Here is a 72,089-nt window from a genome sequence, read left to right as displayed (position 1 = left end):
TCTTACAGACTAACTAATATTTTCATAGGGTAAATTTAACCTGCAAAGCTCAGTACATCAGTACAAAATGATGTGAGTCAAATTTTTATTTTCCACTTGGATTTTGGAATTCTGGGAGAACAGATTATAACATGATTTCATCCGTGTGAGAATTTAGTCTGCATGATCATTGAACTAAATCAGCCTAGACTCTACTAACTCACATACGTAAATTTAATATAATAGGTTTACTCAGGCTGTCCAGCTATTTCTAAACTAAACATTACACCAAGAAGAGTTTTTTATTGAGATTAGAAGCAGTCCACTCCTAAATAACGTGCAATAAAACAAACAAAGTCACATAGCCACAAAGGATTGCCCTGCAAATGATAATATTAATGATTGCTGTTTATCCTTATAAAACAAACAAAGTCACATAGCCACAAAGGATTGCCCTGCAAATGATAATATTAATGATTGCTGTTTATCCTTATAAAACAAACAAAGTCACATAGCCACAAAGGATTGCCCTGCAAATGATAATATTAATGATTGCTGTTTATCCTTATAAAACAAACAAAGTCACATAGCCACAAAGGATTGCCCTGCAAATGATAATATTAATGATTGCTGTTTATCCTTATAAAACAACAAAATCACAATTGACAATTTTCAGTTTTCAGTTTTGGTACAAAATTTGCAGTAAGGTTCGTTACTTAATTTTCTACAACTTGATTGATAACTATTCACAATTCAGGAAAAATCTAAGGCTACCTTTAATAGAACGAATCACCTAACTAATGCATAGCAGAAAAATTAACATATTCTCTAACGCCAAATTTAAGTATATGCTATCAGCCCCAATGGGAGACAATTACACAAACGATTAACCTACAATGCTGGAAAATAATATAACTCAATAAACACGAAAATGTTTATCATAGAATTATAACCAGAATTTTCTCCATTGACTAATCAAGTTTACTATGAGCACCAGTGGAATGCTACTACGAGGTTAGCTAGTTCCACTCATAATTTGATCACGTAGTCACATTTACTATGATCATCAGCGGAATGGTACTATGAGAATAGCTAGCAAACACTTGCACCCATGCTTTTCTCAAGTAGTCACTTTTACTACGAGCACCAGCGTAATCCTACCAGTATACCAGGATGGCTTTCAAAACGTTGCACCCACAATTTGCTCACATAGTCACGTTTGATATGAACACCAGCGTAATGCTATACCAGGATGGCTAGCAAAAAGTTGCACCCACAATTTGCTCACGTAGTCAGGTTTATTATGAACACCAGCGTAATGCTATACCAGGATGGCTAGCAAACAGTTGCACCCACAATTTGCTCACGTAGTCAGGTTTACTATGAACACCAGCTTAATGCTATACCAGGATGGCTAGCAAACAGTTGCACCCACAATTTGCTCACGTAGTCAGGTTTACTATGAACACCAGCGTAATGCTATACCAGGATGGCTAGCAAAAAGTTGCAACCCACAATTTGCTCACGTAGTCAGGTTTACTATGAACACCAGCTTAATGCTATACCAGGATGGCTAGCAAACAGTTGCACCCACAATTTGCTCACGTAGTCATGTTTACTATGAACACCAGCGTAATGCTATACCAGGATGGCTATCAAACAGTTGCACCCACAATTTGCTCACGTAGTCATGTTTACTATGAACACCAGCGTAATGCTATACCAGGATGGCTATCAAACAGTTGCACCCACAATTTGCTCACGTAGTCATGTTTACTATGAACACCAGCGTAATGCTATACCAGGATGGCTAGCAAACAGTTGCACCCACAGTTTGCTCACGTAGTCAGGTTTACTATGAGCACCAGCTATATATTACTACGAAAACTTTTGTCACCAAATATTACATGAATCTTGGAACCCATTGCTCTGTAAAAATTTAGTTTCTTAAAAACTTAAAATCTACATATCACATCTTTCTCGAGATAGTTTTCCTCATGATATATTCCTCGTAGTGTAGTGTCTGAAATCTGACGCTGTCACAGACTTTACTCTTGATATCTGGAGGCATGTTCGTCTGAAGAGATAAAAAAGAGGGAAAAGGCAAAGGTGGTTTTCAACCAAACTCAATATTCACATTGAATCAACCCTTCCCACCATAGCTACATTACGTGTATTCTTCGGCTGCTTCACTGTGTTTAGAGATCATGTTTATAACATCATAATGCACTCAATTGTGCATCTAATGAGACAATAACAATACCTCTCCACCTAGTTACTTTTTAGTCCAGATTTCAAGAGCCAAGTTTGTGACAGCGTCAGATTCCAGACGCTGCATTAAGAGGAAGAGGAACTGGAGCTTAACTAAACATTCTCAGTACATTAAATATTACAATTGTAGAATATTTTTTACAGTGATATTAATTTACAATAAATTTAAAAGTGGTGAAGCTATTTCTGCCTAAAATTAACATGTTCATACAAAACAAATTTTTTTTTAAATAAAAAAGTTAAAGGTCAATTCGTTGGACAGTTTTACACGTGCCCCGGGATAGTCCACCTAGCTTATTATTACCAGATCGCACTAATGAATGTTGACACGGCTTTGCACTCGTACGGTTTCTAAGTAGGAACGTTTTCGGGGGCTTACGTAAAATAAATTGGTTTAGAGACAAAGACACAGGCTCCATGTTTTTCGCATTTCGCCTACGGAAAATACATTACTCGTGATTTTATGCGATTCGCTATTTTAAACTCACTTCAGTTTTGATAAGAGGTGTAAATTAGTTCCGCAGTGAGCATTGTTCGTTACACGGTAGGCGACCACAATATTGACAGATCACTGATGAAAGAACAGCTATAAAAACTCAACTCTGCCGCATATCACGATGCAACTAGCTGTGAATTTCTCACTACTGTGTGATAACACGAAAACTAACCACACACACCGGAAAAAATATTATTTCATGTACATATGTAACGATACATTTTTATTATTATAATTAAATTACTTATATACCTCTTTAAAAGTGATTTTTAAACACTGAGGCCTACATCTGAGGTACTCATTATTTATATTGTAAATAGAATGGAATAAGTTTCCGTAGGGTTAGTAATTAACAAGTCCTCACGATAATGCAACTGTTTATGAGGTTTCTTGGATTCTACTGCTAACGCTAAACATGTGAAACGAGATGGGAATTTTATTCCTGTAATAGATGTGAAATAAGTTATTTTAATGATAGAATCGTTAGTAAGTAGTGGTTAAGTCTTGTAGATATTTAATTGGTTTTGTAAAAGAAATGTTTGATTTTATCAATAGATTATACTACAATTAATTATCATATTAATCTATTACAACTGATTCTTCATGTATAACATGAAAATATGATTGAAAACATTTCTTATAAGGTCCCACATTAGAATAACACATAAAAAGAAAAGGAAAAGTTTTGTGTTAGCACAAAGTTAAATATGGCTATTTGCAATTTTTATGCTTATTTGTCTTCATAGTCCTTTTTTTAGCGAGTAAGATTGTGTGGTATCCTTGGATTAGGTTGCGAGATAAACAGACTCAGCAAAGAAAATATTTCAAAGAAATGTGAATTTATCTTGAAAGTGTTATTGCAATGGAAAAGAAAATTTAATTTCCGCTTATTACTTGTTCCATAAATAATTCAACAATATCACCGTGCAATGTCAATTCTGTTATCAGTGCAGTAATATGTGCACCATCTAACATACACAGTGGAATTGTGTCGCCTGTAGAATGTTACGCTACATAAATAACTATTGAAACTATTCATTCCTATGAATAACATGAAGTGGATTGTTACCGTTTTCTTAATTTTCCTCGTTTAGTGTCACACACTTTACATTGTGCAGTAATATGTGCACCATCTAACATACACAGTGGAATTGTGTCGCCTGTAGAATGTTACGCTACATAAATAACTATTGAAACTATTCATTCCTATGAATAACATGAAGTGGATTGTTACTGTTTTCTTAATTTTCCTCGTTTTGTGTCACACACTTTACATTGTGCAGTAATATGTGCACCATCTAACTTAAACAGTGGAATTGTGTCGCCTGTAGAATGTTACGCTACATAAATAACTATTGAAACTATTCATTCCTATGAATAACATGAAGGGGACTGTTTACTGTTTTCTTAATTTTCCTCGTTTTGTGTCACACACTTTACATTGTGCAGTAATATGTGGACCATCTAACTTAAACAGTGGAATTGTGTCGCCTGTAGAATGTTACGCTACATAAATAACTATTGAAACTATTCATTCCTATGAATAACATCAAGGGGATTGTTACTGTTTTCTTTAATTTTCCTCGTTTTGTGTCACACACTTTACATTGTGCAGTAATATGTGCACCATCTAACTTAAACAGTGGAATTGTGTCGCCTGTAGAATGTTACGCTACATAAATAACTATTGAAACTATTCATTCCTATGAATAACATGAAGTGGATTGTTACTGTTTTCTTAATTTTCCTCGTTTTGTGTCACACACTTTACATTGTGCAGTAATATGTGCACCATCTAACATACACAGTGGAATTGTGTCGCCTGTAGAATGTTTACGCTACATAAATAACTATTGAAACTATTCATTGCTATGAATAACATGAAGTGGATTGTTACTGTTTTCTTAATTTTCCTCGTTTTGTGTCACACACTTTTACATTGTGCAGTAATATGTGCACCATCTAACTTAAACAGTGGAATTGTGTCGCCTGTAGAATGTTACGCTACATAAATAACTATTGAAACTATTCGTTTCCTATGAATAACATGAAGGGGACTGTTACTGTTTTTTCTTAATTTTCCTCGTTTTTGTGTCACACACTTTACATTGTGCAGTAATATGTGGGACCATCTAACTTAAACAGTGGAATTGTGTCGCCTGTAGAATGTTACGCTACATAAATAACTATTGAAACTATTCATTCCTATGAATAACATGAAGGGGATTGTTTACTGTTTTCTTAATTTTCCTCGTTTTGAGTCACACACTTTACATTGTGCAGTATTATGTGCACCATCTAACTTAAACAGTGGAATTGTGTCGCCTGTAGAATGTTACGGTACATAAATAACTATTGAAACTACTCATTCTATGAATAAACATGAAGGGGATTGTTACTGTTTTCTTAATTTTCCTCGTTTTTGTGTCACACACTTTACATTGTGCAGTAATACGTGCACCATCTAACTTAAACAGTGGAATTGTGTCGCCTGTAGAATGTTACGCTACATAAATAACTATTGAAACTATTCATTCCTATGAATAACATGAAGTGGATTATTACTGTTTTCTTAATTTTTCCTCGTTTTGTGTAACACACTTTACATTGTGCAGTAATACGTGCACCATCTAACTTAAACAGTGGAATTGTGTCGCCTGTAGAATGTTACGCTACATAAATAACTATTGAAACTATTCATCCTATGAATAACATTGAAGTGGATTGTTACTGTTTTCTTAATTTTCCTCGTTTTGTGTCACACACTTTACATTGTGCAGTAATATGTGCACCATCTAACATACACAGTGGAATTGTGTCGCCTGTAGAATGTTACGCTACATAAATAACTATTGAAACTATTCATTCCTATGAATAACATGAAGTGGATTGTTACTGTTTTCTTAATTTTCCTCGTTTTGTGTAACACACTTTACATTGTGCAGTAATACGTGCACCATCTAACTTAAACAGTGGAATTGTGTCGCCTGTAGAATGTTACGCTACATAAATAACTATTGAAACTATTCATTCCTATGAATAACATGAAGTGGATTGTTACTCTTTTCTTAATTTTCCTCGTTTTGTGTCACACACTTTACATTGTGCAGTAATATGTGCACCATCTAACATACACAGTGGAATTGTGTCGCCTGTAGAATGTTACGCTACATAAATAACTATTGAAACTATTCATTCCTATGAATAACATGAAGTGGATTGTTACTGTTTTCTTTAATTTTCCTCGTTTTGTGTCACACACTTTACATTGTGCAGTAATATGTGCACCATCTAACATACACAGTGGAATTGTGTCGCCTGTAGAATGTTACGCTACATAAATAACTATTGAAACTATTCATTCCAATGAATAACATGAAGGGGATTGTTACTGTTTTCTTAATTTTCCTCGTTTTGTGTCACACACTTTACATTGTGCAGTAATATGTGCACCATCTAACTTAAACAGTGGGAATTGTGTCGCCTGTAGAATGTTACGCTACATAAATAACTATTGAGAAACTATTCATTCCTATGAATAACATGAAGGGGACTGTTACTATTTTCTTAATTTTACTCGTTTTGTGTAACACACTTTACATTGTGCAGTAATACGTGCACCATCTAACTTAAACAGTGGAATTGTGTCGCCTGTAGAATGTTTACGGTACATAAATAACTATTGAAACTATTCATTCCTATGAATAACATGAAGGGGATTGTTACTGTTTTCTTAATTTTCCTCGTTTTGTGTAACACACTTTACATTGTGCAGTAATACGTGCACCATCTAACATACACAGTGGAATTGTTGTCGCTGTAGAATGTTACGCTACATAAATAACTATTGAAACTATTCATTCCTATGAATAACATGAAGTGGATTGTTACTGTTTTCTTAATTTTCCTCGTTTTTGTGTCACACACTTTACATTGTGCAGTAATATGTGCACCATCTAACATACACAGTGGAATTGTGTCGCCTGTAGAATGTTACGCTACATAAATAACTATTGAAACTATTCATTCCTATGAATAACATGAAGTGGATTGTTACTGTTTTCTTAATTTTCCTCGTTTTGTGTAACACACTTTTACATTGTGCAGTAATACGTGCACCATCTAACTTAAACAGTGGAATTGTGTCGCCTGTAGGAATGTTACGCTACATAAATAACTATTGAAACTATTCATTCCTATGAATAAACATGAAGTGGATTGTTATTGTTTTTCTTAATTTTCCTCGTTTTGTGTAACACACTTTACATTGTGCAGTAATACGTGCACCATCTAACTTAAACAGTGGAATTGTGTCGCCTGTAGAATGTTACGCTACATAAATAACTATTGAAACTATTCATTCCTATGAATAACATGAAGTGGATTGTTACTGTTTTCTTAATTTTCCTCGTTTTGTGTCACACACTTTACATTGTGCAGTAATATGTGCACCATCTAACATACACAGTGGAATTGTGTCGCCTGTAGAATGTTACGCTACATAAATAAACTATTGAAACTATTCATTCCTATGAATAACATGAAGGGGATTGTTACTGTTTTCTTAATTTTCCTCGTTTTGTGTCACACACTTTACATTGTGCAGTAATACGTTGCACCATCTAACTTAAACAGTGGAATTGTGTCGCCTGTAGAATGTTACGCTACATAAATTAACTATTGAAACTATTCATTCCTATGAATAACATGAAGTGGATTGTTACTGTTTTCTTAATTTTCCTCGTTTTGTGTCACACACTTTACATTGTGCAGTAATATGTGCACCATCTAACATACACAGTGGAATTGTGTCGCCTGTAGAATGTTACGCTACATAAATAACTATTGAAACTATTCATTCCTATGAATAACATGAAGTGGATTGGTTACTGTTTTCTTAATTTTCCTCGTTTTGTGTCACACACTTTACATTGTGCAGTAATATGTGCACCATCTAACATACACAGTGGAATTGTGTCGCCTGTAGAATGTTACGCTACATAAATAAACTATTGAAACTATTCATTCCTATGAATAACATGAAGTGGATTGTTTACTGTTTTCTTAATTTTCCTCGTTTTGTGTAACACACTTTACATTGTGCAGTAATATGTGCACATCTAACTTAAACAGTGGAATTGTGTCGCCTGTAGAATGTTACGCTACATAAATAACTATTGAAACTATTTATTCCTATGAATAACATGAAGTGGATTGTTACTGTTTTCTTAATTTTCCTCGTTTTGTGTCACACACTTTACATTGTGCAGTAATATGTGCACCATCTAACTTAAACAGTGGAATTGTGTCGCCTGTAGAATGTTACGCTACATAAATAACTATTGAAACTATTCATTCCTATGAATAACATGAAGTGGATTGTTACTGTTTTCTTAATTTTCCTCGTTTTGTGTCACACACTTTACATTGTGCAGTAATATGTGCACCATCTAACATACACAGTGGAATTGTGTGTCGCCTGTAGAATGTTACGCTACATAAATAACTATTGAAACTATTCATTCCTATGAATAACATGAAGTGGATTGTTACGTTTTTCTTAATTTTCCTCGTTTTGTGTAACACACTTTACATTGTGCAGTAATACGTGCACCATCTAACTTAAACAGTGGAATTGTGTCGCCTGTAGAATGTTACGCTACATAAATAACTATTGAAACTATTCATTCCTATGAATAACATGAAGTGGATTGTTACTGTTTTCTTAATTTTCCTCGTTTTGTGTAACACACTTTACATTGTGCAGTAATACGTGCACCATTTAACTTAAACAGTGGAATTGTGTCGCCTGTAGAATGTTACGCTACATAAATAACTATTGAAACTATTCATTCCTATGAATAACATGAAGTGGATTGTTACTGTTTTCTTAATTTTCCTCGTTTTGTGTCACACACTTTTACATTGTGCAGTAATATGTGCACCATCTAACATACACAGTGGAATTGTGTCGCCTGTAGAATGTTACGCTACATAAATAACTATTGAAACTATTCATTCCTATGAATAACATGAAGGGGATTGTTACTGTTTTCTTAATTTTCCTCGTTTTGTGTCACACACTTTACATTGTGTAGTAAAACGTGCACCATCTAACTTAAACAGTGGAATTGTGTCGCCTGTAGAATGTTACGCTACATAAATAACTATTGAAACTATTCATTCCTATGAATAACATGAAGTGGATTGTTACTGTTTTCTTAATTTTCCTCGTTTTGTGTCACACACTTTACATTGTGCAGTAATATGTGCACCATCTAACATACACAGTGGAATTGTGTCGCCTGTAGAATGTTACACTACATAAATAACTATTGAAACTATTCATTCCTATGAATAACATGAAGGGGGATTGTTTACTGTTTTCTTAATTTTCCTCGTTTTGTGTCACACACTTTACATTGTGCAGTAATATGTGCACCATCTAACATACACAGTGGAATTGTGTCGCCTGTAGAATGTTACGCTACATAAATAACTATTGAAACTATTCATTCCTATGAATAACATGAAGTGGATTGTTACTGTTTTCTTAATTTTCCTCCTCGTTTTGTGTAACACACTTTACATTGTGCAGTAATATGTGCACCATCTAACTTAAAACAGTGGGAATTGTGTCGCCTGTAGAATGTTTACGGTACATAAATAACTATTGAAACTATTCATTCCTATGAATAACATGAAAGGGGATTGTTACTGTTTTCTTAATTTTCCTCGTTTTGTGTAACACACTTTACATTGTGCAGTAATACGTGCACCATCTAACTTAAACAGTGGAATTGTGTCGCCTTTAGAATGTTACGCTACATAAATAACTATTGAAACTATTCATTCCTATGAATAACATGAAGTGGATTGTTACTGTTTTCTTAATTTTTCCTCGTTTTGTGTCACACACTTTACATTGTGCAGTAATATGTGCACCATCTAACATACACAGTGGAATTGTTGTCGCCTGTAGAATGTTACGCTACATAAATAACTATTGAAACTATTCATTCCTATGAATAACATGAAGTGGATTGTTACTGTTTTCTTAATTTTCCTCGTTTTGTGTAACACACTTTACATTGTGCAGTAATACGTGCACCATCTAACTTAAACAGTGGAATTGTGTCGCCTGTAGAATGTTGCGCTACATAAATAACTATTGAAAAACTATTCATTCCTATGAATAACATGAAGTGGATTGTTACTGTTTTCTTAATTTTCCTCGTTTTGTGTAACACACTTTACATTGTGCAGTAATACGTGCACCATCTAACTTAAAACAGTGGAATTTGTGTCGCCTGTTAGAATGTTACGCTACATAAATAACTATTGAAACTATTCATTCCTATGAATAACATGAAGTGGATTGTTACTGTTTTCTTAATTTTCCTCGTTTTGTGTCACACACTTTACATTGTGCAGTAATATGTGCACCATCTAACATACACAGTGGAATTGTGTCGCCTGTAGAATGTTACGCTACATAAATAACTATTGAAACTATTCATTCCTATGAATAACATGAAGTGGATTGTTACTGTTTTCTTAATTTTCCTCGTTTTGTGTCACACACTTTACATTGTGCAGTAATATGTGCACCATCTAACTTAAACAGTGGAATTGTGTCGCCTGTAGAATGTTACGCTACATAAATAACTATTGAAACTATTCATTCCTATGAATAACATGAAGTGGATTGTTACTGTTTTCTTAATTTTCCTCGTTTTGTGTCACACACTTTACATTGTGCAGTAATATGTGCACCATCTAACATACACAGTGGAATTGTGTCGCCTGTAGAATGTTACGGTACATAAATAACTATTGAAACTATTCATTCCTATGAATAACATGAAGTGGATTGTTACTGTTTTCTTAATTTTCCTCGTTTTGTGTCACACACTTTACATTGTGCAGTAATATGTGCACCATCTAACTTAAACAGTGGAATTGTGTCGCCTGTAGAATGTTACGGTACATAAATAACTATTGAAACTATTCATTCCTATGAATAACATGAAGTGGATTGTTACTGTTTTCTTAATTTTCCTCGTTTTGTGTCACACACTTTACATTGTGCAGTAATATGTGCACCATCTAACTTAAACAGTGGAATTGTGTCGCCTGTAGAATGTTACGCTACATAAATAACTATTGAAACTATTCATTCCTATGAATAACATGAAGGGGATTGTTACTGTTTTCTTAATTTTCCTCGTTTTGTGTCACACACTTTACATTGTGCAGTAATATGTGCACCATCTAACTTAAACAGTGGAATTGTGTCGCCTGTAGAATGTTACGGTACATAAATAACTATTGAAACTATTCATTCCTATGAATAACATGAAGTGGACTGTTACTGTTTTATTAATTTTTCCTCGTTTTGTGTTACACATTTTACATTCCATAAATTCATTATCTTAAATAAATAAACACAAAATTAAAACATGCCGTACGTCTTTTTCCATTTCTTCAGTCGAAAATAATGTGCCTTAATATTTACAAATAGAGCTATTGCTAGATTATAAAATAAACATTTGACAATAAATTATAACAAAATGCTTTATATAATTTATTTTTCAGTAGAAATGCCAAAATTTTGAAACACAAAATGTCATAAATTATTCAAGATCACCCGAAAATATTTTCTCATTTTAATAAAAGTTGACAAGCTGTCTCGCTCTTTTTCAAACATAAGTTACGCTATAAATTATTTTATAATTATATTTACTTATTATTAAATATTTGTATTAAAATTGTAACATTTATCTCGTCTATGCTGGTAGAAAAACATTAGTCATCAAGATTATTACAATATGCACAAAGTTTTGTTCTTTTTACGTTTTTCTAAGAATAGAGTGTATTTGAACTGGGCTTTCAAATGAGAGTTCATTATCTTAAACTATTTTAAGTATAAAATCCAACTGTTGTTCCCGATTTCACCTTTGTCCTCATCCCACCATGGCAAGAGATATCGGCTAGCAGGGACTGGATGGTCCTTGTGGCCCGAGGATCCCCCAGACCGACAACAATGTATCCGCTATCACAGACCGACCTGTCAGTTTGCCTTGTAGCAAGGGTAGTGTCAGCCACATAAAATTACGAAACTGTCCAGTCACCGATGTAAACACCTACAACGATGGACCAGGGAGCACTCCACCTGTCAGAGGAACAATGATGGGTTAATTCTCCGTCTGGATTGGTGCTTACTGGAAGGATGATAGATGCGAGAGGTCTGACGACGAAATGCGTGGTCGAGATGGGTCCTTGAACGGACTAGCGAGCATTCGAATGTAAATGAAGAGGCGAGAGCGGACCCGCGAGTTGTATGAAATATTAGACCCATGCAGAGCCGACAATATCGGGCCTTCGTCACGAGTGGGTAGCAAGGCAAGCGAGTGACTGGGGACACGGGCTGCCAGGGGAGCGTCATCCTGCTAGGAGATCTGGGAATCAGCAAATGAAGAGACGAGAGCGGACCCGCGAGTCGTATGAAATATTAGACCCATGCAGAGTCGACAATATCGGGCCTTCGTCACGAGTGGGTAGCAAGGCAAGCGAGTGACTGGGGACACGGGCTGCCAGGGGAGCGTCATCCTGCTAGGAGATCTGGGAATCAGCAAATGAAGAGACGAGAGCGGACCCGCGAGTCGTATGAAATATTAGACCCATGCAGAGTCGACAATATCGGGCCTTCGTCACGAGTGGGTAGCAAGGCAAGCGAGTGACTGGGGACACGGGCTGCCAGGGAAGCGTCATCCTGCTAGGAGATCTGGGAATCAGCAAATGAAGAGACGAGAGCGGACCCGCGAGTCGTATGAAATATTAGACCCATGCAGAGTCGACAATATCGGGCCTTCGTCACGAGTGGGTAGTTTAAATGGCTCTGACTGTAGAACAAAAAATATACAATCGAAAACTACCATAGCGGACAATTTTATTCTAAAAGACCATGGTTGATGTAACAAAACATTGACTACGCAAATTGGCGATTAAAAGTATCCATAGTACACTGGAGAAAATACATTCTTCCTATCTCAATCATACTCCAAAAATATGTCACATTCCGTATTACCTTGCTAGTCTATCAGTTGAGAATAGCAATTTGTCTAAACGAGCATGAACCAAACCAAGTACAACATTCAAGATCAGTATTTCTTTATTCATGTTGTCAATTATATTGAAAGTTTAAAAAATTTGATAATACATAAAGTTTCTAAATATTGAAATCAATCTTAAAATGGTGGAGTCAGATGATGTGTCTTCCAAAACCTTAATAAGACTGATATTGAAATATTTTTGCTCACCAAGTATTTAAATTTTTTGTGTTAATGTCAGAAATATTGCAAAAATTTGATTTTCTTACTAAAACAATTATAAGATACAAGGAGTTCTGTCAAAAATGTAATTGTTACTGAATTGTAATATGAGTAAAATTTGGAAACTGCAAAGTTTTAAATTTACTCCATCTTTTAATTCAAATTTACCTACCCTTTATTACAAAGAATTATTTCAAAACTGTCTGCTTTCAAGGTTAGTCCAAGTGGAGTGTATTTAATACAAATCAACATAATAATACGTTTTATTGCGTCAACGCTTTGTATTATACTTTTTTAGTTATCACGTAAAGAATATAATATATGATCAAGGAACACTATAAATTCAAGAAGGTGTTAATTAAGAAGAACCAATCTTCCTGAACATACTGGGAATTCTAAGGAGTATTGGATTTCTCTTACAGAACAGAACTGATAGAGGGTCTGGAAACAAAATGAGTATCTGACATTTGAAGCAAAGGAGTTTGAAGCGATGTAGGCTAACATATGCTTCTCTTCCTTCAGCTACTTTATTGATATAAAATGTACCAAATCATTATATTTTTGGATCAAACATGACAAACTGGTTTTACTCCGATTTTCTTGTAGACGTATCAACGAAATGCCATACAAAGATTTCTAGTTGCCTTAGTCCAACTATCTTATAAAGCCTGCAAATCGACGGAATACCAGAAGGTAGTAACATGATTTAAATAAATGTTCCTTTTTTATTTTATAGCAGGCAAAAAAAGCATAGTACGAGTATTTAACTGTCTTCAAATTTGTGTCTCATTTACAAAAAGAAAGTCTATCTATATAAGTGTATTTTCTATTCCGATGCAAACCATTAAGTAGTTACAAAATTATGTGGTTGGTTTTATATCCCCTACAACAGGTTTCCAGATTACTTATCCACGGTAATTATTTATATGGCTGACGTTAACCGTTTGACTGATTCACAGTAAACGTGTTTTGTTGGTGTTCAAAATAACATAAAAATACCGACCAATAGTTTTAATAAGCCAATTTTGAAAGTATTCTTAAACGTGTTTAAAATACTAGGGTATAACTTTATGAGCGTTATAAATTAAATATGAACCTAAATAATATCATACGTAGATTAACATTCTTATATAAGGTAAATCAATTAATATAAATACATTTTAATCAGTAAAATACTAAATGTACAAAACATTGTCTTGTGTACTGTTTAAATGGTTAAATTACCAAATTAACAATGATGTTTTGTGAAGGTACAGTGCCTTAACCCCAGGTACCATAGGTAAAAAAAGATCAATTTCCAATACATACATAACTGAAAGGAACATGTATGTCGTCAAGGGGGTGCATCTTGTTTCGACGAAACATTTGGGTTTTGACAGTAAAAGATTCGTAGTTTTGTTATAGAAAAGGTTCGATGACAGTAAAACATTCGTAGTGTTGTTATAGAAAAGGTTATAATGTTATGCAGCAAGCCTAAAGTTTTAGGGTCCTCCATAGATACATTTGTTATAACCTTAAAAATACATAGGGCATGTACCACTTGCTGATGAGGTTGGTCATTATATAAACTGCATAATGTAAGTAGATGTTGAAATGTAGATGCATTCCAAGTTCCTTCTATCATAAAAAGAAAAATAAACTTGAATAAGCCAGTGAATGATTTGACCTACTACGTTTTCTTCAACAGAGTTCGATGAATAGTACTATTAATTAATTATTTGAACGAGTTCGATTGTTAAGTTATGTTGAATACTTCAATGAATCTCCTTAAAGGAATAGTTCATGCGTTTTTACTGATACTTATTAACATTTTTCCGTAGATGTATCCTACGTTTTTAACAAATTAATTGTGGCAGCGAAATTTTTATTTTACAGACGAACTTAGGACTTTATATAACTTAACCTTTGGAAACGTGATTTAAAAATTCTATAACATATGGTGACATTCGTAATGTTTTAACTAATCATTGGTGTAGTTATATATTATTATTTAGCATTGCTCAAATATTTGCGCTTATAGAAAAATCAGTGTTATATATCGTGCAATCACTCACTATATATGTTTAACCCTACAAATTTGTGATATAAACGTTTTTACTCATATGAATTACAGACTTACATGCACCTATAAGAAAACAAGTCAAACGAGAACGCTTTGAAACTTGTTTAGGAACGCAATTAGTTTGTATTACTATCACTGCTGACTAACCATAAATCCAATTTAATACAATCACCGAAGCTCTTAGTTCTAGATTTTCTGAGAGGTCTACAATAATGTTTTCCCATCGAGCTTTGACTCAATAACCCGTACTCTCTGCCAATGGCTGAAAGCGTATACACGTGAACGTTGCCGCTCTCAAGTACAGTGTTATTGACTGCAGTCTAAACGTGTCAGGTGTCAATAACGTTCTCGTGTTCTATTGGAAACAGTTTACCCAAGAATCACATGTCGTGTGTTTGATGTATTCCTGGCAAGTTGCAGGAGTTTGGCGGAAATGCTGCTGCAGTGAACGTTGCGCTCTCAAGTACAGTGTTATTGACTGCAGTCTAAACGTGTCAGGTGCATAAACGTTCTCGTGTTCTATCGGAAACAGTTTACCCAAGAATCACATGTCGAGCAGGAGTTTGGCGGAAATGCTGCTGCAGGCGCACACACGTGAACGTGAAGTACAGTGTTATTGACTGCAGTCTAAACGTGTCAGGTGTCACAGTGAATCACATGTCGTGTGTTTGATGTATTCCTGGCAAGTTGCAGGAGTTTGGCGGAAATGCTGCTGCAGGCGCACACACGTGAACGTTGCCGCTCTCAAGTACAGTGTTATTGACTGCAGTCTAAACGTGTCAGGTGCCAATAACGTTCTCGTGTTCTATCGGAAACAGTTTACCCAAGAATCACATGTCGTGTGTTTGATGTATTCCTGGCAAGTTGCAGGAGTTTGACGGAAATGCTGCTGCAGGCGCACACACGTGAACGTTGCCGCTCTCATGTACAGTGTTATTGACTGCAGTCTAAACGTGTCAGGTGCCAATAACGTTCTCGTGTTCTATCGGAAACAGTTTACCCAAGAATCACATGTCGTGTGTTTGATGTATTCCTGGCAAGTTGCAGGAGTTTGACGGAAATGCTGCTGCAGGCGCACACACGTGAACGTTGCCGCTCTCAAGTACAGTGTTATTGACTGCAGTCTAAACGTGTCAGGTGTCAATAACGTTCTCGTGTTCGTGTTCTATTGGAAACAGTTTACCCAAGAATCACATGTCGTGTGTTTGATGTATTCCTGGCAAGTTGCAGGAGTTTGGCGGAAATGCTGCTGCAGGCGCACACACGTGAACGTTGCCGCTCTCAAGTACAGTGTTATTGACTGCAGTCTAAACGTGTCAGGTGCCAATAACGTTCTCGTGTTCTATCGGAAACAGTTTACCCAAGAATCACCTGTCGTGTGTTTGATGTATTCCTGGCAAGTTGCAGGAGTTTGACGGAAATTCTGCTGCAGGCGCACACACGTGAACGTTGCCGCTCTCAAGTACAGTGTTATTGACTGCAGTCTAAACGTGTCAGGTGCCAATAACGTTCTCGTGTTCTATCGGAAACAGTTTACCCAAGAATCACATGTCGTGTGTTTGATGTATTCCTGGCAAGTTACAGGAGTTTGACGGATATACTGCGATTTACTGTACAATCACTGCCCGGCAATAAACTAAATCATTCCTGTTTCAGGGCTGTGATGAAGTGCAAACACAACCTCTTCAATTCCGACACCAATCAAACTAATGCTTTCGTAAAATTGTGTGCTACATCATCTTTGTTCTTGTGTCAATAGATGATCTCCCAAGTCTGTTAAAAATGACTCATAATATTATATTTTTTAGAATTGGTTTATAAAAATGTTTTTAACTATTTTCATTGGAAATATTTTTGCCTCCATATAAAGTAGGCAACATTTCACCTTTCAACATTAACTAACTTGCACTCGCAACCTAATACATGTCTTACATGCCTTAATTAGCTATAACATTATTCTGTCCCATTTAATCTATTTATATCACGCATTCCGCCGAGATGCGTAAGATTATAGCCAAACTTCCTTATAGGTTTCATATACACACTACACGGTAACTTGAATTAGATCTACAACATTGACGTCACTAAAGGGGGCGTTTACTTAGCATCAACTGAATAAGCACCTCCTGGATTTGGTGTCCAGCCAAAATATGGCGCCTGAACAGTTAGGGTATATCTAACTCGACCTTAAGTATCCTTGCTCGGCCTAAGCGAGCTTCCCTTCCAACATAATGATAGACTACATACAGCAGGCATATTTCCTGAGAGCATGGCCTCCTAGGCAGAGTATATAGTTCAGCTATATGTTCGTGTTTGTGAGGGAATACGTACTCCCAAAAGGAAATAGAGAGTGCTAATTTATCAGCTTAGTGCACAATTATGTGCTGAATGTGCACTCACTAAGAATGACGTCATAGCACTGAATTGGGGATTTGAAAGCACAATAAACGATTTTTCTGCCACCAAAGCTGTTAAACCTCACAAGTTTTGTAAACACACAGTTTGAATAAGTATTAAATAATTGTTTCGTTTTCCATTGATTATTCAATTTCAATAACCCTTTTGCCAGAACGTTGTACTCGTATATCGAGGTAATTATAATTGAGACTCCATTTCAGAAATACAGGTATAATTTCATATTCTAATGTGTATTGCGAAGTATGAACATGCGAATGATATTTTTGATCTTTCCCAACTAATAATAAAATACAAAAATGGCTTTCTATACAGTAAATTCTATGATGTTTCAAAAAACACTTTAGCTTACAGTGTTTTTATACTGGTACCTATAAATAACCAGAATCTGGAGCTTAACAGTCAGTTAACACACTCATGTACTAGCAGGGGATTTATACTGACTCCATGGCCTAATACAACAGTAGTTAATGTACTAGTACATTATAACACCAGCATTGTACCATAGTTTACAATATGAAAAACAATTAACTAGACTGTGACATTATATTTTCACACTCACCACCCTGAGTTTCAAAAGTTAAGTCTTAAAAACTACACCTCATAGCTTCACTTGACTGCATGGAAATGTTGCCCTTACCGATTATACTCAAACTCACCAATATCTGACACTTTGCAATGTTAATGTCATGTTTTTAGACACTCCAAGGTTGTGTCCATTTTTGCTATTACTTTACAACTATTGTAGGAAAACAAGTAGAGGATAAAAATAGACCAGACAGATTAAAAAAAAATCATGGTTTATTCACCATTATAATATTTTATAAGGTATAAACAAAACTACAATACAAAATGTACAATCTTACAATAATATAACTATTTATATATATATATTTATAAAGTGAATATGATACATTGGGCCGTTTACAAATAAGTAGGATCGAGCAAGAAATAAACTTTGTTTTTACAATTTATGTGCAAAAATATTGCTAATCCGACAAAACTACACTAGATAGAAGCAACGAACGAAAAGCCGGCGTCGAGGCCAGATTAAGGCAGTGTCTACCACAGGCTCATCAGAACTAGCCTACAGTAAGTACAGATGAAAGAGTTGGGGTTCGGAGATACGGTATGGTACGTACTGACAACAAGCGACTGGGGTGCACAGTTCAAGTCTATGCAAGCGTGGATACAGCGTAACCAAACAGAAAACAGCCTGTATCACATCTCCTCAGCGCAGCTCATATCGTAGGGTAATATTCAACTATGTCAAATTATAAAAGTAGCGTCTAAAATGACAACAATGCACTTTTAAATACAGCGTGATTACGAGAGATGATAAATTAATCTGATAATCTACACACAAAAGAACAAAAACCCGACGAATGTATGAATGAATTTATTGTACTGGTGAAGTGAAATTTCTCTTCCATTTGGTTTGCAGACATCTCTAAATTGACACTGACCTTTTAAGCTACACATGTATAAGTATTTAAATTGTTACTATGCGTTACGAATACGTGAGTTACTTTGTACGACTGTGTTAATGTTAATGACGATGAACATGTAATTTTGTTGGTTAAAGAGATGAGTATGCTACACAATATTGCACTAGGATAGGAGAAATCGATTAACCTCTATGTAACATTGTTGGATTGGCATAGTTACTGACACATGTAGTAATCTCTGAAAAGTTGGCCCACCCCATCCTTGAAAACAAAGACATAGTCTTGATATCATATCGACGGTACATTCAATATATGTATATACAAAAATAACCTTTCAGGATCTATTTGACCAGTTGTTTATTAGGCTTCGCAACACTAAGGACGTTTGGGCATCAAGTTTTAAATCATACATTTCTAGAAAAGAAGGTCATATTTGATTACATATTTGGTAAGAATATCACAAATAACTAATTTTGGAAGACGAGTGAAAATAAAAAAAATTCTGAATTTTACCACGTGACACGTACAAAGATGCAAAACCACTTGTAGTGTCCACGACACGGAACTGAGGCTAAGTCAAACGCCAGGGTAAGTTGCAAGTATACAATTGTGGGTATATTAATACAAAAAGTAGCACTATACATATCAACAAATAAGCGTAAAAAGGTATACAAGGCTTAAGGGATTGAGGATAGCATCAAACTGAGTAGTGAATCAAACAAGAGTATAATATAATTGAGGACAAAATATTACCAAATGGAAAACGTTTAATCAAATTCAGGAGATACCTGAGAAAATCTACAAACTATATTCAATTCAAATAAACACAATCTTAAGTCTAAGTAATTTTTAGGCATGAATAATTAGCCAAAGGGGGCACTTAAATGAATCAACTATTTATTACACAAGTAAGCACATGGAATAAATACTTTTATAAGGTAAAGTCCATTAGAGATACAAATATAAAAATATTTGCTTTTGCAAATACAATCGAAATGTGATTAGAATTTAAGTAGAAAACTTAAAAAACTAAACGATATCATATGTTTAAATTGTGATAATTATTTAACAATTCTCCATAATACTGAACAGTTTTGATGTGCATAAATATAAACAATTTTTACAAAACGTATTAACAGTACTATAGACAAACAAAAACCATTTGTATTTACAAACAGTAAATTAAGAACTCTTCATTAAAGCAAACCATTATCAGTACAAAAAGGATAAGTAAAAAAACAAGTTACCATTATTCTTAGCAAATCAATATGGTCCCAAAAATCAAACTAGTCAAAATTTTACTTGAATTCTGTTATACCCAAACACAAAGTTCGATAAAACTACTACATTCCTAATGATTATTACACTAAAATGCCCCCTTGCTTGAAAATGACATAAGCTGGAAACTATCTTGACTGCCCTTGAAAATGCTTGGTCGGTTACTGAAAATGTGTTATCACAGCCTGATATATTATTCCTGGGCCTTAACAGAATAGGATGGCATAAACCGAACATCACTGGATAACATGGTGTTAATACTCGTGTTAGGACAAAATGTGTGTAACATTACACAAGCTACATCGAGGTGTACAATCTAAAACTTCAATGCGTGATCAAAACACACCAAAATATGACTTCCGTACAGAAATACGGAGGGAGAAAAACATTCCAATTACTTTTAACATCCATTAAAAATATATTCATTTTCAAAATAGCACATTTCGATTATGACACGAGATTATGAAAAAGCACGTTTAAACTGATGTAACAACCATAGAAACTAACGAATTTGAATCTACAGGACTAATGTAAAGCGAGAGCCTATCGTTAAGTAAGGCCCAGACAATAAGACATGAGATCAATGCTCCGACGAGCTGTGCCTATAGTAAATCTGTGGCATGTATCTAAAACATGGACTTAATTCGGACCAGAACATTGGACACAGCTGTTTTCGTTAAAACTAAACTTAGGTCTATTTTTACATTTTAAGAGTAACTTCTCAATTGAAATTTTACAATGTCGCTGCCGTGAGTTCGGTGTTGCTTATAATTCTACAAAAACCATTAATTTGCTCTCGAGTTCACATGTTTTAGTCGTCACACAAACGTTACATCTCAACTATTCTAGACAACAAAGGCCTAAAAATGTCGTTACACAAATCCCATCCAATGAGCTCGAGTACAGAATGATACAATTAACGAATCAGTCAACATTCAAGAAAAGTTCATTTTATCACCGAACAAAAATTGCACCTTCAACAGTTGATAAATTCCGCAAACGTCGTTTCTACCCAGTTATTACTGACACCGATGTCGCAGATAATGTCGGATACGTCCGGTGTGCAGGAGAATTCAAAGTGCGAGCCGGAACTGGAGCTCGTGGTATCGAAGGTATCGATGTCCGTGGTAAGAGTGTCCAGATCCACCTTGAAGTCCGAAGGAATCTGTAAAAGGTCGGTGAGGGAATCCAGGTCGGCAAGGCTAGGATTCTCGCCTGTATGTCCGGTAGCGGCCATCTCCGAATCGCAATCCATCGGCTCCTCCTTTATCAGCAACTCCTGCTTCAAGAGGTGGGAATCAGGTTTGATCAGGAAGTCCTGCTGCATGTCGTCCGGTTCCGACTTGATAGTGATAACGGGACCTAACGTGAGTTCTGTGAAGTCCGTCTTCATCGGCGGTATTACTCTTCTCTCTAAGACTTTGATTTTCCTCATCTCGGGTTCCCTCTTGACCTCCAAGTGAAGCGATCCCTCGTCGTAGAATGTCGCACTCTCCGGGGAATCCGGGGTGTCGCACGACGGACTCGATGGCACTTTAGCGTGGACTGTCGGAGGTGAGTTCGTGAACTGACGGCCGTGACTTTGTCGCATACTGTCCTTCAGTTTACGATCGATCGTCAGGCGGACTTTCAGTTTACTGTGGTTGACCGGGCTCAGTGTGCTCGTCTGGATGATACCGTTGCGCCTGATCAGAGTGTCGGGTTTTGGTTTGACTTCGTTTACGTGAGAATTGTTATTGGAGTCGTTCCTCTCTAGAATTAGTTGACTATGGTGGGGGGAAGACTTCTTCTGTTTCTTTGGCCTGGACGGTGAGACCTTGGGAGCGGGTTTGACAGTCTTCTTCCTTGGTCTGTACTTGTAGTCGGGATACTCCTGCAAGTGCATGAGCCTTAACCTCTCGGCTTCCTCGATAAAAGGTTGCCTCTCCTCTTCTGACAGCGTCTTCCATCGCCTCCCCAGCCTCTTGGAGATCTCCGCGTTGTGCATGTCGGGTTGCATCTCGCAGATCTTGCGGCGCTCTATCTGAGACCACACCATGAAGGCGTTCATCGGCCGTTTGATGTGATTCGGATTGTTCTTCTTTGTCTGAAACAAAACAAAACACGCTGTAATAATATTGCTGTGATTTTAAGAAAACTGAGTTTATAAAAATGTAATAAATAAAACGAAGACATGCGACGCTATCATTGAAGGCTAGTTTAAAATAACAAGTTTAGATTATGTATGTGGGTTTTGAACAGCTGTTTGAAATAAGGCTGCGGGTTAAGTCAACTTCCTGGTGCGTCAAGGCCGACAGCTGAGCGAGCCCGACAAGGCCAAGTTGATCATTTGTTAGTCCTCACCCGAGCAAAAACGGCTTGCCAAAACTCGTTATGCATATATTAACACTATTACTGCTCATATTTGACGCCACCCTACTATAAATACGCGAGCTCACTGGTTTATATAACCCCGCAGTGCAGCCGGGAAGTAGCGGTGCATTAAATAAACAACTTTATTGCCGATTATACTTTGATGTTGATGTATGTTTACCCGAACGCTGAGAAGAGGTTGTTTTCACTTCGTACTACTTCAAGTTACGACGTACTAACGACAAAGTACGGATGCTCTTTCATCATATTCTAGTTGTTTGCGCACACCAATAGGGAGATTTTACCACTTTTAAATAAAAACCGTGCTTACTTATTAGTAGAAACCAATTTAACACGGCCTGTTCACATACCTGATCATATATTTAATTATTTGTAACATAGTAATGGATATCGCAAATACATTGCTCTTAAGATCATTGCTCATTATGCGTGCGTATTTTGAGGTGTATTAAAATCAATTATTTTACAATATGAACCGTGTTGCTTCTCACAAACAAATCCATATTTACCGCAGTGCAGAACCATTGGGTAAGTCCAAGAATATTCTGGGGTGGAGCTTGTAAAATGAAAACGAGCGCGACTCAGCAAGGACCTTGTGGGAGCATTTGATGGGCTTTTAAACAATGTAACAAGTCATTCTTTCAACATAAGGAAATAGTTAATCTTGAACTTTTCAGGGTACTGAAAGCAAGCCCATAAAGAAAGTTTAATGCCAGTTTTACGACAATGTAAGGGCATGTTGTACGGCAATTACAGCTCTCCTAGTCCGCAACCTTCTACACAAGTGCCGTGTATATACAGCATTGGCTGAGGCACGGCATTCATATTTTGATTTGTCAATCGTGTGCCGTTACCGGTACAGTTACAAAGCGTTAATTGAATTTTAGAACCACTGAAGGCCGAGGTAGTGGTTTACGATCAGGCCGATTACAACGCCTCAGTCCGGCCGCAACCGTGATTATTGTGTGTTTTCCCATAACTGGCGCAGCAAAGTTGCTTCATTTTTATTTTCTTCCCAGAAGCGAATCAACTCCTATTTGCGGAAGATCAATTTAGAAGCTTGCCGACGTGTTGGCGGCGATTGAAGTTCAAAAGATCTCGAGAAGGAACGGACGGTTTGTTCAATAATCGGAGAGAAGAGTGCAACAACTTACGACACTATAATAGAAGTTGTTCTTGACGACCTTCGCTTGACAGAGCACCTCCTCCACTTTCACTCTTACATGAACCAACCTTCTCTCCGTTGTGAGTTTTTGACTGAATCACATCTTATGAAAAATAATAACTTGATTTATAGGCTATTGCGTGAATAAATATGACTATCTGGTGAGGCCTCATTTTTAACTACACTTATAAAAAGTTACCTCATAATAATCACACAGCGTACACCGATATGATCATGGGTCGTGTGAAAAGAACTTTTCAAAGTACATTTATCTACTTGTGTTTCTCAATTTTATGACTTCGACAGAGAGACACTGAGAGGCAGGGGAGTGAGTGTAGCGAAGACCCACTGATTCACAGCTCTGTGTAGGCATGGCGTGATGCTGACTCACGCTTCCGTCGACTATAGCTGTAAGCCCGTTAGCAAATATTGTAAAGTGGAACAAACGCGGTCGCTATTTCTAGAGCTCACAATGTTTCAGTGTAATGGAGCTTCACGTGATGTACCCGTTTATGTACCCATTGTGTGATCAATGATCAATAGCAAACTCGTCCAGTGGGGTGTATTGATATCTACACTGACAGATTAGTATGTTCATATCAGTTTAAATGATGTTACTACATACTGTGTTCGGGGAACGGCTACGCGGACAGGAATCCTTGTTTTGACAGGGCTCGACGAAGAAGAGGCTGGCACGCTCGGAAATCCCAAGTGCTTATAATAAACATTGTATAAATAACCGCATCCCAGCGTTGGCAGCTAGAAACCTTCAAACTCACATCTTGGCAAGGGCCGCTGGGTTTTGACGCACTACGGGAATGCGGTAAACTGCCGCCCCGTCACGACCTCCTCAGAGATGCGTTTACGAGACTGTTATGTCCCTCTCAGAACTAAACCGGCGCTAACTCCATCCCAGGGACTTACATATTTACAGCGCCAATGAAACAGTCGGGTTACAAGCCGCGTTAATTTTACGGCCGTGTAAAAGTGGTACTTTCTAAGGTGCCTTGCTTACCCGAGGGATATGTTACCGTAACGAAGTAAAAGCGGTAAATTTACGGGTTCAACACGTAACGAGATGGATCTCAATTGGTCACAAAACCAATACAGTTTATCGATGTCACTTTTATTGAAGAGATATTTTTTTCAATTAAATGTCAAACGCGTGATTAAAATCTGTTACCCTCGCAATTGTATGGGGTTATAATATTTAAAACTACCCCCGCGAAGCCTCTAATGGAAGAGCGAAGGGGTAATAAAGATGTAACCAAACGCAATCGAGGCAAAACACCCGGACATTACCGTTGTTGCAGGGTCGAGTCCTGTAATCGGCGAGGCGTTATCACCCTAATGTCAGATTGAGAAATGAAATCAAGATGCACGTCTAGGGGGTTAGCTCGCCACGCAAAGCTACAGAGCTAGCGCGAGCGACATGTCGGGCTAATAAGAAAGCAATAAAGTAGCCAACCGAGGGAAGGGGGATCTGATAAGCGATTCCGTGATCAGGGGTTAAGCAACAACAGCGCTCCGTGTGCACGCCACTGCAACTACTTCCTCCACGGTAATTTCCGCCCGGCGTAACCTACCGCCACCTGCTGCAATTAGGGTTCCAACGGTGTTGCATCCTTATCTATTCTGACAGCGAGAGGCCGATAAGATAGGCAACAGGTACATACCTCTTACCTTCCTTCCTTTCCAATAGTCTAATAGTCTCGGTTACAGATATGGCACTGTCAGTTGTACAGGAAGTTCTGATTAATGAAAACACTAACAACTCGTCTGATTACCGGGAGTTCGATTATTTGTACTTACACCATTGTAACCACGCGTTCCCAATAGTTTAATAAACAGAACCAAGATGATATCCTGAATTAAATTTTGAATACATAGATTTTACATAATATTTACTAAATTTTCATCTATGTTATCTCAATGTCACATTAATTATTTACTTAGGCAGAGAAACAAATTATAACTCGACTAATTAGTAAGGCGCCATCGTGACAAGAACACGAAGCAATACCAACCTGTGGGCGGAAGTTCACGATAGCACCATATGTCTGATAACGAAAAGCCAACGTAGAATCTACGAGAGATCTCACGCTATACTAAGCTCCGTTCCGAATCAGACAATTAAACTGCACAATATGGCATTACGTCGTTTGCGACAGATGGCTTAGCCGTTACAACCGCCCCCCGATCTGCCGTTATGTACAGGGAATATCGTAAAACGGCGAGACAAGGGTTTGTCATTTCCCGTGACAGGTGGCACAGTACATCTAACTGTACGATTGTGCACTGCCGCCACACACTGGAACTGTGGGAAATACTTTCAGATAAATATCTGCATGTTGCAATGATACGTTTCTATCGTCATTCCTTCAGAAGAAATAGGCAGATTTTTATCAATTAAGTATTTTAATTCCTTATGCTGTGGCGACGGAAACACATCCCAGCTTGCGGTTACACAAGTGTAATGGACATTTACAGGCCAATTTCCACTTCGGGAAGCTGCTCAACGCCTGATGGATCTTTCGGTCGAACACTTCACTTTGATCAGTCCTCATTGTCAAATGCAGCGCACTATTCGACCTCATTACACCGTCGAGCGTTAGCGCTAGAGGCCGGCTAATTCAACAGAAAGTCAAAGTAATTCCACACAATTGACAAATCCTGGTGAAATATCAGCGGCATTACACAATAGGCAATGGTCGCAATTTATCTGAGGACATTAGAGAATGTCAGCGGAGAGGTAGCGGCGGCGTGCAGCAGCCAAATGTTCTTACAAATGTCAAGGCTCGTGCTTGCTCGGCTTCATGACGAAAACTGGGCGAATGTCATCATATATCTACGCGTGTTACGAGACCTGTAGCAGTACCCGGTATCGGCGTAGGGCAACTTCTGTGTAAAAGATTTATACACAATTTTCCAAATACAAATTGAGATTCGACAAAACGCCCCCAATAAAGTACTGCTTAATTTGTATACCGAACCTTTGGGCGCGGAAAACAGAACGAAGATTTAACGAGCAGACGCAACAAAACAACAGCACTTCACTGCTGAACGAGAAATTACAATGTCAATTGCTCACTAACCATTCCATCCGAGAGCTTACATTAAAATGCAAAGTATGAAAATAATGAGGTGCTCGACCGCGAGCGCTGCTACGAAACATCACAGCGGAGTAATGAGGAGCGGTTCAAAAGAACGGTTAGTGTAACGTCTAACGCTGGATTTATTTAACGTGGATTTATCTGGAGCCACGCCTTCTAATCTCTGGTCGACTGCTCGGTCCCGCCTTGGGTGGTGGTGGCGGCCGCGAACTGTCTGTGGTACACCGCATTGTGTCTCATCTCTACAGAAGCCGGGTCGGTTTCATTATTTTTTTTAATGGGCGGCAACGGAAATTCAGACGAAACGTCCGGAGTTCTGCGAATACAACGTCAATTAGTGAAACTTTACCGTACAATTAGTAAGGGTTGTGACAATATTGGATAAAATTTCATTTTGTGAACAAGTTCATCTGAACGATTCTGTTAATCGAGTTTTAAGTAAAAGTGGGTAACGCTAATCCGAACAAATCGAACTCGCGACCTGTTGAATCCAGTTTTTCTAGAAAGCGGCGTGGTGGCCGGAAGACCTAACCTTTAATACGATGTGAGAGCCAATAATTTCCCCGATAAGAATTACAGATTCATTCGAATGTCGACCTCACCGCTCATGACTCGACCGGGCAGAAATGCCGGATTTGCATAAGGGATACGTATTACGGTGGAAACGGCACACGGGGTACGAGGCATGCGGGGACAGGAAACGGAGGAGATTGGCTACCGGCTCGGTTGATGAACCGATCTCGGCCAAATTACAGTAGCTGTCCGGCGATGATGATTTGAATTTCCGTAAGCGATTAGCGGTTGACGGCGCCTCGTCACTCGAACTGCGACAAACAACCGGTTCCGTCACCACTCGGTTTTAAGCCTAAATACTGCTTTTAACCCTGTCTTTAACCGAAGACCAGCCACCCCGACCCACAGCTCGGCGAGTGAAACTCTTGATTCACAAATTCACAAGCACCAATCGGATGGTTCCGACAATATTCATTACAGGTACGAGAAATCAAGGTTCGTTTCGAAAGAATCAAAATTGGTTAAAATAGGAGTTACATGATCTATTTATGATGGAAACATAATAATAGTTGAAATGTCACTTTTTTCTTGCTTACCCACTAACCGTAAGGATTTTACTTAAATGATGGTAAATGTACTTTCTGAGTCAATGCATTAATGAAGTTTCCAGCAAAAATTTTACCATGTACTAACCCACAGAAACTCGCTAAAAGGTCCCGATAAAATTAGCGTAAAATCAATGAAGGGCTAAAACCTTGGAATATAATAATCTACAGATGGGGGGGAGCGGTGGTTGGAAAGGGGGAAAAGACTAATAGCAACGGGACAGAACACAAACGAACGATATTTTTACGACTGGACCGAGCCAGTTCAGTAATAAGAGGCCATTGTGTTGACGACAATTAACATAAAACAAAATACGGCAGAAAACCTGACCCGAATGCATAACGGCCGACGATTTCTATTCATGGGGGTTCTAAACTGTAATGAAGGCGACGTTATGAGTAATTTCCTCCCCCTCCCCCCCAAAAAAAGACAACATCCTAGCTGGAGTATTGTCGTGCCTAACGATGGCTTGTTCTGGAGAAACATTCAAGGAGTAATGAACAAACCTTCACGGCTTCCAGGATCTATATTTTAACACATAATTTTTTTTTACTATTGGAATTTTCATAGAATTACTTAATATACTAAATCAATATATATATATATATATATATATATATATATATATATATATTACCATATCAATACAAGGATCCCTTAGGGAAAAAGTGTATTTGCATCAGAAAAAAATAAAATAATAATTCATACAATACATAGCCTACTGAATGTTTAGCTACAATGCCCTAGTAACTAAATATGAAATATGTGTAAAATATACCCAATATTAAAACAGAGGGTCATTATTGGAGTGAAATGAATCTTTTAATAGGTCTAAAAAGGATGCACGTTTCTGATGACGACACATTTAACCCCCAACAAGATACACGAGTATAGTCTGTGAAATAGAATAACCAATTAAAAATAATCACATGCAGTTCGCAACAATGTTAAATATATTACAGCAGAGACAAATAATGGCGTTAGCGTAGTTACGTAAAAACGTCGAGTGCATAAATAGCTGACAACAAACCAATCACCGGCATGGGCTTATTCCTGTCACCTTAAAAAGCTCGCCGCCCGAACTGGCAAGGTTAGGTAAGGCGTCCTTGACAACGCCTGTTTTATGGCACGATCAGCTGTTTAGTTGTCGCCAGCTAACAACAGCGATATTCGCAGCAGTTTTTACATTTAACATTTACAATTCGGGTTTTTACATTTAAATGTATTCCGTTTGGTACGAAGTCGTTTGAAACATTAATACAGAAATATATTATACGGGCGAGTATTATTACTGTTGGGTATAAAGTCAATTTATCTTATCTTTGTTGCTTAACTGGAAATAAAGTTAACATTTTTCCTAACCACTAAAATACACCCTCTCGTAAAATATAATAATAATTGTAAAACCCAAATATGTGACAGAATTAAAATTTAATTTATCAACGATAATTAATTGAGGAATCATTTTAAGGACACCTACAACAATATAATTAACAACACGAAACTCATCCATCAGCACATGCCAATTCTAAACCAATCTGAGAATTAAATCAACATGTGACCATGGTCGGTATATTTTAGACTATCTAATTCCTTACATCTTGTAATTCAGACAAGAAGACAGACAGGCAAACCTTCAGACAACACGCGAGGGCAGGCACACGTGAGTGCGTCCACGTCCTTGAGTTGATCGGGACGGTCAACTAGTAGACCTTGTGGTATTTAAATATTCGGGGATTACCGTATCAAATAATAAAAAAAGTTTTACTGGCGCAGAAATATGATATAAAACTATCGACCTGTAGACTTCTTGACGCGATTTCTAAAAACGTGGCAAAAATTTGAAACACAGCTGACCAAATATTAACAAATAGCATTTATATTTTGGATTAATGTACGGAATACAAATAGTATCGGAAGTGTTCCAGCACGATTATTTCCATATTATCCATATCGTACGACGGCGAGATATAAGTATTATAACCTACTTGCAGAATAGGCTTCTGTAGCCCCTAGACCTATTGTTCGAGTTGAAACTGATCTAAGAAGGTAGATCAGGGTTTTTGGTTTCCATAAATCAAATAATTCACCTTTTAAATGCCTGTCTATGATTACTGCAAATTATACTACAATTTCATATTTAGCCGTAAACAGTACACATTATTTCTTTCGTCCAGCTACGTATTTCCGGTCTTGACTCGGTGGTCAGACAGCACAAACTCATGCATGACCTTCAACAAGCTCATGCATGACGTTTAAGCCCGCTGTTATCATTACGCACGTGACGCCCTCGGCAGCTAGAACCCATTAGTTGTCTCGGTCATTAGTGCGGATCTCAAGCAATCAAATTAGATAAGACCGGTAACGGCCGGCGTTGAAGCGAGAAGGGAGAAGGTGATAAACGGGGAGTGAGTCGGTTAATCTACCTGTCCCAGGACTACGCCACAGTAGCAGATAGTCCTACTGTTTACACCCGCGCTCACCATTAATTAAGGCGACACTATCTGAAAGATGGAGTTCCGCAAGGATACTTCACAACTTCTATTCTTATAACTCAAAGTGGCGAATGCTCCACAGTATGTTCAATGTCGTGCTTTATATTTTCCAACAAGGTGACTTCTCAAAATAAGTTATTTAATTAAATTTTTTTCAGAAAGAGAAAAACTGTAATTAAAGTTTAGGCATATAAATAAAAATGCTTAAAGTAAGCTATATTTATATTTAAAAAAAATAATGTTATAACAAACAATTAGGCCAAAAATTATATTGAAACTCTTTATTAAACCAAGACAAACGTGTAAAGCCTACTTACGTAATCCTTCAGTTAATCCTGTAAATACAAACAATTAAAGAACAATATGACACGCAATTCTTTTTACGTTACCAATTAAAGCTTGCCGAACGTTAAGCCTGGGGGAATAGTTAAATCCTGAACACAGCGCTGGCAGAGCGGGCAGAGAGCACAGTCATAAACATTTCAGACTCCTACCCCAGAGTGTAGCAGATAACAAAATGGGGTCTGGAATCACAAGGGCCGATTTGCAACTTTTGATATTTACGTCCCCCTGGCGGAAAGGGCACAATCAACCGGCTTAAAAAGATACGCTGCGCCAGCTCGATCTGAAAAACGCTTCTGGATTGATATTGCGTCAATATTTTCTCCCTTAGTTATGGCTACAGCCTACCGGACTGGTGAGAGCCAGACTCCTTCTGACTGTATACAGACAACGTAAATCCGTCACTGACTAAACTTATTGCCTTTCAGTTGTTACTTTCAACGTTTCATGTACAGGCATTTTGTTAGCAAGAATTCGTTTGGAAATTGTTTTTTTTTCTCTTTTTTGATCACTAATGAATATTATTTCATAAGGAACACGTCCAATAATTTGGCGATCCTATAAACAGACGTATCATTCAAATCGAAATCATTTGCAGACATTATTCACCTGAATTAAAATAAATCAGTACAACGAATTTACTTTACACCAATTTCTTCATTTTTCCTGGACCTTCAAGTTATGATGTTATATGTGTAGATATGTCCACTCCTCAATTAATTGCAGTTAATCAAACAAACGTGTGATAAACTTACGTACATTACCGTTAGGTGCTCACGATTCATAATTATATCAAAATATGAAAATCTATAAACATATTTTTGCGGTAATTTAAAATATATTTTAAACTGGATTTTTTTTTCTCTGACCTATTTAAGAGTAGGTTACGACTATAGTTATTTCTATTAATATTCTTACAGTCGGGTTCTTACAATAGAACTGAGTTCCAAGACAATGCTCCTACACATCACTAACCGCAAATCTCGAGATTCGGGGATGTAAGGAAATTCTGTAGGTCTAGTCTACTGTGGGAGATGACTGTTAGTTCCGAACTCGTCAAAGCTTCTTGCAATCCTACACATAAGGATGTGCCACGCCTGCCTGCTCTTGACTGAAGAGGCTGGGTTCAGAGCTGGCTGCCCCTTGTTCCAAGGAGATATGACTTGAGAGTAATGCCGTAAATTCTTCCTCGTGAATCTCGACAGAAGGAGGCCCCTACCCACAACCTTACCCATCCAGAATACCCCGTCAATCCGGAAGCAGCACAGACGTCCTGATAGGACTAGATGCAATTCGAAGCTTCATGTTCTAAGAGAAAAAAAAAACAAAATGCTCATATTTCATCTAGTTTGCGCCTCCTAATAATTTTAGTCCCTCGCCATGAATCATCTGCGGTGGCATTGGAGATAGGCCGACTAGAAGGGAGCGAAAGACGGCAATTACCAAGACAACGACCGGAGTCAATGACAGCCATGTCAGAGACTGAGGAAAGTGTCAGATCGGAGCGAGGCCCCACGCAAGGGAACTTCGAGAACTTCCTCGTATTCACCAACAGCTGGGAATATACAGTACAGTAAATCCCGCAAATGATAACGTGTCACTCTTTCTGATAATTCAACTCATAAATGATTGAATTACATTATTAATTAAAATTTCAACAATAGTTTACTATTCCAGGTCAAACAATATCTTAGAGTACTGTAAATCTTCCAAACATTGTAAATTCAAAGTCAATTGAAATGGTATGAAAAAAGGACAACGATTTAGACTTTGCTGGTTGCAATCCATTTGAAATGTGACAGCATGTGTTGGTTCGACATTTTTAAAGTATTTTACAACTTATGATCACTATCTCAGTGTTTATTACGGCAGAACATTCCCGAACCTCAAGTGGACACGATACCTTTTTACTGGAAGACTTTCGCAAGTGATGACTGCGATCTATAACATTCAATTCTATACAGGATTCTGAAGAACATATAACAGTGATGCAAGATTTCTTATGACAATTGTGACAGGTCCACTGGTGAATCCACCCAGTCCGACAGCAGAACTCGCATGGCTCAGGTTGGTAGAAAGATTTTGTCGATTGCTGTCGGACTAGTGAACCCACCCAGTCCGACAGCAGAACTCGCATGGCTCAGGTTGGTAGAAAGATTTTGTCGATTGCTGTCGGACTAGTGAACCCACCCAGTCCGACAGCAGAACTCGCATGGCTCAGGTTGGTAGAAAGATTTTGTCGATTGCTGTCGGACTAGTGAACCCACCCAGTCCGACAGCAGAACTCGCATGGCTCAGGTTGGTAGAAAGATTTTGTCATACAATGTCCAGCACTGATATCTAGAGTGTAGCGACAGGCTTGCTCCAGTGTGGCATGCGTAACTGCGACAAGAAGTGTCTTTAGTCCGTTATAATTTATAATCCAAGATTACGAAAATTTACATTCATACACATTTGTTTTGTATGCATTTTCGGAGAAAATGTGTGGCTAAAATAAGTAAGAAAAATAAGAAAAAAGTCCTCTCTATAAATTACATAACAAAATTAATTAAATTAATTAATTCATTACAGAATATATTGCAAAAACACTGACGCTTATTAAAAATTACTCTTTTGCAACGTTGGTTTTAATTACTTTCTAATGTCAACAAAATTTAAAATGCTACGAAATGATAACACAATAACATTCGCATGTACGCACACAATGTATGAGGGAATAATTTCCAATGCGCCATATACCATTAACCGCGCGTATCTAGTCTGAGCTATTAACGATGAGCTCTATCAGTACTTACTAGAATGTTACCAAGTATCACCGAACAACAATGAAGTTGACAGAAAACAAACGATTAAACTTAACAAGCTTTGGGCATTAATTGAAAAGTCGTGTCCTGAAAGTGGTCAATCACGATACCTAAACGTGAGAATCCCGTGATCCTTCCTAGACCCACAGAAGGGTCCTTATGTAAATCACACCACAGCAATTTAGGAATGTGTACAGACTTAACAGAAGGAACTTATAACGCAATACCGCTGATAAGCGAAACGCGTCAAATTGTTATAATTTAACAAATTTGAACAAACGAGCCAGATAGCTACTGTGTGAATCATCTGCAAATTCCAAAGGTAAGGCATTCATGGGCCACGTGACCAGATGGGTACTCAGCTGGTACATTTCCACGCCAGGCCTCGCTCGCACGATATGTGCTAATCGATAATAACACGTGGCTCACAAAGATAGCCTGACAGATTGGGTATCAGTTCCTGGCGACGATAACTTCGCTTGTCGATGATTGACTTGCATGATTTTTGTTACTACCAAACACTGGTTTGGAAAAAACACCCAACACACTGGGTTACGCGAAATTTCACCATGCTGGACCGTATAGAGGTGTGTGTGCTACGTAATCAAATGTCAATAGAATGATCTTAAGTTGTAGGAATATGACCCCTCTGTAAGCGCAGACACTTTCCATTCCTCAGAGAACCTCGCGTTTGGCACTAATTAAAAAAATTAATTCGAACTGGATTCGTTACAAAAGTTGAGATGGTAATATCTACAATAATAATTCCACTTGATTTCGTCTGGGCCATTTGGACTTCAGTGAACATATGTACCAAATAAACCGCTACATTTAGTTTCATAACTATCGTGATAGAGTAAAAATTAAACTCTGTTAATAAGCTTGAGTATATTATTTGGGACACAAAACGTATAAATCACACGCCAAGAAGAACTTCCGCGCGCTTGGTTGGACAGAACGAACAATAACATAAAAAAAGGAACCCTGCGATATTTAACATGCAGAGCAAGCGGGGCGCGGCTGTCTTTATTTAAAGGGTAACAAATTTCCAAAATAGCTGGAGTCTGGTAGGGGTAAAATTGGGCTGTGTGTGTGCGTTGCGTACGTAATTTATGTGCAGAACGTGTTTGGAGCGATCACGTAGAGGCCACTTACGTCAGATTTCGGATGTTTAGGCTACTACAAACATTTAATATTTATTGAAAGTTATCATTGAAATGTATTAACTGTTAAACAAAAATATAACTGGTTCAAACAATTCAAATATTGTAATGAGATGTATAAAATGGGGGGGGGGAGAAATGTAGAAAATTCTTAACCGCCCCTAGGTTCTTTGGAGTGTTTCATCGATCGTAAATACTACCGTATTACTTTTCTGGACTCTGATAATTACAATGAAATTGAATTTAACTTATCTCACTTATCAGTACCATAAATATAGATCAATATAGCCTACTAGATGAATTATTATTATATTCAAGATTTTAACATTATTTTTACTAAATTTCCAAAGATACTCTTAATATCCTAATTGTTGTTTAAATTGGTACAATAAAAGCTTATCTCGACAGAAAAATACAATTCTCGGAAAAGATATTTATATCCAAGGAATATTGTGTTCTGGCGCTTCTGAGAACCAGAGGCCTTTCCGGTCTCGTATTCGGCGAATTACAAAAATTTAATTAAAACATTATTTCCTGACGGAATTAAAAATACTTTGCAAGTGCATAGCGATGTTCATCTAGTCAGTGACGGTTGCAAGGTAATTAGTCGACACTAAAAACATTTATTGCGATCCTTGAAATAAATATATTAAGGATGGTGTAAGTAAGTTTCCTTGTCGTAGAATAATTTATAGGAACTGCGGCAGAGAAATTTGAAATTAGTTTTGGAAATGTTTTGTTATTACTGACGAAATGTAACGAGAAATTGTAATTCGAATACTTAATCAAGGAAAAAAATAATATCTCAAAATATAGTCGTTAGTTCATCTGAATTGTTGTTAGTTCAGTGCTCATTATGTATACGATTTAAACAATTTAGAAAAGTCACTATATAGTTAAAGTCAATAGGAAGACAATTTAAGTAAATAAATCATCGTAAATCCCCAAAAATCCCACCAGTGCTCCGTAGGCGAGGCAAAGTCCGAGAGAGAGAGAGAGTTGCCAGAGAGTAGCCACGCGCCACTGTTGCCATGCAGTCTACCAGAGATGAGTGGCGTGGCGGTTATGCAAGCCCATATCTCACGGCTCAAGGTCACCATAACATCTCTAATCGTACTTACTTTATCAGCTAAAATAAGCCACAAGTGCCTGTTGGGCATCACGTTTACAAGTCGCCTCGGCCTTAACAGTCAACAAACGATATCTGAACAACTCTCGAGTTGATTACGCCGAGCAAACGATGACGGTAACCGATCCCAATTTACACTTTCTCGACTTACACCATCTCTTCTCATAGTGATGTGTTCACGTACCATCTGTGCATATAATTACTCAAGTCTCCATTTATTCTCATCAACAGATTATTTTTCCACTTTAAAACGTTGAAATGTTCGAAAATAAGCTAATGCATGCATTTTAGAGGACACTGTGCTAGTCTAAAATGTACAATGTCATGCAAAACAAACACAAGCGGTACAACAAATAACATGTTTCACTATTTAAAAAACAATTCTGCATCCGGTAAGTGATAATATAAACATTTGCACTTTTATACATTTTACATTTAAATATGAATTTAGAAAAATAATCAACCACTACTATTTATTACATTTTTTGAAACATTATTTTTTATTCGCGTATTACACACGTAACGGAAATTAATTTGTCCGTAAGTTTTGCTCACTATTTAAAACAATTCTGCATTCGGGAGTGATAATAAAATAAACTATTCCACTTGTATAACATTCAACAATTAAATATGAACTTTAAAAAATAATTAACCGCTACTATATATTACATTATTTTATCAAGGTATTACACTTACTATACGTATTGATATGAGTTAATCGAAATATAAATTATAATTACGTAACGGAAATGATTTCGTTCTTAAAATTTGCTCATTTCGCTTTACATAGTACACCGTACTAAAAAAAGTCGTAGTGTTATTACACTTTCTGAACAACAATGATTCGTTAACAGGGCGCTAATAATGTCCGTACATATTACGGAACGCTAAAATTGAAAATAAAGAGCAAGGGAAGACACAACACGCCGAAAGTAAAACGCCGTTGGAGGCGTCAGCAACAATACCAGAAACCGTTACTACAAGTAATTTGCGAAACGTGCTGTCTTGAAAATAGAGCGGTAAAAACTTTACTGCAGACAGACTTGCTCTAGCGGAGTGCAGTAAACCTGACACAGGTGTAACGCTCTTGCCTTTAATGTTTCAATATTACAGTTACTCTTGCTCTAGCGGAGTGCAGTAAACCTGACTGTAACTCTTGCCTTTAATGTTTCAATATTACAGCACGTTACTTTTTACACAATTTACACAGACTTGCTCTAGCGGAGTGCAGTAAACCTGACACAGGTGTAACGCTCTTGCCTTTAATGTTTCAATATTACAGCACGTTACTTTTTACACAATTTACACAGACTTGCTCTAGCGAAGTGCAGTAAACCTGACACAGGTGTAAACGCTCTTGCCTTTAATGTTTCAATATTACAGCACGTTACTTTTTACACAATTTACACAGACTTGCTCTAGCGAAGTGCAGTAAACCTGACACAGGTGTAACGCTCTCGCCTTTAATGTTTCAATATTACAGCACGTTACTTTTTACACAATTTACACAGACTTGCTCTAGCGGAGTGCAGTAAACCTGACACAGGTGTAACGCTCTTGCCTTTAATGTTTCAATATTACAGCACGTTACTTTTTACACAATTTACACAGACTTGCTCTAGCGGAGTGCAGTAAACCTGACACAGGTGTAACGCTCTTGCCTTTAATGTTTCAATATTACAGCACGTTACTTTTTACACAATTTACACAGACTTGCTCTAGCGGAGTGCAGTAAACCTGACACAGGTGTAACGCTCTTGCCTTTAATGTTTCAATATTACAGCACGTTACTTTTTACACAATTTACATTTATATAACATCGGAATCATCTTTTCCTTCGGTAACTCTAATGAAGGGACGAAATCTTAAATTACGTTACCTCGTTTTACTACCAATTCCCCAGAAGAGAAGACTTGAAAAAGATTCTTAAAGGCGCCTCTTAAATACGATACAATAACGATAAAGCCAGCGAGGTGCAGAGGGGTAGCTTCCCCTCTTGGCTCGGAAAGCCTCTTTCGAAGGGAAGCCAAGAGTCGAGTTTCATGAATCCATAATTGTCGCTGGGCAGAGGCGGTCAATTAATATGGAAACGTTAATAGGGAGAAACTGATTTACCTTTTAATTCGTAAATAATTTTACCGTATTAAAAAAGTAATCAATTATTTAAAATAATTACTTCTAAATATTTTAATGTTATTTAAAAGAACATCCTTTTCGAAGGCAGCAACACATTTAGTACAATGTGAAAAAAGCTACGCCTATTAAATCGTGCTGTTGAATTACTAGTAGCGTTGGGAAGATACTTATTATTATAATGGAGGGCGTATCTGTATAATTCTTCTCCATGCAAACCATTATAATCATTCAGGGCAGACAAAAAAGGGTTACATTTCTGACCTTAAAGTCTTGCCTACAGTACAAGAAGGAGATACTCTAAGTAATCTATGTAAGTATTGTATTTCTATGATATGCCAGTATTTATTGATACAGACAGCAGTTAAGCAAATCTCTTATTTAGTGCCGATTCTTACAAAACTAACTTAAGTTAGTTACGTACAACAAAACACGATTATCAAAGTCCGTTTTACTACAGTGACGTCAAATTATAAAAATGTAATTCCCGCAAATTAAAAACAACCCGATTAAGAACTCGTAATGAACCAGATTTTTATTTTATTAAATAGGAGTAGATCACTCTAAATTTATCAAAAATTGTAATCCGTACCTCGAGAACAATTATGTCGAACGCCTAGCAAACCTTTGACATGATTAAATAATATGATAAAACGAATCATGCTTACAACAGAGGTTTAAATATTAAATCTCAAATTATTTACGTTAATTTGTTATAACATTGACAACGCAAAAATGTGCATTATCTCTCTAATCCAGGTGTAGGCTACACTTTTTCGTTATAATGCCAAAGATACCTCTACAAACCTATTCTATATAAGTCCCAGACTAATGAATTTCCATCAAAAAAGTATAAAAAGATATACCAATAGAGTAAGATTTAAACATTTTACTCTAAAGAGGAAAATACGATTAAATTTAACTGCATAACATAGGAACTTAGAACGCTTGAAATTGGAATTTGAAAAATGTTTACGAACAAATTCTAGGCCAACACATAAATCTACATAATCTCACACACCAGTATTACTTACAAATGAAAATACAACTTCCTTAGAAGTATAAGTCAATGCACGACATTTAACTGTTATTTATCAAATATGACACTACCACAATTGATTGATTGATTGATTATGTTAATAACTTATTAATATGAAGGTTAGAAAAGTATGTACACGCATTTAGTATGAGGACAATACCACATGTACTTATATAGAATTTAAATGATTTCGATAAAATTTAGCCAGGTTTAATTTTACAGAATTCAATAGTGGAATGAATAATGTTTTCGTATAATTATTAAAAGTAATTCGTTAAAAAAAATGGAAAATTGGAACAAATTTTGGCGAAATAAAGAATAAGAATTTTAATACACAAGTGTAGCCTAATACTGTAACTTTGCAAACTCAACATAGGCTATCGAATTCATTCACCTTTAGTTTTAAATAGTATTTTTTATTTTGCTAAATTTTTTCAGCTTCCACACGATATCAGTTTGTTCTGCAGTTTCTTGAGAACAAAACTTTTCTACAATATCGCAGTAATTGACAAGCCTGTTTTTGACCTAGTAAATGTAACTTTATGTTATATAAAATAGAAGAGGTGAATTTAATATGGTTTATCAAATAAGATTCAATTCCAACTGTAAAATATCTACATATAGTACAAAAATACAATACTTGGGAAATATTACACTTTCATCTTAAAAACATTTTGCATAACTTAATTCTTCTCTACTTGGACATTTTACTAAAGGATTGGGATTGGCAAAACTTTTAAATAAATAATTTAAGGGTACAATTTTCAGCTGAATTTACCAGTAAAAGATTGATAGATTTTCAGAGCAAATTAAATTAATCTTACTTAGTATGACATAATGAGAACAATTCATCCTGCGTATGAAAATGATTTAAGAAAATAACTATGGTGTACGGATGATCGTAACTAAGATTAAATTTTTGACCTTAGTCTGAAAATTTTTAATGGTACGTAGTTTTAAAAAATCCCATAATTTGCAGTACGTACACTCAAGATACTACTTGGGATATCATACAAATATATCACAATTCTGAGTGCTAGCTGTTTAAGTATATTATCTGAAGAAAGTCGTAATAGCCTAAGTTAAAATTGACTGCACGCCTGAATAAGATTAGAGTAAATGATAAATAAATTTCTAATACTTGACGTATTATGTTTGATGTAGGCTATTTAACTCTGACTTTTGTTAACAGTTAATTCCTAAATCGACTTGGCTAAATTTGGAATACACAGATATATCTGGATGTTTAACAGTTAAGTTGAGATAATTATGGATTCTATATCTCAAAAGTCATAGGCTGCCTATTTTTGTAGATAAATTATAGGCTAGGTTATTTATAAACTATTGCCAGTAACCTATTATTAATAAATAATTTTTTGAACTAATATTTTCAAAAAAACTATTATTATCAGTAATAAATTTGATATTGAAGTAAATAAAATAGCACTTTGAAGCGCTTATGCCGCAGATCTATTCATTTTTAACATCTAAATCGAAATTTTTATTAGTTTACAACTACTGATATAATGTTACACATATTAAATATTCCGTGACGTACGTACGTTTGGAATATTTCATACAAATTGGGATAGAAAGCAATTATTTCAAAGATAAACAAAACAGAAAGAGAAATGTTAGCTTGTTTAAAGGGGATAGACTCTACCGCACAGCTTCATTGCCTGGTGTAGGCTCCCATGCCTTGACATATCGCCACTTAAATTCTCCTTTTCTATGAAACACCAGCTATAGTTTACAGTTTTAGTGCCTACAAACAGTTTATTCATTTAAATATCAGATTTAAATTAATTATAACAATGTTGTAAATCGTGGTGACTAAAATATAATAATTATTAATTAACTTAGCCTACTTTTTATATGAAAACTTTCTATTGAAATATAACTATGCTGAACTAGGATTATCTAATGTCAGCAACGTTGAGTTCTATGTTAGCCTACCCATAAAAATTCGCCAACCTAGGTACTTGTACATATTCAACTTCGAATAAAAATAAATCAAGTTAGTTTTTATATGGGGGTTCTGCTGCTGGACCAACTTAAATAAAACATTTATAATATAAAACAACTTAAAATCAAACATATTTTGGAAAATCCAAATTTAATAATTAGCTATAATATTAAGTTAGTTTAACTGTACGGATCTAGAATTGTGTAAAAGATTTTCAAGAAAATTTTTTATTTATAAAGTAAAAAATATTTTGGACTCATAATATTTCACTGTTGATGTTAATTTTCATCTGACTTTCAATCCACAATTCTCATTACTCAACTTGTGATAACATAGGCTACTTATTTGTGGCAGTTAACATTTTTACTGTAAAAAAATTTTATTAATCCATTTGATTATGTTAGCCTATTCGTACCTTACATTGAAACTTAGGTCAATTGCCACGCAAACATTTACTAGAGCCGAAATTTTTATTGAATTTCAGAAAAATCGAAAAAACAAAAAGTTTAAAAAATTCTTACCTGAGTCGCATCTGAGTACGGGGTTGAAGAATTTTTATCCACCAGCTGACTGCCGAAGAGGGGAAGTCCGCTTGATGTTGGGCTATCAGAACGACTAATGTCGCCTTGCTGGGGCACCATATTCATAACAATTTAAATCATAACCCACAAACACTTAACAAATTTTTCACTTCACTCAAACCACTTATTTAACTGTTACAAACACCAGAAGACGTGTTTCAACAATTTCAACTCTAGTACTGAAGACGGTTTCAGAGCACACGTTGAATCCCGTATCCTCTTTCAGATGACATCTCGAGCTAACATCCTATCCGGTGCCACCCAAAAGACTGACTGAACGGAGTCCGAAACACTGGGATATTCTGAACACAACAAACGGGGAGTGGGGGGTGAACCAATCACAACGCGCTCCGCCAGCTGGCGCCGTCTGGGAGTCCCTCGCGCGAGGGATAAAGCCAACAAAACACATACATTTCAGTTGTAAATTTTTGCACGTGAGGGAGCTCTACTACTACACAAGTTTTTAGTGGAGTACACTTTAACATTGGAATTAAATATAAATTGGGAAATAAATAATTAGTTTTTAATTGAATTAGCTAATGCAATTGTCACGAAATACTACTGCTATATAGCCAATAATGTACGTATTGTAAAAAACACAAGAATATTAATGGGGAACTTCAATTATTTATTAACACTCATTTTAATTTTTACAAACATGATATACAACCTTCCAGCTTGGAAGTTTTAATGTAGGATAATAGCTAGTGGATTAGTGAACATTGAGAAAAGTTCACAATTAAAATAAAAGTATTAATTTTGATAAGTTATAAAATAAACAGTATTTTTAATTATTTGATTTCATATATAATTTTGGAATAAAATAGGAGTCTGGTGTTGGTAAACTAAAATAATTGTTTTTCTTATTTTCAGATTTTTATAATAAATTGTGTTATCTATGTATGTAACATTTATTTGGTAAATAATTCATGATAACGTTACAGTAATATAACGTTGAATACAGTACTAAATTAAAGTATTAGTAATTTATTTTACAGTGCAAGTGAAATGAAATAATTATAATAAGGTGAAGGTAAAGAGGGATTGATTTGGTTTATTTTTTTCTGAGATCTTGTATATTTGTTGTGATCTTGAACTAGATCAGAACTGACAGATAACTGACTTACGCAGATCCTAACGTCCAGCCGGGTTGAGAGCGACTGAGACTTTATCCAGTGTCGAGTGAACCCACCCCGTCACTTACTTCCAGTTGTGGCCGCGAAGAGCGCAGCACTTTGCAAATCATTTAGTATCATTCTTGTCACAAACGCTGAGGTAGAATTCAAAATTTACGAATATTGTCAAAATAATATGCAGTGTACTTATACGGTAGTTTTAACATTTGTGAACTGTAAAGTTCTGAATTCACTTTCGGTGAATTCTAATTAACTTCACAATGTATGAGACTGAAAAGGGAAACTTGAGAATATATGTTATGAACGAAATAATGATCCTATCCGAAATACAACTTAAACACACAAGGACGTAGCCAGCGCGGGGCCCGGCACCCCAAATGTTTAACTTTTTGAATAACTTTTTTAGTAAACGATTATTATTAAACTAATTCATTACTGACATGGACTGCTGAAAGATCGTTCTCAACAATGGAACGGGTCAAGAACCTTTTAAGGAACAAAATTGTGCCTTACCCTCTGTCCACTACGGGATAATATCAGTTGTCTGGACCCCCCCCCCCACAAAAAAACTTTTTTCCTGGCTTCGTTCTTGGAAACACCCATAATTTCTCGTGGAACAAACAAACAGCGTTTGTATTTTGGCTTTCTTCAGATCCTGTAGCGTTTAATTGGTAAAAGTTAAGTCTTGATTAAAGAAGCATGTAAAAAGTATTACATAGTAAAACCTCACTAAAACCATTTGCGTTCTACTGATTGATAAACTAAATATAAAGTGCGTTTATTTTCACAACGATCCGTTTTCGTACCTGATGTTGTCGAATAAATTGAAAATTTTAATTCTTATTTTTTTACATATTTTCCTATCGATTAGGCTACTACGGAAATAAACTAAGAATGAGTTTCTCACGGTAACTTCAGGCAGGTTTATCGGCATGATAGATTTCGAGTGAGAAAAGCGGTTTGTATATTTTTCCACGCCAAATAAACTAGGAATTTCCTTCCGGTGTACCAACTAGATCACAACATACATTCCCAGAGGAAATGCATCAGAAATATGTTTCTATATCAAATACGTCAAAGTTTTATAAAAGCTTGGCCGTATTAAAAAAAAAATATTATTTTACTAAGTACTTAAAAAAATGTTTGTTTGAACGAAAAACATGGACTATTTTAAAGTAGGTTATGAATTTATGTGATTAAGAGTCCAACAAAATGTAGCCGTGCACTCAGCTAATATTAACGTCTTCCAAATGTTTTAATTTGTGTTTAGTAGCCAAAAATGGAACCTGGCGTAGATAACTAGCATAGATTAGTGATTAAACCAATTTCTCTTAAAAGGATGATTTGAAGCTTTCGTTGTTGTGGATGATCTAACATCCGAATAACACATGGCCTGGATATTTTAAGATGCTTCAAAATCATCCGAGAGATTTCAGATGAGAAGGCAGTTACTAAAAATGATGGTATGTATTTGAACTCTTTATTACGCATATCCAAACACAAAATAGCTACAGTATATCGAAAACATATGCTACTAAAATTTTATGGGGAGCAAGAAACATCCTACAAGGCAGCTATTTCTTTCACATAAGCATAAGAAAGAATACGAATGATTAATTTACTATCACTGGTAAATGAATACAAAATTTTCCAATATTAATTGTACTATTTCGCAAATAATACTAAATTTTGTTTAAATATTTCATACTGGCTAATGATATTTCCAAATCTTTTACCATGTGTTAATATCTATTATTTAAAAAAAATGTAAATATTTGTTCATTTGTGAAGTACCTGATGATGGAATCCTTAATTCCAAAAGGCCTTGCGCAATTATAAAATTAATATTGCAAAATGTTGTATTCATTTGTTTGTTATAGTAAATTAAACTTTTTTCCAATGCTCCAAGAATAATTATTTAATGGAATTGAACGCACTGAGCCTTACCATTAACATAATAATATATTAATATAATAGAGAGAATATTATGAGATTTTTTATTACGGGTTTTCAAAAGTGCTTATATCATCTGATCCAACGAGCACTTCTGTTTTCACACTCTGATTACTTTTATTAGCAAAACATCGAGTGTAAGGTGACGCCGTTCATGGAGAAGTGACAAAAAAATATGAAACTCACAGAGTAATCTATCAGGGTAACAAAAGTGGAGCGGAAGGCTTATGTTTACATGAGGCGACCATAACAATGACTGTTTCACCTTGGCCGACACTACGCCTAGTACTCGAACCGTGACCCGGTTCCCCGCTCTTCTGCCAGACTGCGCTGTGGCCCTAGTTTCCTGATAATGACTCATCCACTGCCCCGCGCACTCTGTAGGCCTACTAGTTATGGACAAATAGTACGGGAGTAGCACACATTTCAAACATATCATTATCTTTCTCTCTTAACCTGCGTTTTCTCTTCATGATTGATTTATTTAGAGCTTGAATCCCAAAATAACTTTTACTGATAGAAATCCATAAAGCAATTTTTTAATTCCACGATTCAGATTGAATAATATGATTGACTTTTTTAATTACTCAACAATAAGTGGTAAAATAGGAACTTCTAATACTGTGTTTAGTTCTGTATTTAGGTGTGCGCAAGATTATTGCAATTATTGAATTATTGAATATTTAAGAACGTAATATTAGTGTTACAATTTTATCTGTCGCATGTTTATTTTTAATTACTCAACAATAAGTGGTAAAATAGGAACTTCTAATACTGTGTTTAGTTCTGTATTTAGGTGTGCGCAAGATTATTGCAATTATTGAATTATTGAATATTTAAGAACGTAATATTAGTGTTACAATTTTATCTGTCGCATGTTTATTTTTAATTACTCAACAATAAGTGGTAAAATAGGAACTTCTAATACTGTGTTTAGTTCTGTATTTAGGTGTGCGCAAGATTATTGCAATTATTGAATTATTGAATATTTAAGAACGTAATATTAGTGTTACAATTTTATCTGTCGCATGTTTATTTTTAATTACTCAACAATAAGTGGTAAAATAGGAACTTCTAATACTGTGTTTAGTTCTGTATTTAGGTGTGCGCAAGATTATTGCAATTATTGAATTATTGAATATTTAAGAACGTAATATTAGTGTTACAATTTTATCTGTCGCATGTTTATTTTTACAGGATCAATTGTTGCCTATAGCCAATTTCTTGTATATAAATTAAGTAAAAAAACTGACGTTTCTTGAAATAGATGAAAGAACTTCCTCCAAGAAAGAAATCGGTCAGAGGCACTTGTTTTGATGAGATCGAGAACAGAAAGTTTTAAAAATCACCAAACAAACATTTTCTCTGGTTGTATTTTTATTTACTTGACAAACTTATAAACGACCATTACACTCGTAAATAAAAGTAAAATCATTGTCAGCTATCCGTATGCAGACGGAATGTTTCGCTGAAAGTGGTGACTATCTAGTTGTCTATCAATGAGGGACATAACTATTATATGTGTTGGCGATTGGTTTAAAAAAATATAAGTGTAATCAACCCTTTCAACCCCAACGTTCGTATACACGGACGTAAAAAATATCTGCATACAATCCTAATGTCCTTTCATACGGACGTTCACAACAAGTTTTTTCTGCAATGTAAAACATAATTCAAGTATCACTTATATTACACTAAAATGATTACGAAGAATCGTGTTTTCTAATAATTATGTTCTTTGCTACATATAGTAAATTAGCGGTGATATTGGACGTATAATCAATAAGGCGCAGTAGCTTGCTTTGTTTTTCTGTGCTAGTCAACTGTGAGTGACTTTACTGCGCAGTTTGTTACAAAGCGGTTGTTGCGCTTCTCTTTGACTGTGTTATTACATTGTTAAGATACATTTGTTATTTAGTGTCTTTACAAGTGTGCCGTGTTTTTGTTTTTTTCTATACACGTGTTTTTTACATAATTTAAAGTCTTTTGAATATTTTTGGGAAAAGTGGATTTGTTAAAATACAGTGACTTAAAATAAGTTAGGTAATTTAATTACTTTTGTGATGGTGAAAATTGGTGAAGTTGTTTCCTATTAAATGTATTTTTTGTACACAATGGTCAGATTGGTGATATATATTTCTCCTTCACCTTTCAAGAAGTGAAATCAAAATTTAAAAAAATAAGGTGAGTGATTTATATTATTATAGAACTCTTTAGAAGTTACAAATTAGTGCTGGGATTTTTGGCAGAGCCATATGAATAATACTGCGAATTTCGCCAGATACTTTTGAAAAATTTAATTTAATTCAAAGTTAAAAGTGTGAACTGAGAAACAAAATTTCCCTTGATTTAACCCTTTTGATACACTCTACCAAAACCCGTGTGGTTGACAATGCGTTGTGAAGTTACACAACACAATGAGCTCTCGACTCCTGCAATGCTTGATCTTGGATTATATGAATGTTGATCAACTATTGCTCATGCTATAGTGGAGTAGTATTTGGCAGGATTTCGGACATTTGCCATCTTTATAGGTTACAAAAGGTATAACACAAAGTTTCGAGAATTGGAATTTATTTGTCAGGTGGGGGAGGTATTAATACATACGAAAATAAAGACACACAAAAGCTGCTTTGAGTCCAGACCAGGCGTTGTCTCGAATCGCACAGGATTCAAGTCTCGAGTACAAATCACAAGTACGAGGATCACAATCACACATGACACTAGCTCTTCACACATGTTTGTGACTTGTGAAGTCCTCCACCTGACGAAGAGGATAGATACCAATCCTCGAAACGTTGTGTTATACCTTTAATAACCTATAATGATACCAAATGTCCGAAATCCTGTTATTCTTGCAGACCTTCCATCGTCAATAACAAAGAGTAATTATCCTAAACTATCCTCCATAAGAAAGAACATCGGTTATTGCACAACCCAGGTGTGTGTCGCGTACAGAACTGACTCCCGCACCTGCCGATCGTTACTCAATGATATCAATATTTGTTTGGTTTTGTAATGGATCCCGATCGGTAATTGGTTATCTCAAACGGTCCTTTGTATAAACGTGTTTTGACAGCTGTACGCCATTGTCGAAACATCACCAAGCCTTACAATGACGGCGCAAGTTTAGGCCTACTTGTTCGGGAAGTTCTCCGTCTTTGTCGCGGAAACGAGTTATCTTGACAGCTCGTCTAGGATTGGCTGTCATGTTTAATGGAACTAACGTCTTGGCCAATTAAATTTGTCCTTATGCTAATTCAGAAAGCATTGCAGCATTAATCGTAAAGTTGTAAGGCTGCGAGACATTTGATCCAAGAAGAAATTATGTTCCAAGTTTGCGACACAGTGCTGGATTCATCAATGGCCTCACCCATTCAGTCTCAGGCCTACCAGTTCCTAAGGGGCTAAAAAAGTTTTTTGTTGCTACAATCCAAGAACGTAGCCAAGAAAAACTTTGGGGGGGGGGGTGTCAGACAACTGATATTTTCCAGTAGTGGACAGAGACTAAGGCCCCATTTTGTTCCTTGAACAGTTCTTGACCCGTTTCTTTATTGAGAACGGTCTTTCAGCAGTACATGTCAGTAATACTGCATTAATTAAATAATAATAATCGTTTACTAAAATAGTAATTGAATATTTTCAAAATTTGGGGAGATCCGGACCCCTTGGACCGCTCGCTGGCTACGTCATTGGGTGTTTTAAGCTGTATTTCGGATAGGATTATTATTTCGTCCATAACATATTTTCTCAAGTTATCCATTTTAGTCTCATACATTATGAAGTTAATTAGACTTAGAATTAGATATTGTAAAGAACATAGTAATTGAAAAATTTAAAAAGTTAGGGAAGTCCGAACCCCTTGGACCCCCACTGGCTACGTCATTGGAAGTTGTATTTCCGTCCATAACGTTATCCATTTTAGTCTCATACATTATGAAGTTAATTAGACTTAGACCCCCCCCTTGGACTGGCTACGTCATTGGTGTGTTTTAAGTTGTATTTCGGATAGGATTATTATTTCGTCCATAACATATTTTCTCAAGTTATCCATTTTAGTCTCATACATTATGAAGTTAATTAGACTTAGAATTAGATATTGTAAAGAACATAGTAATTGAAAAATTTAAAAAGTTAGGGAAGTCCGAACCCCTTGGACCCCCCACTGGCTACGTCATTGGTGTTTTAAGTTGTATTTCGGATAGGATTATTATTTCGTCCATAACATATTTTTCTCAAGTTATCCATTTTAGTCTCATACATTATGAAGTTAATTAGACTTAGAATTAGATATTGTAAAGAACATAGTAATTGTAAAATTTAAAAAGTTAGGGAAGTCCGAACCCCTTGGACCCCCCACTGGCTACGTTCTTCGTACAATCGTGTTATACATTTTTTCCTCATCGCTTGCCTTTTCAGAAAATAATTATTTTCCTCCCAATTAAATTTCAAGTAGCCTAAATGAAAATATTGCTTAAGAATTGTGAATTTATTTTTAGTCACCGTTTTATAGAACACACTAGCAAGGTTTCTGGGGCAGGGGATGAAATTTTTCGAGCCTACAGGCCTAAGAAAGTAACAACCGGCACTATTGTGACACACGAAACCATCGTTTAAAGATATCAAGGGGAAATTGACAAGACTTTACTATTTATTTAATACAAAAAACATGACTAGAAAGATTTAATCAGAAACTGAAGAGTCATTAGCGTCAACGCATTATCCAGTAGCAGACATCAGTTCCTGTGAAATCTCTAACCATTCATTCACCACAGAGATCCCTTAAATAAAAATCATACTTGTATTTTCCATTAGATGTTTTGCTGTCAGTACAATTCAACTTTAGTACAGTTTGAAGATTAGAATATATAATATATGTCTCAACCGAAGAGCTATATTATAGAAACTCCTAATTACAATCATACCAAAATGTACTCCATAACAGGTATTTTAACTAATCTGGATGATTTTAAAACGACTATTGTTTAAAGATGCAATATTTGGAGCACAATCAGAATTTTGTGATTAATTAAATGTTTGTCCAATTACAGGGTGTAAAAATTAAGTCCTGATACGTCTGGATATACTCCAAACGGATTGAGATATTGATGTAAAATCTTCACCATACCTATTAAATTAACTTACTTTTTTCTTTTTGGAGGGTACAACAATACCTCCTCCCCTCTTTTCATGTGACATGTCATTTGATAGGTAAATACAAAAGAAACAAAATGACATGAACAAAACACCTCTACGCCGTTTCTAGCAAATGTTATGGGCAAACTTAATCTACACCCTGTGTAATCGTTGTTTTGCGTGGACAGTCTGACAAATGTGAACTTAAGTTTTAACGTCATCGAGCAGGAGATCCTTATTGTTCATCTAAAAAGCTATTCTAACCGAAATTGTTGTAGTAACCAAAAGCAATGATGATTATGATGATTGTGTTACTATGTTGTTTCACCACGACTTCCACTCATGCAGCCCTGCAGTGGAAGGTGGCCGAGGGTCCAATGACCCCTCTGCCCGTAGACTAAGCGCTAGTATTACCCGGGTAGACTAAACATGACCTACTCGACAGTTAAAGTAGATGTGGGAGCGCAGCGAGCTGTGCGCGCCATGCCGCACGTACATGTGACTGCTGTAAACATATGAGCACAATGGACAGGTTGTTGTGCTCCGGCTCCAGATATAGGCTATATGGGGACCTATTATAAACGCCGATTTGGCCGCGGTGCTCTTAAGGCGCACCCGCCGGCTTGCTGTGGTTGCTGCTAAATACACGTTTTGCTTGGACCGATCGAAGCGAGCGAACTGTTGAAACATCGTTCACCTACTGGTATAGAATTCCTTTCCGCAACTTTGATTTTCTGTACAGTTACTGACGTCACCAGCTCCAACTCATATACTACTTCCGTTGGAACAGAATATAAAATCTCCTACACGATCAGACATAATCGAATACATCTTTAGTGTGTTCCAAAAATTACGCGATCCCCAATTCCTTCCTCAGAGATGCGTTTTATCTTGTGTAGAGAATTTCACAACTGTCACTACGAACTTTAGGACATTGTTCCCCGTACCTAACTCGCCTTAAACGCATTTTGTCACAGGCATTTTATACATAATACTGACGAGTTTTTGGAATTCGACTAAGAGATCGCGCAAATGAAATGACCGACTAACCCTATTTGTAAAGTGGGTTACATTGGCAAGAAATAAAAGACCTTTGTTTGTAGTTTATTTTTAACGATGGAAGGATTGTGAAGGAACCAGGACTTTTCCGGACATTTGCCATTGTTCAGTGATCTGCGAACACTACGTTTCGAGATCTGCAATCTGAGCTTTTCTCCAGGTAAATAACTAATCTAACACATAATTACAAACTAGGTTAAAATAAACAACCAGAGCGTTGTGAGGAAGTGGTTAGCCTAATTCAAGACATTCGGTTGGACGAAGTGGTCCAAGAACATCAGTGTTACAAGAGTGGTCCAAGAAGATCAGTGTTACAAGTGGTCCAAGAAGATCAGTGTTACAAGAGGTCCAAGAAGATCAGTGTTACAAGTGGTCCAAGAAGATCAGTGTTACAAGTGGTCCAAGAAGATCAGTGTTACAAGAGGTCCAAGAAGATCAGTGTTACAAGTGGTTCAAGAAGATCAGTGTTACAAGTGGTCCAAGAAGATCAGTGTTACAAGTGGTCCAAGAAGATCAGTGTTACAAGTGGTCCAAGAAGATCAGTGTTACAAGTGGTCCAAGAAGATCAGTGTGTGCCCAAGATATTCAATGTGAGCAAACTGGTTAATGCAAGACATTCAGTTGGAGCAAGTGGTCGATTCAAGATAATCAGTGTTACAAGTGGTCCAAGAAGATCAGTGTGTGCCCAAGATATTCAATGTGAGCAAGTGGTCGATACCTAAGCTACAATTATACCGCCTGACAGCATTAACACATCGTTAGTTCATTCACACGTACGCAACACTCTAAGAATAATATAGTATTTGCAATAAAGCTTTGCGCATGACCCATCCCTAGTTTACTTTAGTAAGAACCGTCAACGTGCCAAATTAGACGTTCGACAGTTTCAACCTCATTTAGAAAGGTTTGGTTAAAGATGATTGGGGACTGTGTTAATGTCGAATGCTATTTACTGCAGAATGTGATGGTATAGGTTAATTAATTATGTAAGCCTGGTTTTAAATTGGAGTTTTAGGAGCATAAAATGAATTTAGGCTCGTATTAATAAATTACTTAAGTATAGTATCCCCTAAGTATACTATCCCTTCTCTCTAGAAATTCTCCACTTTTACAACGAATGCTCTTATTTCCCGATATAGTGTACAAGTGCCATACAGAGTAACTCATTGTAACACGATTTAGGTATAAAATAGCTATTACAAGGTAGGAGTACAGCTACTTCGTGGACGTGTCACATAACAGACCGGTGAAGTTGCATGCAAGGTTTCTTATCTATAATTAATTTCACGCTCGAGATGTCCTGCAGGCAGATAGACAAACAATCACACAGAAAATAATTGACACAAACATTACGGCTAAATTTCAAAATTGGATATTCACCATCATCATAGAACACATTCTTGTCTATGTTGAAATAATTTTTTATGCAAAATTTAAAGTTATCGGATGAAATCTTTCTTCTGATATCTTGCTACATTACACATTCGCATTTTCGTTCATTAACTTAGGTTTCATAGCAGTGTTTAAATAATAAAAGTCTACGTGTCTTTCTTTTTACTCTATACTACACACGAAGTCACCAAAAGTTTACGTAGTATGCGTACCTAGGCTACATTTGTAAATATATCACATTATAAAATCTCATTGTTAGCTTACGCATTTATTCTGTTATTTTTTCGATGTCATCATGATTACCCGGACCGATGTAAAAATACCCCAAATAATTATGAAGCTTCATGCAAAATTTCGTCAACAGGTAAGTCTTTTCCGAGATATCGTGCAGAAAGACATACAGAAATGAAATTATTCAAAGAACTCCAGCTACAGGCTGCGCTGATGCTCAGCCAATAATTTGATTACGAGGTATTTTAAATGTTTAAAACATGACCAGTACTCGCGAAATGCAGTAATTTATTTGTTTCTGGTTTTAAATCGGAGGGGTTCAATAAAATGAGGTTAATAAACGAAGGATTTTGTTTAAAACTTCCGAATAACGAAATCTTTCTAAGGTAAATGACACATCATCACTTGTGCTAAAAACCTGTGTTGAGCATTACTAAACTGAAATGCTGTTAACCTTGGAAAGCAATATGACCCTTGGACCTTGGCTGAGATTAAATGCATCCCAGGATGATAATAGGGATTAGTCTCGGTCAGGCCGGGCTCGTTATTATGGCAGTGGGGGGAGTGGGGGGGGAGTATGGAGCCTCCAGGCCTCCGGTAGTAACGCCGTCTTTGCACAGATTATGTGCTTTATGGTACAATTTGTGGAATAACAGATTCCATGTCTCGGTCAGGCCGGGCTCGTTATTATGGTAGTGGGGTGAGTGGGGGGGGGAGTATGGAGCCTCCAGGCCTCCGGTAGTAACGCAGTCTTTGCACAGATTATGTGCTTTATGGTACAATTTGTGGAATAACAGATTCCATGTCTCGGTCAGGCCGGGCTCGTTATTATGCAGTGGGGGGATTGGGGGGGGGGGAGTATGGAGCCTCCAAGCCTCCGGTAGTAACGCAGTCTTTGCACAGATTATGTGCTTTATGGTACAATTTGTGGAATAACAGATTCCATGTCTCGGTCAGACCGGGCTCGTTATTATGGCAGTGGGGGGATTGGGGGAGGGAGTATGGAGCCTCCAGGCCTCCGGTAGTAACGCCATCTTTGCACAGATTATGTGCTTTATGGTACAATTTTTGGAATAACAGATTCCATGTCTCGGAACCTGTTTTCCGCTCGCCTCTCGTTTTGTTTTCTCTCTAATGGAACGGTGTGTGGCGAATGGTCTGATTGAGTACCACACGATTGCAAATTGCCGATTGCAGTGTATTATTACACAAATTAATTGATGGTCAGCACGAGGCAAGATTACAGAAGAGCGTCCATTTTCGGACGAGAAATTTATGGACTAATCGTTCCATGGCTCACAAATTGTAGAAGACCTTCAGAGTCGTTGCCTCTGGAGCGACTCAAGCGATAGTTGCCTAGCGACTGTAGGTAGCGACTGCGACTGGACCGACTAGCGACTGTAGGTAGCGACTGCGACTGGAGCGACTAGCGACTGTAGGTAGCGACTGCGACTGGACTGACTAGCGACTGTAGGTAGCGACTGCGACTGGAGCGACTAGCGACTGTAGGTAGCGACTGCGACTGGACTGACTTGCGACTGTAGGTAGCGACTGCGACTGGACTGACTAGCGACTGTAGGTAGCGACTGCGACTGGAACGACTAGTGACTGTAGTTAACGATTGTATTGTAGTGTAGTCTGGGGGAAGGCTCAGTCGCATTCTCTGAATGATTTATATGGAGTGTGAATATATTTCTAAATGTCTCCAAAGATTACGAAACTGCTGTTCATAACTGAAGAAATGAAAAGCTTCTAGAGACGATAGCACCTCATCCTGCGGTTTGCGACTTGAAGAACGACTTGCGATTGTTACCCCGCACAAATCGCTCTAACGATCGAACCAGTTTCTACGACTTTAAAGTACTTCTGGAATGAGTCCACTGAGAGAAGACGGTAGCATCATACCGTTTCGAGCCGATTGGAGCCGCTACGGCAATCTTGCCCAGAATTATATACCAGCCCATCGGTTGCGGATGATTCCTCTGAATCCGAATCCAATCTGGTCGGATCATTGCAAATCAAATTCCGAGTCACCGAATTAAACAAGTGTACAAGTCAGTAACGATATCGTACCAGGAGAGATGGAGATTGGTTTCACAAATTAGACGGTTCGGCGGGCGGAGACAAGCGAATAGGAGGGGAAGTACATTAGGGATGTTTACAATGAGTATGCTGTTACTCCGATGCTGAAGTTGTTGACAACATCGAGTTTACTGGAGCTATAATGGGCTACTCTACGCCCCTTTTAAAAGCCATCCTCGTGTAGGGACATTTCGCAGTAGGACCATATTTTCGTCCAGAGCGTGATAAGCTCACGGTTTGCGAGACCGGCAATCAAGAAACCCTCTTATCTGGCGACGCCTAAATGTACCCATCTGAAAAGCTATTCATTCTGACGTCGTAACGTTGAAATTTTAATGGCCGCCATATTTTACCTGTAAAATATTTTGCTCGTAAAACAAAACTGTTTCTGTTTATTCGTTTTCAAAAGTACATAATATTCTTCCAGGTTCTCTATTTGTGCCAAGTATCTTGACATTGCAGGACTCCCCTTTATATTTTCAACTTATCTCTAACAGTAAACTTGTAGCATAAAATTCAAAACTTGTTTTGTTAATAATACTGGGTTGGTTTAATATTTGTAAAACAATCACTAGTTTTATTAGTTTCTAAATTAAAACCCAGTGTTATTAATAAAACAAGTTTTGAATTTTATGCTACAAGTTTACTATTGGAGATAAGTTGAAAATATAAATATAAATATAAATTTTACATCACTGTTACTCGTTACCGGTTAGAATTATTTCTCTCCGATGTTCTTGAAACTAAAGTCTTGGCCGAATAATAACCTAATTGGCACGCGTAGTAATTTTTCCTCTTCTGAACTTTGTAGCCGTTCGACAGATCACCGGCTACCAACTCGTGCGCCTTGTCCGTAAGTAAAATCTACATTTTAATACCCCCCCCTTTCATGAAAGACATCTATTAAGAATGTAATATAAAGTAAATAGTGAAGTAAGTTACCGAAAACGATGTTTTATTTTCCAGATTAGTACACATCTAGTTGTAGTAATGTCCTTTTGACGAGACCAAGGTATTTCCATAAATGGCTAATATCGTCGCAGTTTTGTCCAGTTGAGTCCTAGAATGATCATTCTTTGAGAAATATTTTGGTTAAATCTTCCTTTTCGTGACTACAGCTGCAATGTCGAGCCAAGAAGCCGACGCCGTGTGTGTAAGTCAGCATAAACGTGAAGGGAAATCATTTTAAAATTGTATTAGGTGATTAAGTTCGCAGGCAAAACTCCAATAAATATTGGAACCACCAGGCCCACCCCTAAGATATTATTTTAGTTAATTATTCATGTATTTTAGCAGCAACGTGGCAAGTCATAATTTTATTGTGTACCTGATGAGGCAATGGGACTAACACTTCGCCTATCTATAGGTGTCTCTAATGTCGAAACGATGTAATGTTTCATTTCAAGCCTCTTCGTCGTCGACTTTCTTTGGATCTCCTCAACCGAACACGACTCCAGATACCAGACGCGAAAGTGAACTAGAGCTAAATTCAAAATTTAGTTTATTTTAGCTGTGGGTTCTCAGTGAGGTACGAACTGAAATCCTGCGGATTGACACCACACAAGAACTTCTGGTCCAGCAGAAGCTGAGGACACGATTAAACGGTCAAGCCGGCGGTTGGCGGATGTTGCGTCATTTGTAAGAATATCGGCGGTATTGTGCTGTACAGGCGAGGCGGCAGGCTATAATCTGTGTTGCGTGTCGAGCCGCCATGCCACTGCCAATAGCCACTTATTAACCATATTGATTACGTGGTCGCTCGCGTGCTCTCCGACTCCTCAATAGGTGATTTAATTTAGCAGTTTAATTAGTATCGGTTTTCGTGCTGTTTCGGTTAGCCAACAGCCGGCAGCTGGGCGGGGGCGGGGGCGGGGGCAGGAGACCGCGACATGTGGTTACACTCGCTGTCCTGTCATTCTGCAGAACATGCAGGATACAGGATGTGGAAAACGGAACCGGCACTTAGCTATTTCTGCGTGCAAATAGAAATGGGGAAAGTTCAGCTCTAACATTTTGAGTTGTCCAAAATGACAACCAATATCTTACCAGTCTTAATTAACTGCTATGTTGAAGGAACTAAAACAAATTGTCTCAATTAATCAAACATAATTACCTCACATTGCTAAGGATCTGCTGATATTTTGGTAGATCCAAGATGGGCGAGTTTTTTCCAAGGATTCTGGAGTTAGCTGAGTATCTGCCGTTATTTTGAATCAAGATGTCTAGAAGATCCAAGGTGGGCGAGTTTTATCCCAGGATTCTGGAGTTAGCTGAGTATCTGCCGTTATTTTGAATCAAGATGTCTAGAAGATCCAAGATGGGCGAGTTTTATCCCAGGATTCTGGAGTTAGCTGAGTATCTGCCGTTATTTTGAATCAAGATGTCTAGAAGATCCAAGGTGGGCGAGTTTTATCCCAGGATTCTGGAGTTAGCTGAGAATCTGCAGTTATTTTGAATCAAGACGTCTAGTAGGTCCAAGATGGGCGAGTTTTAATCCAGGAATCTGGAGTAAGCTGAGGATCTAAAAGCACAATCTCATTAATGGATGATAAAATTGGCCTGTACGCATCCTCAGAGAAAAAAAAAAACATATTTGGAAGTCACAATTTGTTGGTTGTCTAAACTGAAATCGTTCTTCTTGCATCGATTTATCAGCAATATCCACTTAGATAGCATGGAACCCCTAAGTGGAACCCCACTTAGATAGTTTGTTAAGGTGCCCAGAAGACCTTCAGATAGTGAAGAGGTTTTAGCTTCAGACGCTGGAATTTAGCAGCCTATCAATATAGCCAATACCGGACGTTGGGTGGAGTGCCCAAGAACACCTTTTCAATTTAATTGCATGGCTGAGAAATGTTAAATTTAGACTGGTGAAGTGGCCATTTGATCTACCTACTTGTCTAAATTCAAATGATAACAGGATTTCGGACATTTGGTATCATTACAGGTTATTAATGGTATAACACAACGTTTCGAGGATTGGAGTCTATCCTCTTCGTCAGGTGGGGGAGGTAATAAGGTATATACTACTAACGAACAGAAAGAAGTAAGGAAGGGAAAGAAAAGGAAACATACCCTAAAGCAGCCGTGTCACTGCACAGGATGCAAGTCCCGAGCACAAATCACAAGTACGAGTAAAACAATCACATCGATAGATTCCAATCCTCGAAACGTTGAGGTATACCTTTTATAACCTGTGTCACTGCACAGGATGCAAGTCCCGAGCACAAATCACAAGTACGAGTAAAACAATCACATCGATAGATTCCAATCCTCGAAACGTTGAGGTATACCTTTTATAACCTGTGTCACTGCACAGGATGCAAGTCCCGAGCACAAATCACAAGTACGAGTAAAACAATCACATCGATAGATTCCAATCCTCGAAACGTTGAGGTATACCTTTTATAACCTGTAAAGATAGCAAAAATCCGGAATCCTGTTATCCTTTCAAACCTTCCATCAACAAACGTTAAACAAAGAATTCAAATGATAGCAAGGTTACACTAAAATTGCATTTTCTTTAATCGTCCTAACCTCTGAGATGAATTTCTATAGATATATCCATGGTATCCTTGGCGATTAGTGCAATTATAGATTTTACCTGTAGGAGTATTACCTAATTAGTGCCAAATTTGCGTGTCCCTCATCCAGTTTTAATCACTAAAACAATGCATTTTCCATATGGGCTTAGGTTTATTACTCTACATATTTTTAACAAGGGTCTAAACAGCGAATGAGAATATGGATAAAAAACTCACAATTGACTCGAGCTTTAAAATGTATATTTTATGATACATTTTTCGAATAAAATAATATAAATTGTAGTTCAACAGTTATATTTTTAATTATGGGTTCATGGTCATTAAACATTACTTGGTTTAATTTTCAGTAATTGAGATAGATACTAATGCTCTGTTATTCCAAATCCAATTGATAATTCACTTGCTTAACCTCTTTTCTAGAGTTGATATAAGTTGATATAAATCTTTAAAATGAGAGTTTTCTCTCCGGCAATATTCCTTCCACCAATTTGGATTTTAGCAATATATTTTCCAAGGTACTAAATATTTTTAAAGTGATGGATTTCATTACTATCATCAATACACTATTCCATTAGAAAATTTCAAAATTTAATATTCTAGATAGACTGCGTTCAGTATTCTCGACGGGAACTACAGGTCTGAGAGATTCTGAGACGGCAAGATGTGACAATGTTTTATGCGACGAGGCCTTGCTCAGCCTTGCCGCATAAATTATTCAGTGTGGTACTCAAGAAACATATGAAGTGTCAACTCCGCACACGCCTGGCTCTTAACTCTGTTTATCGAAAGAGTAAAAACAAAGGGGATCGAAAGGAAACTCGTTGTACTATACAATATTATAATCTGCCTTGTGGAAATCTTCGCATTGTGTTTAGGGTTGTTTTTCAGAACGGAACTTTCCAGATTTCGAAGAAGCGTGAATGCGGGCTGGGACCGAGGTGGGCTCTACGTCACTAAAGCCCCGTTAATCCGGGGAAGTCTTCGGCTCGGGGGAGTTCCAGAGATCTGGCCGACGACTGGAGCCAGTTGACCGTAAATCTTTTATGCAAACAGCACTCTGTGAGGTTGTTTACCCCCTAACTACCCCAGGTAGGCGTTTCAGGTACCTTACCTTTGAACACTTTTGGAAACTTCTCCACTTCTACAAAGCCGGTCCCTCTGCCTCTATTTATCATCCACTTTACGACCTTCCCGGGTTCCCCCCCGTGTACGCCGCTGCCCCGGCCGAGCCCTCAGTCCTTTCATAGCTTTTACGACCCGATTCTACGAGGGGACCGGGAAATTCAATACTGGCACGTATTTATCATATGAAGGAAAGTAATAAGTTTTGTCATTTTCTTATGGATTAACACTCCCCCCCCCCTACGTGCAGCATTCATTAGGGTGTGTTTAATGTAGCTGTGGGTCCACATTTATCTCCGACGGAGGAGGCCAAAGCCAGATAAGATTAATCAAAATCATCCGCTTTGAATAATAATATGCCTCATTCGCTTTTCAATTCGAAAATGCAATTGTTGTGTTAAACTGTGTCCCTGTTGTACAATTTGTGTACTTGCCCTTCAATTCAACGTGTATACACGTTAACGAATAAAATACTAAAACTTTCATCATACCAATATAGTATGACTGAACAAAAATATGAAATTTCAAATATTTACTAGCCTGTACTAATTTCACTTAATACTTTTAACACTTTTAGCGCATTTCAACGGATTGGTCAAACTACGTATTCTGCGCTGAAAGGGTTTTAAACGCCCAAAACACGAAAATTGATTCCTTCCATTTAATGACACAGAATCATAAATTTCTAAATACAGTTCATTTTCACACACGACTTGATGTCGTTGTAAAATCCCCTATCTTAAACGAAACGTATCGTTTTTCTTTGGCCTGTGTTTTACAACAGAGTATAAAGCGATAGAGATTAGGGTATAAAGGAGTTAGTAGCCATAAAGATTCAATAAGAAAGCAGTAAGGCGGCAGTTCACGCACAGCCAACAATCGAGCGGAAAACACATGCAAGGAGGCCTCAGTCACGTATAGTCACGCATTCAGAACTCCGGCACTCGATTTAATTTATTTTCATCACGTCCATCCCCACCATAAACTGTCAATGGGTGAAATTAAACTCCTGTGGGAGCGATCCTTGCAGTTTCGGTTTAAGCCCTCCTCCCCTTTTGTCAGTCCTGTTGTTTCATCTCTCCAATAAAGTTTATGTTCTTTGAAACGACCGTTTCGTCTTCCAATGTTCTCTCTTAGACGGCCATTACTTGACCGAATGTTTTAAAATGAAATTCGTACGTTTTTCGAAGACGAATTCTTCAAATACAAGACAGACTGCCTAATTAAGAAATTATATGGAAGTAGAAATGTACGTTTATTAAAATGTGAAATACATAACAAAGAATATCAGTCGTAGGTGGTTGCTCGACGGATGCAGACGTATTGTGACCTGTATTATGTAGTTCGGTTTTAATAATAATTAGTGTTGTGTTTAGTTTTGTATTAAGTGCATGTTTTATAATTTATGAAGTTGACACAAAACATGGTGGTTGTGATTCCTGACTTAGGCGTGTTACAAAACTCTTGTATGTATGATTTGTTTATTTTAGCCTAGTTTGTTATTATGTGTCAGGTTAGTTTTTTTACCTGAAGAACAGATCAGATTACAAATCTCGAAATGTAGTGTTACTGATTTTTTGTTTCACTGAACGATGGTAAATGTCCGGAAAATCCTGTTTCTTTCACAAAGAGTATAATGCAACGATTCCGTTGGTTATGCAATTCTACACACCGTAGTGGGTTTAAATATCCGAATTATTAAGTTAAAAACCACCAAGCTGATGAAGACACAGTGGTAATAAATCTTCAAATGGTATTTTGAATTCAATTAAAACACAATTAGGCAACACAGATGACGAAGCAGGATGTCCATTAGATGGGGTCGTCAACATTCAGTTGGGCTCTGGTTTCAATACTATGCAGCTGGTCTGGCAACCGGTCACTGATAAGGGTGTATTATTGGGCGAAGTTCAACAAACTGCTGATAAGCGGTATGAGCTATCAGGCGGGCGGTTGCAGCGGTAGGCTGACTCACGGTAGCCATTACAAAACGCTATCACACGTGACTGCTGATAAGACGATGTCGATAAGGGACATGCGCTGTCCCGCCATACCCTGACTGAACCGTGTTTTCACCTCCTATCTGACCACTTACTATCTGCAACCATGCTTTATCTCTCACTTCTGGTGAAGTAATTCACTAGAAATGTGCGCACAATCAATTTAGGATTGTTGCAACTCCTTCTGAATATCTGCACATTGTACACAATCTGGTATTGCAAACTTTTAAATGTTTCGGTCGTTTTTAAATATAAACTGTTACTAAAAGGTGTCGGTGCAGGAACGAACACTTGGCCACTGAAACAGTGCTGTGCTTTTCCAGACAATGTGGTAGGTACCAGTTACTAGGACTGGCCATGTGCTCGCGATGTGGTCAGATGTTCTAGTAAGAATACTGTGTTCTCTTTTCTGTGATTTAATTGGGCGAATTACTTCTTCATTTGAATAGGATGAAATATTCTATTCATTGCCGTTCCAAGCGAATCATTTGCAAAATATCCGCATACAAATTGTATTTATTTATGAATCCTCTACACAATAAACAAGGAGTATGCGGAGTATGCAAGGCTACGTGTCACAAACACACTTCGCTAAACTCTATGTAGCTGATTTCAATCTCGAGATGTCAGATGGACAGACAGACAATCAGACAGGTGAAGGAAACAGGATTTTTCCGGACATTTACCATTGTTCAGTGATACAAAACATCAGTAACACTACGTTTCGAGATCTTCAATCTGATTTCTTTTTCAGGTAATAACTTAGTTTGTAATTATGTTTTAGGCTAGTAATTTAATAACGCTCTCTCAGATCCCAATAATAAATACCCATCATTATCGAACTCATTCTTGTTTATGTTAAACTGAAGTTAGTGACCAATTACAAATTTATAGCTGAATCAATTCGTTATTGAGACAAACGGCGGGAAACATACACACTGGCAGATAGACAGACAGACAGTATAGGAACTTTTAGTGATAGCTGAGCACACAATATTCCAAATTTAAAACTTATAGCTCAATTCATACTCGAGATCCATCATAAATTATAGGCTTTTATAACGCTCAGAACAATTCCATGGAGGAACTTATACAATCATTGAACTATATACAAATAAACCGATACAAAAGAGTATTCTAGCGCACAACAAAATGAAATGTAAGTCTTACCGACCAATTGAACACAGTAACTTTATTAACACGTCACAAGTTGTGAGTTAGTTTCACAATTCTCATGTTGCCCTAAGACAAATAAACCGATACAAAAGAGTATTCTAGCGCACAACAAAATGAAATGTAAGTCTTACCGACCAATTGAACACAGTAACTTTATTAACACGTCACAAGTTGTGAGTTAGTTTCACAATTCTCATGTTGCCCTAAGACAAATAAACCGATACAAAAGAGTATTCTAGCGCACAACAAAATGAAATGTAAGTCTTATCCGACCAATTGAACACAGTAACTTTATTAACACGTCACAAGTTGTGAGTTAGTTTCACAATTCTCATGTTGCCCTAAGACAAATAAACCGATACAAAAGGGTATTTCTAGCGCACAACAAAATGAAATGTAAGTCTTACCGACCAATTGAACACAGTAACTTTATTAACACGTCACAAGTTGTGAGTTAGTTTCACAATTCTCATGTTGCCCTAAGACAAATAAACCGATACAAAAGGGTATTCTAGCGCACAACAAAATGAAATGTAAGTCTTACCGACCAATTGAACACAGTAACTTTATTAACACGTCACAAGTTGTGAGTTAGTTTCACAATTCTCATGTTGCCCTAAGACAAATAAAACCGATACAAAAGAGTATTCTAGCGCCACAACAAAATGAAATGTAAGTCTTACCGACCAATTGAACACAGTATACTTTATTAACACGTCACAAAGTTGTGAGTTAGTTTCACAATTCTCATGTTGCCCTAAGACAAATAAACCGATACAAAAGAGTATTCTAGCGCACAACAAAATGAAATGTAAGTCTTACCGACCAATTGAACACAGTAACTTTATTAACACGTCACAAGTTGTGAGTTAGTTTCACAATTCTCATGTTGCCCTAAGACAAATAAACCGATACAAAAGAGTATTCTAGCGCACAACAAAATGAAATGTAAGTCTTACCGACCAATTGAACACTGTAACTTTATTAACACGTCACAAGTTGTGAGTTAGTTTCACAATTCTCATGTTGCCCGAAAAACAAATAAACCGATACAAAAGAGTATTCTAGCGCACAACAAAATGAAATGTAAGTCTTACCGACCAATTGAAACACAGTAACTTTATTAACACGTCACAAGTTGTGAGTTAGTTTCACAATTCTCATGTTGCCCTAAGACAAATAAACCGATACAAAAGAGTATTCTAGCGCACAACAAAATGAAATGTAAGTCTTACCGACCAATTGAACACAGTAACTTTATTAACACGTCACAAGTTGTGAGTTAGTTTCACAATTCTCATGTTGCCCTAAGACAATTAAACCGATACAAAAGAGTATTCTAGCGCACAACAAAATGAAATGTAAGTCTTACCGACCAATTGAACACAGTAACTTTATTAACACGTCACAAGTTGTGAGTTAGTTTTCACAATTCTCATGTTGCCCTAAGACAAATAAACCGATACAAAAAGAGTATTCTAGCGCACAAACAAAATGAAATGTAAGTCTTACCGACCAATTGAACACAGTAACTTTATTAACACGTCACAAGTTGTGAAGTTAGTTTCACAATTCTCATGTTGCCCTAAGACAAATAAAAACCGATACAAAAGAGTATTCTAGCGGCACAACAAAATGAAATGTAAGTCTTACCGACCAATTGAACACAGTAACTTTATTAACACGTCACAAGTTGTGAGTTAGTTTCAACAATTCTCATGTTGCCCTAAGACAAATAAACCGATACAAAAGAGTATTCTAGCGCACAACAAAATGAAATGTAAGACTTACCGACCAATTGAACACAGTAACTTTATTAACACGTCACAAGTTGTGAGTTAGTTTCACAATTCTCATGTTGCCCTAAAGACAAATAAACCGATACAAAAGAGTATTTCTAGCGCACAACAAAATGAAATGTAAGTCTTACGACCAATTGAACACAGTAACTTTATTAACACGTCACAAGTTGTGAGTTAGTTTCACAATTCTCATGTTGCCCGAAAACAAATAAACCGATACAAAAGAGTATTCTAGCGCACAACAAAATGAAATGTAAAGTCTTACCGACCAATTGAACACAGTAAACTTTATTAACACGTCACAAGTTGTGAGTTAGTTTTCACAATTCTCATGTTGCCCTAAGACAAATAAAACCGATACAAAAGAGTATTCTAGCGCACAACAAAATGAAATGTAAGTCTTACCGACCAATTGAACACCAGTAACTTTATTAACAACGTCACAAGTTGTGAGTTAGTTTCACAATTCTCATGTTGCCCTAAGACAAATAAACCGATACAAAAGAGTATTCTAGCGCACAACAAAATGAAATGTAAGTCTTACCGACCAATTGAACACAGTAACTTTATTAACACGTCACAAGTTGTGAGTTAGTTTCACAATTCTCATGTTGCCCTAAGACAAATAAACCGATACAAAAGAGTATTCTAGCGCACAACAAAATGAAATGTAAGTCTTACCGACCAATTTGAACACAGTAACTTTATTAACACGTCACAAGTTGTGAGTTAGTTTCACAATTCTCATGTTGCCGAAAAACAAATAAACCGATACAAAAGAGTATTCAAGCGCACAACAAAATGAAATGTAAGTCCTTACCGACCAATTGAAGACAGTAACTTTATTAACACGTCACAAGTTGTGAGTTAGTTTCACAATTCTCATGTTGCCCTAAGACAAATAAACCGATACAAAAGAGTATTCTAGCGCACAACAAAATGAATGTAAGTCTTACCGACCAATTGAACACAGTAACTTTATTAACACGTCACAAGTTGTGAGTTAGTTTCACAATTCTCATGTTGCCCTAAGACAAATAAACCGATACAAAAGAGTATTCTAGCGCACAACAAAATGAAATGTAAGTCTTACCGACCAATTGAACACAGTAACTTTATTAACACGTCACAAGTTGTGAGTTAGTTTCACAATTCTCATGTTTGCCCGAAAAACAAATAAACCGATACAAAAGAGTATTCTAGCGCACAACAAAATGAAATGTAAGTCTTACCGACCAATTGAACACAGTAACTTTATTAACACGTCACAAGTTGTGAGTTAGTTTCACAATTCTCATGTTGCCCTAAGACAAATAAACCGATACAAAAGAGTATTCTAGCGCACAAACAAAATGAAATGTAAGTCTTACCGACCAATTGAAACACAGTAACTTTATTAACACGTCACAAGTTGTGAGTTAGTTTCACAAATTCTCATGTTGCCCTAAGACAAATAAACCGATACAAAAGAGTATTCTAGCGCACAACAAAATGAAATGTAAGTCTTACCGACCAATTGAACACAGTAACTTTATTAACACGTCACAAGTTGTGAGTTAGTTTCATGATTCTCACGTTGCCCTAAGACAAATAAACCGATACAAAAGAGTATTCTAGCGCACAACAAAATGAAATGTAAGTCTTACCGACCAATTGAACACAGTAACTTTATTAACACGTCACAAGTTGTGAGTTAGTTTCATGATTTTCACGTTGCCCTAAGACAAATAAACCGATACAAAAGAGTATTCTAGCGCATAACAAAATGAAATGTAAGTCTTACCGACCAATAGAACACAGTAACTTTATTAACACGTCACAAGTTGTAAGTTAGTTTCACAATTCTCATGTTGCCCTAAGACAAATAAACCGACACAAAAGAGTATTCTAGCGCGCAACAAAATGAAATGTATGTCTTACCGTCCAGTGGAACACAGTAACTTTATTAAAACGTCACAAGTTGTAAGTTAGTTTCACAATTCTCATGTTGCCCTAAGACAAATAAACCGATACAAAAGAGTATTCTAGCGCACAACAAAATGAAATGTAAGTCTTACCGACCAATGGAACACAGTAACTTTATTAACACGTCACAAGTTGTGAGTTAGTTTCACAATTCTCACGTTGCCCTAAGACAAATGTAAAATCGCTCTGTAACGTTCGGCTAAGTCTCACGGCGTGACATGCACCATCAGTGATCTCAATTTTATTATATAGAAATGACATACAGACAGGCAGCAATTAATTGGTGAGCCCCTCTAGTGATAGTTCTCGCTAAAGTTCAGGCAATACGTGTAGTATACGTAAGTATTGGTTGCATGATTAAAGGTAAAAGAAAAGAGTCTAAAGTAACACAATTCCAGTTTGGAACGAAAAAGGGGTTAAGATAAGATTTAATAAACTACCCCCATTGAGTCAGCCTTTTTGCTAGCTAGTATTAGACTCAAGGAGGCCTACTGTACCGAGATACTTAAAAAAAGTTTAAGTCACACGTCAACTTCACTAACCAGTCATTCGCACTGTTGAAACTGACCATACACCAAAATCAAGAGCAGTTTGTCTCTAATTTGAACATTACTTTTTCGACAACCACTCATTTTCACTGTTGAAACTGACCATACACCAATTTCAAGAGCAGTTTGTCTCTAATTCGAACATTACTTATTCGACAACCACTCATTTTCACTGTTGAAACTGACCATACACCAAAATCAAGAGCAGTTTGTCTCCTATTCGAACATTACTTATTCGACAACCACTCATTTTCACTATTGAAACTGACCATACACCAAAATCAAGAGCAGTTTGTCTCCTATTCGAACATTACTTATTCGACAACCACTCATTTTCACTGTTGAAACTGACCATACACCAAAATCAAGAGCAGTTTGTCTCTTATTCGGGCATTACTTATTCGACAACCACTCATTTTCACTGTTGAAACTGACCATACACCAAAATCAAGAGCAGTTTGTCTCTTATTCGAACATTACTTATTCGACAAGCACTCATTTTCACTGTTGAAACTGACCATACACCAAAATCAAGAGCAGTTTGTCTCTTATTCGGGCATTACTTATTCGACAAGCACTCATTTTCACTGTTGAAACTGACCATACACCAAAATTTCAAGAGCAGTTTGTCTCTTATTCGAACATTACTTATTCGACAACCACTCATTTTCACTGTTGAAACTGACCAAACATCAAAATCAAGAGCCATTTGCCCTATTATTCGGTCATTACTTATAAGACTAACCAGTCACTCGCACTGTTGAAACTGACTAAACGTCAAAATCAAGAGCCATTTGCCCCATTATTCGGTCATTACTTATAAGACTAACCAGTCACTCGCACTGTTGAAACTGACTAAACGTCAAAATCAAGAGCCATTTGCCCCATTATTCGGTCATTACTTATAAGACTAACCAGTCACTCGCACTGTTGAAACTGACTAAACGTCAAAATCAAGAGCCATTTGCCCCATTATTCGGTCATTACTTATAAGACTAACCAGTCACTCGCACTGTTGAAACTGACTAAACGTCAAAATCAAGAGCCATTTGCCCCATTATTCGGTCATTACTTATAAGACTAACCAGTCACTCGCACTGTTGAAACTGACTAAACGTCAAAATCAAGAGCCATTTGCCCCATTATTCGGTCATTACTTATAAGACTAACCAGTCACTCGCACTGTTGAAACTGACCAAACACCAAAATCAAGAGCCATTTGCCCCATTATTCGGTCATTACTTATAAGACTAACCAGTCACTCGCACTGTTGAAACTGACCAAACACCAAAATCAAGAGCCATTTGCCCCATTATTCGGTCATTACTTATAAGACTAACCAGTCACTCGCACTGTTGAAACTGACTAAACGTCAAAATCAAGAGCCATTTGCCCCATTATTCGGTCATTACTTATAAGACTAACCAGTCACTCGCACTGTTGAAACTGACCAAACACCAAAATCAAGAGCCATTTGCCCCATTATTCGGTCATTACTTATAAGACTAACCAGTCACTCGCACTGTTGAAACTGACTAAACGTCAAAATCAAGAGCCATTTGCCCCATTATTCGGTCATTACTTATTCGACTAACCAGTCATTCGCATTGTTGCTTCTTTTCTCCCCTTGTCTTGTAGCCTCTATAAGTTGATCATTCAAGGAATATGTAAACGAAGGCTGGTGTGTGACTAAGGCAGGATTGCAAGATGGGACGATCTGTGTTGCTATGCAAGGGACAGCAAAGGCCTATACTGCACGTTTTATAACAGATCAAACAGCTATTTTTATGGGTGCTCACAAGGCTGAATTGTAAACCAGTCGAAAAGATCCTCTGAATACAAACACACATCAAATCTGTAATCCCAGCTGGAGCCATAACATTTTTGAGTACATATTTTATTTTCTGAATATAAAAATTTTGAAATGCGGATTACGACCTTGAATTTTTGCTTAGATGTTCAGAAAAATAATTTATTTAAGTGATTCGACCCGAAATTATATCCATTCTGAATCTGACCTTTAGTAGTTTAGTGTAGAAGAGTGATATAAAATATATTACTGGTCTATGTCAAAAAGATGACCTGAAATAAATTAGATCACAGAAAAAGTGTATCTATTTTCTTTGCACATATCAAGCTTCGAAATATCCTATTATTTAACTAGCGTAATGATTTTGTTATCAACAAACCTTTTCCATCACTGGCGTACCCCAAGATGTGTTCATAGGCGTTGCAACCCCTCCTCCAACAGATCTTATATAGTAATCCCAAAATTTAATCAAATAAACTAATACAATGGAATACTAAAGAACCTGAAAACACATAACGTACTGAACCGACTCTAACTGTTTAAATATAAAAGACATTTTTATTTCTTCCAAAATTTCATTTCAAAAACGATTTCGCCGATTAAGGTATCATCAGTGACTGTTAACAGAAAAACATGTGTGGAATACAATTTAAAACGAATTGTAAAGAACAAAAACTACTAAATTATAAAAGTGTTATGTAAAATCAATTTCTATTCCTTATGTAAAGGGACATGGAAGGAGTGTGGATGCAAAAAGACTTCAATCGGACAAAAATCTAGACCTGTGGAAACGAGGCTAAAAGAACATATATATACTTATAAAAAAAGAAAACATTGAACAATCTTAATTTGATGAACATGATATAGATGAAAAATCACCATATAAATTTTGAATCATTAAGTGTAGGGTTTAAAGAATCTTCCTGGACTAAAAGAAACAAAATTGAAAGTGCATGTATGACGGTTTTGAAAGATGAATTTCCAAACCTTCTGTAAAGTTCAGAGACATTTTTCTACCATTAGTAAAATAAGAAATCCATTCAAAAATTATGAATTGAAACTCAGATTTTTATAAATAACATGTTTATAATGTATTAGTTTTTGGTATTTATAATTAGTTTTAAATTTTATTTTAACTATTTTATAATTTTTCTATTTTTCTATTTTATACATATGTGTTTCTGTAAACAAGAACTGATGATGCTTTAACCGGCGAAAGAGCTTTTAATAATAAATTAAATTGTGGATGATGTAAATATGTCTTTTATATTAAATCCTGGTGACTCCCATCAAATATACGATGCAGCAAAAGTAACTTTCTTCCAAGTTTCTCGCTTTTGGAACTTTTGAACCAAAAATATGGTTCTTCTTTGGAACAAGTGGAACCACATTCTTTCCAATATTTTTTGAGTGTGTAAGATCTTTCTACCAAGAGTAATCACACATAGGGACAGACAAACTTTGGGGCGATTTTTAAAAGGACCTACTGGCTCTTTATTAAAGTGATTAAGCTACTCTGTAGCAATCAGGCAATAGCCAACCGCTAATTTTTCTGCTATATATGAAAAATTTCCGAGTCCTGAGTACACTGTTTTCAATACCAGCGTTCTATAAATAAAGTATGAAAAATCCGATGAAGCAGAGTATCTGCGGACGTGACAGAACGTACCGTAACTCTAAAGGGCCAAACGACAGCTTTGATATCTTTTAACCTATTCACTCCAAAATCAATATAGTTTTTCCTTATACCGTTTATGCCAAGAGTTATCGCGAAGACGTCCAGACACGATTTTAAGTATGACATGTGGAACCCTTAATAAACTTTAAGTTACCTACTTCACATTATGTAACTCTACTTCTCATAGACTTTTAAGACACATGTAAAAATGTCCCTTTTGGCTCATTCCGAATAAAGGTAGATTTCGTGTGTAGCCATCATCTCTAAACGTGAAACTGAAAATGTATTTATTAATTTAATGTTTAATGTTAATAAAAATCGTAAAAATTTCAAACATTTAGAAATTCGATAATACCTTAATAGATTAACATTAATATAACATTCCTTTGTAAAAATTTGGACTTGATCTAGTTACAATGACGCTTATAAACATACGCACTTCTAACAGTTCAAAATTACGTACTTGTATAACCTTAAATTTCCGCAATCTTGAAACCTTAAGATTCGTCGAAAAGGAAAATTGTTAATTCTTAGCTATGTTATAAAATACCAGGTACTGAAGATGCAAATTTTGCCTAAATGCGAACTGGCTAACGACCAAGCTATGTGTACATACTGTAAATAAAAGTAATTAATAACTATCTAATAAATTTGTTTGTCTCGGTTTGCATATATATTGGTAATTAGTAGAATTAAATCTTTTTCTAAATTTCGAGCAGCCGCCATATTGAATTATTATATAGGCTAAAACTGGCCCAAGCTATGTGTACATACTGTAAATAAAAGTAGTTGATAACTATCTAATAAATTTGTTTGTCTCGGTTTGCATATATATTGGTAATTAGTAGAATTAAATCTTTTTCTAAATTTCGAGCAGCCGCCATATTGAATTATTATATAGGCTAAAACTGGCCCAAGCTATGTGTACATACTGTAAATAAAAGTAGTTGATAACTATCTAATAAATTTGTTTGTCTCGGTTTGCATATATATTGGTAATTAGTAGAATTAAATCTTTTTCTAAATTTCGAGCAGCCGCCATATTGAATTATTATATAGGCTAAAACTGGCCCAGGCTATGTGTACATACTGTAAATAAAAGTAGTTGATAACTATCTAATAAATTTGTTTGTCTCGGTTTGCATATATATTGGTAATTAGTAGAATTAAATCTTTTTCTAAATTTCGAGCAGCCGCCATATTGAATTATTATATAGGCTAAAACTGGCCCAGGCTATGTGTACATACTGTAAATAAAAGTAGTTGATAACTATCTAATAAATTTGTTTGTCTCGGTTTGCATATATATTGGTAATTAGTAGAATTAAATCTTTTTCTAAATTTCGAGCAGCCGCCATATTGAATTATTATATAGGCTAAAACTGGCCCAAGCTATGTGTACATACTGTAAATAAAAGTAGTTGATAACTATCTAATAAATTTGTTTGTCTCGGTTTGCATATATATTGGTAATTAGTAGAATTAAATCTTTTTCTAAATTTCGAGCAGCCGCCATATTGAATTATTATATAGGCTAAAACTGGCCCAAGCTATGTGTACATACTGTAAATAAAAGTAGTTGATAACTATCTAATAAATTTGTTTGTCTCGGTTTGCATATATATTGGTAATTAGTAGAATTAAATCTTTTTCTAAATTTCGAGCAGCCGCCATATTGAATTATTATATAGGCTAAAACTGGCCCAAGCTATGTGTACATACTGTAAATAAAAGTAGTTGATAACTATC

The 72,089-nt window shown here is 36.6% G+C and overlaps 1 protein-coding gene across 1 annotated transcript; it reads right to left on the bottom strand.

The window, feature by feature from the left end:
• Nucleotides 1-18,340: 18,340 nt before the first annotated feature.
• Nucleotides 18,341-41,993, bottom strand: LOC124355518 (transcription factor Sox-11-like). Its single transcript, XM_046806679.1, has 2 exons — nt 41,646-41,993; nt 18,341-22,369 (listed from the first exon to the last, which is right to left on the bottom strand). Exons 1-2 carry the CDS (start codon nt 41,769-41,771, stop codon nt 21,260-21,262), a joined length of 1,236 nt encoding a protein of 411 aa, XP_046662635.1. The 5' UTR covers nt 41,772-41,993; the 3' UTR covers nt 18,341-21,259.
• Between the last annotated feature and the right edge of the window lie 30,096 nt (nt 41,994-72,089).

Source organism: Homalodisca vitripennis, chromosome 2, assembly GCF_021130785.1.
Source record: "Homalodisca vitripennis isolate AUS2020 chromosome 2, UT_GWSS_2.1, whole genome shotgun sequence".
Classification (NCBI taxonomy): Eukaryota; Metazoa; Arthropoda; class Insecta; order Hemiptera; family Cicadellidae; genus Homalodisca; species Homalodisca vitripennis.
Note: the sequence above shows the minus strand (reverse complement) of the source record. Positions and strands in the feature narration are given on the sequence as shown.

Bases quoted from the DNA above. Each gene is read 5' to 3' on its own strand.
- LOC124355518 (XM_046806679.1), bottom strand. From the start codon at position 41,771: ATGAATATGGTGCCCCAGCAAGGCGACATTAGTCGTTCTGATAGCCCA. The intron at 22,370-41,645 runs GTAAGAATTTTT...GTTTTGTTTCAG, and splicing joins CGTACTCAGATGCGACTCAG to ACAAAGAAGAACAATCCGAA.